The sequence below is a fragment of the Antrostomus carolinensis genome, unplaced genomic scaffold (genome assembly GCF_000700745.2).
Source record: "Antrostomus carolinensis isolate BGI_N321 unplaced genomic scaffold, ASM70074v2 scaffold26771, whole genome shotgun sequence".
NCBI lineage: Eukaryota > Metazoa > Chordata > Aves > Caprimulgiformes > Caprimulgidae > Antrostomus > Antrostomus carolinensis.
This window is the reverse complement of record NW_010293895.1, coordinates 1-64,827: the sequence shown is the minus strand read 5'-3', so window position 1 is coordinate 64,827 and position 64,827 is coordinate 1. Positions and strand designations below refer to the sequence as shown.

General features: G+C 40.5%; 1 protein-coding gene across 1 annotated transcript; it reads right to left on the bottom strand.

The window, feature by feature from the left end:
* Positions 1-19,106: 19,106 nt before the first annotated feature.
* On the bottom strand, positions 19,107-63,067 carry BRF1 (BRF1 general transcription factor IIIB subunit; the record flags this gene model as incomplete). Its single annotated transcript, XM_010177473.1, has 10 exons — positions 62,923-63,067; positions 61,199-61,292; positions 51,186-51,312; positions 49,577-49,616; positions 49,395-49,487; positions 48,418-48,696; positions 23,635-23,696; positions 21,358-21,439; positions 21,205-21,260; positions 19,107-19,363 (listed from the first exon to the last, which is right to left on the bottom strand). Coding segments are annotated over exons 1-10 (1,208 nt in total), but the record flags the coding sequence as incomplete, so codon positions are not given.
* Positions 63,068-64,827: the final 1,760 nt, after the last annotated feature.

The following is a 64,827-nucleotide window of genomic DNA, read 5'->3' as shown; positions in this document are numbered from 1 at the left end:
AGCCTGTGGCAGCTAAACTCCTGCAGGACTTATAAACTTATTTTAAGATATTTTCAAACCCTATTGCACTTCTACTCGTGCTATTAGTTGAAAAACAGTTCTGCTGACTCCTATGTAGAGATGAAACTGGGTCAGGATGGCATCCTCCTCTCTGGCCCATTAGTGACTGGGATGTGCAGCAGCCTCTGGTTTGATGTGGGTTAAACTCACCTCCAGCGACAGAGGACCCACAGGAGCACGTAAATGCTTCACCATCACAATTTATCTCTTTCTTCAAGTCTGTGAGTGCCTTAAGGAACAAATTCAGACTTAATCTAATCAGATACAGCTTCAAAAAGAGACAAGGATGTTCTTATGTCACTTCAGTATTTGGCCCTCAACCTGTATTTTGACAGTGTTGTCTTCAAACATGGCACTCAACCTTACCACCACAGAGACTTTCCTTCTGTCGTCGCTCTGAGATTAGTCTTTTCCTCAGCCTCAGCCTGGTTCTGCCATGCCATATCCTGCTGTTTCCCTCACCTGCGCTCTAAACGCTCGCACGCTCACATACACACAGGCTCCTATCACCACACCATGGACTGCGTTTCAGCATTTCCTCCAGATCATCACCATTTTGTTTCTTGCTGGAATCACTCTAATGACTCCAATTCTCTCATCCGCAGAAGGGAATGGTTCTCCAAGACAGGCCTAATGCCTCCCTAATCTGTCACGTGCTGCTTCTCCAACGCGTAGCCCAAATTGGTCCTTTTGTAGAGCCTCACATCTAATTTGCAGTCCACTATCTCTCTATCTCTTTCAGCCTTATGGCTTTTACAGCTTCTGCTCCCATGTATGTCTGCATTTCAGATTATATTTCTTTGGATGCATTAGCCTGGATTTTTTCCAAGATGCTCTTTTTTATTTCCTGCTCTGAGTTATATTTTTTTCTTAGTGGCACTGCTTTGCACGGCCGTTTTCAGTCTTCTTTGCTGTATGACTCACTTTATTGTCTCCTGCAGATTTCATTAGCACAGCTCTCCAACTCATTATGAAGTATGACTGGATTTCACACATTGTTCGAGCTTTCCACAAAATATCTTCTTGCAAGTTAGCACCGTCCTCACTGTTTGCTTGGGCAGACATGCTACTCCTCAAAATCCTGGGGCAAGAGCATCTATCTAAATAGTCCCAAGTTTCCTGAAGTGCTACAAGGAAAATGTTAGTGGTGTTAGAGAAGCAGGGTATGTTAACACCATTAGCTCCTGGAAGATTTTGTTTTTTCTCATGACCTGTTTTGTTAGGTATTTGAAGGTAACTCCTGCCAGTAACAGATGGTGTTCAAGCAGATAACTGGCAAGGGATCTAGAAGAGTGCACTGAGATGGTGTCGTGCGTAAGTCTGGCCAGTTATCCCAAAACCAGTATGAATACAACAGGAGCTGCCAAAAGGCATTGTTTCTGAAAGAAAACATAGTAAGTAGGACAAATAAACCTGTAGGTGAGGAAATTTAAGAAACTTTTTGATAGAAGGATGGTGCCTTGTCTATTAGCAGCTTAATTTTTGAATTATTTTGTATTCATTTGTATCAAATAAGTCTACAGATGGTTGGAAATGAGTAACGCTTTGACACGTGCCCGTATAAAAGAATAAGATAATGATCTTTCACAGATGTGATGGCACAATTAAAAGAGAGGACAAGAGAAGCACTTTTTGAGAAACACTTAAAACCAAACAAATCTTAATCTTCCACAAAACTCCTTCAAATGGCTGAATAAATTTCTTCCAATTTTTTACTCCAATATTATCCTACTTAAGACCCAAAAAAAGATAACACAGGAGACCTTCAAATGAATTACACTATACATTATGTATGTGTTTCAGTAATCCCTGCTAACTGTCCAAAAACATTTCATTTTCAGAAATTGCATACTCCTCCAGCATAAACACTACTAATGATGAAAAATAAAACCAGAAGGGATTTATCTCCTTTCTAATGCTAAATATTGCACAAGTAACTATCATCTATGTAATCTTAATGCTGCCTCAACACAATTTCTAAAATTGAATACAAAATTGAGAATAAATTGTTAGGAGATTACTCTTCAAGAGAACTGTTGCTAGTAATCTCCTAATAAGACCTGTCACTTTGACCTTCATGCATATTTTTTTAACACCTTCACTTGCTGCAATGTTTTTGTCAGTCTAAGTGCAACGAGGAGCCCATTTAGGAAGAAGTCCCTTGTGCATTATGCCTCAACAAGCTACAAGCCTGAAATATCCATGGAACTGTTTAAAATATTTACAGCCACCAAGGTCAAGCCCTAGAGATCCTGGACAGAAATCTATCACACTCCGAGAAATGGAAATATTTTTTCACCTCCACCCCCCCCAAAAAAAAAAGTATGTTTAAAAAAGACTTAAAAGCATTGTTTGAAGCAAACCCTGCAGATATAAGGAAACTCATATAGAATATGTTTTCTCTGTCCATAATTCACCTCTCTGCAGCACACAGATAATATTAATCTTTACAATGTTCCCTATAAAATTTAGATGTAAGGGTTCCTAACCACAAGATTTCATGCCTTTATGTTGTATTTGTGGGGAACAGAGGATGCTGCAGGTGGGAAACCAGAGAGAGCATTACAGTTCCAAGTGGCAAACACTGCAGCAAAAAAGCTCCATAAAGCTGTTTACCAAAGATAGCCCTGATATACTATTACTCATCAGGGGATGGTAAGGCCAGAACAGCTGCTGCACTTCAGACCGTGATGCAATTCATAGCACAGTTGCAGGAGCTCCACTAAACATCCTGAGGTTTCATCACCCATTGTACACCAGCTCCATATTTCTCCCACATCAGTGCATATATCTACCATTTAATGGACACATAGGCAACTCCTCATTTGGAACATCACAATTAATTTAGAATTCATTTTTTGCCTTTAAACATCCCTCCTTGGCGTATGATTTTTAAATTATTTTGGTTAGGGCATCTTAAGCATGGTCAAATGATTTTGATTATGACATGATATTTTCATAATCGAGTCCTTCCAGGAAAGTTCTAATTTTCTGTAGGTACCATTTTGAAAAAAGTTGTTTGCTCTGTTCCTCCCACTTAAACAGCAACATGCTTCTTCTTATTCTAACCAACAACTGAATGCTATGGAAGAGCTACAAAGCCCACAAAATGATACTTGCATAACCATTAACTACATGTTTGCTGTGATCAAGGCAATAATTAAAAACCATTAAAAACAAGTCACAGGCTAACCCAGCATCAGTCTCAAACCCTTCAGACAACAAGAACTGTCAGTAAAAGTGACAAATTTCTGGCTCATCAGGACACTGGCAAAAAAAAAAAAAATAAAAGGCCCCAAGAAATCTTGTAATTTTTTTAAGAAGATGCCAGTCTATCTCACAAGTGAGGTTTTCCACTGCCAGATGGTCAATACGAATGCTAATGGAAAGAGTTGAAGCTGAAATAAATTTGCCGTTTTTAATCAATCGCAGACAACTGTGTCATCAATAAGCAACTCATGTTATGACAAACTCCCTTTGGTTTGCTACAAGCAAAGTTGGTAAAACACATCACACCTACGTTTTCATTAGATACTGGGCAACTTTAATGTAGGCATTTTTGAGGGTTAAAGATTATTTTTTTTCCTAGCAATACTGTGATTTTGGATTCACTCTGAAAAATTGCTCAAAAGAGCAACAGTTTCTAAATGTCAGAAACTATTTAGAGAGTAGCTCATTTGGGAAAAAAAAAGTCACCAAAGAAACCCCCCAAAAACTCCAAAAAGGTGCACTCTCGACTGTATGGAAAAGATAATTATAAAAGGATAACTAAGTGACGGGCTGACAGTTAATCCATCTCTCTTTCACTCCACTCCAGCCCCTCCAAATGCCTGGAGACCACAAAACCCAGCAGAGGTAGAAGTCACAAAACTAACCAAGTTCCTATGCTATTTTTGAAAATCAGAAGTAGGAAGAGGAGACCCGAAACAGTTCCACCACCAAAGAGGAAAGAGTTGACCACGTCCCATGCAGGTATCAGCTGGCCACCAGCTATGTGCCTCGCACCAGAAAACCCATCTCTGCTTGCAGGAAAGGCTCACAGAGGAGAACTGGGGCTCTTGCTCCAGGGGAGGAAGGGAACAACCAAGGGAAAGAAGATGGCAATCAGCAGAAAATTGGACTTTGCTAGTTTTACTGCTCATGGCATGGGTTGCTTTGTAAGCAGAGGCTTCCAAACCCAGCCTCAGTAAGAACTGTGTCTCTTTGCTTTGCCTGACTATTGTCCATCAGTGTTTCGAAATATAATTGCAAAAACAAGACTCTACCATTAGGCTAAGGAAATCTAATATTTTCCCAATTTAGAGGCAATATGGTATTCAGTTGCTGGAAAGAAAAAAGAATAAATGACAAAAGTTACTACAGCAAAAGAGTAAAAAAGTCATTTTGAATCCACTTATGGAGATACAGGATATTGTAATTAGCCCAAACTTCATAACTTGTCTATCAGTACAGCAATAAATACATTACTAAAGATGCTTCTCCCTCCTCGCCAAATTACAAACTCCCAGTATCTGACTTACAAAGACCAGAAGTCAACACAAGAAACTTTCAAGCTGGTTTTGCAACTCTCACTGGGCAAAATCATGTCAATACAGACACTCCTTTACCTTCCCTTCACCACTCAATAGAGAGAGAGAGGACACCTTTGTAATGTCAAGCATCAGCTACGAAGCAGCCACATTTTGCTTGGTTTTTTGCTTGCCTTTTCGCTTGGGTTTTTTTTTGGCATCCATCCAAGTCACTGTGCTGGACAGGATCACTGGAACAGCACAATCACCCTTCAATATCATTTTGAAAGAATATTGAACTGTGTGTGCACACAGAGAACAGTGTTGATTCATTTTATGAAATAATGAATGCCAGGATGAGTATCCCAATATCTTCACAATTTAAAACCAGCAATTTTTGTTCCAGTAATAATACTCTGAAAGATAATACTTTAGAGTTATTATAGACTGCTGCAGCATCATAGATTAGTCTCATAGTATTGATCTTCAGGAGACCAAATGGCAGATATGTGAATGTTCCCTACAGTTTAATCACCGAGCACCTTTCTACGTTTTTGAATTATTTTTTCTCCATTTTCCTAGTTAATGTTTTTTTGTGCTTTTTAAGTTCAAGAGAAAAGAAAAACACAGTTCTTTTTTCCCTTTTCATGCAAAATTAAAGGGTTTTTTTCCAGATTTTGAGAACGTCTGCAGTCAAAACAATACTTTAGTGCCTAAGTTAGACAGAAAGACAATAAATAACACTGAGATACACTTAATAAGAGCTTAAGAAAAGCAAGATCATTAAACACAAGGGTGATGCTCATCCTAAAAAATACCACACAAAAGAAAAGAAAGGAAAATATTTGCATCAATAGCTGTAGACAGTATGTTTAGTAACTTATCAGGGAAAGCTGTAGCACAAATTGGCAAAAATTCAGACGTTCTTAAGCAGATTGTTTTGCCATTTCCTTCCACAAAGCCTGAGAACATCCATTCAGTCAACGACCCACCTCGCTAGGGACCCAGTCTCACAATTCTTTGCGGTGCCTGCGTACATACCAAAATACACATTGCTCCACTTTTTGACAGCCTGAACCACAGTCCACCGAGGTCAGTGGGACAAAATCCAGTCCTAGGTATGTTACAGTACAGAAAACCTTAAGGTGAGTCATTAATAGGAGACTTGGGTCATTGAAATTACTTACCTAAAGCATTCCTTACCTCATTTTAATGACATTTTTGAAGCAGCTACGTTTAAATTCATCTTTAAAAACTCAAATGTTAGTGCTTCTACAGTTCCTGGCTTTGACCCTTTAGTTATGGTGGTAAACTTAGAGTGTTTAAATCATTTCAGATTTACCCTATTAAGTGAATTTAAACTGGAAGCTGGCCAGATATCGCGGGAGCTGTGATGTGGAGCATGGTGCATAGGCAAGAGGAGCCCCATTGTCGACAGTGCTTTAGTGAAAGCTAAGTCTTCTAATAAAAGCCTGAAAATCTTGATCAATGTTTAAAATTTCTTGGAACTAGAGCCTAATACAGGTCCCCTCAGCTCCACTATGCCTCCCACAGCGTACGGCCAGCACAGGCAACAGCACCACAAACATCAGCTCTTAAAACTGTGGTCTGTAGAGAAGCAGGGTATTACTGGGATAGAAAAAGTCGTAGCCATTTCATCTGCTTTAAAATGGGGTTTAAAATGAAATCAGCAGATACTGAAATAGAAAAGAGCGGGAAAGTAATTTAGACAAAAATGCATCTGTTGCTGCGGCTGGGCTCTCACAAGTAGTCTGCAAAACCCATCTTAAATCTGGACTTCCCTGAGTTGCAAATCCTATCAACAAATGCTGAATCATAAACTGGAGTTTCCTAGTGTCTGATCTTCACCAAAAAGTTAATATAATGCTGTGCTTAATACCTGTGAGCTACTGAAGTAGCACCAAAACAATGAATATATGCTATACTGCAAGCCCACTCAATGCCTTGAATCTCAGGATTTCCTACTGCTTCATAATTTAAGACCTCCTTATGTTTGAAGGAATAATTTTAAATTGTAACCCAAAGCTAATAATCATCAGCTCTTAGAAATGTTCTCTGTCAATTCTCCTGATGAGACAGAAATAAATGCATAAAACCTGCATTTTCCTCCAACGGCTATTTAAAGAAGTAAAACTTGTATTTATATATATATGCCCACATACATACATATATATAGATATATAAAAAAATATATGTAAATATATAAAAATAGATAAAAATCCAGAACCTGAAGATTACCATGTGCTGAATGACCAGCTTTCAATGTGATTTAATTACATACGTGTTTTCCATAGCTGAACAAAAAAAATGAGTTATTTATCCACTCCTGGATAAAATATAGGAATCACCTGAAAAACCTTGATTCAGTAAAACCAGTAAATCTTCCAAACAAGTTGGGGTAAACGAATCCCAGAATCAGGTTTCCCATCCATCATGTTGGGAGCCGTGTGTTGTTTTTCCAAGGCAGGGTTTGAGATCTCCAGCCTGACCTACAGCCTCGGCTGCATTGTCGGTGCCAGCGGGTGAAGGCTCCGGAGCAGGAGCAGGCTGCTGCCTCCTGATAAATCACTCCTAAACACAATGGGACTCTGGGAGACAATAGTGTCTACAGTTCCTTTTGATGTTACGGGGGTTTTTTTAATCTCTTCAGGTTAGATTAAGAGACAGGCAGCCAGGGTCGGCAAAGGTCAGGGAGATTACGTTCATTTTTACAGAAACCCTTCCCTTCCAACCAAGACCCCTCTAGCTGTCAGTCACTTGCTAGTAAGTTACTTTGAATTATACAGAACTGACGATTTTTTATGGCTTATACATACAACACTACATTGGACTCAGTCCACTAGTTGCAAAAAACCCCAAACTCCAGTGGCTTTAAATCCTCAATTAGCTCTTTATTTGTCTTTTCTTCTCTTCACACATCCACTCTGTTTTATTTTGTGTGTGTGGGTTTCTTTGGTTGGTTTGTTGGGTTTTTTTTTTTAAATAGAACAGAATTAAGTATTGTCATTTCACGCTTTTAGAGTTGATGAATCAGTATTTAGGTTTATTTTAATGAAATGTAGGACACAGTCTATTTGAGCCATAAAAGATCCATGTATGTAATCCAGTCAAACCAAGTTATTTCATTATCTCAATGCTTTTCTGGTGAAAAGGAACATGAATGTTTTAAGAAATAACAGGAAAATGAAAATATGGATGCATGGATAAAAAGTAGTTCTATTCCTACAGGGATTTAAGGAAATTTAAGGTGTATGTACTCTGAACTTTTCCCATGATGATACAAGCTTTTTCAGCAAGCTTCTCTCTTATACTTTTGGAGCACATATGTTCTAACTTTAAAAACAAAAATAAGTTAAATAAAATCTGACAGTAAGGCCCAATAAATTTTTACATCCCAGATTGCCCAAAGGTCACAATCACATTTGGACTGGACCAGGCTGTAGGCAGAGAAAGCTCTTATTTCACCGAAGTGTTGAGAAGTTGTGAAGAGGTGTGGCAGAGGCAGTATCACAAATCAACACATCAGCAAAAAGGTTTTTTACACTGCCACATCACTAAGAGCCATTAATGATCCTAATCTCCTGGACACTGTCCAGAGGAGGAGGAGGAGAGACCCCAGAAGGTACAGCCTGATGTAAGAATACCCAGAGAAAGCTCGCAGGAGGCATCCATCAGTGACATGAGCAACCTGAGCTGCTCTCCTACCCACCTTGTTCCACAAACAACCTACACAAAGGAGTTCACCTTTCTTCTACCCTGTTCCATTCATTTTTTTTCTGTAATATTTCAAAAGGTGTGAATAAAGTGCAAACATGTTTAAGACGTGCTGTATTTGCATATCGCTCTTTTTAAGCCAATATTGCTTGCACACAGTTCATTTGGCAGGAAATGGAAAAAGAATAATTGCCTAAACCACCTTCACCTAAGTAGCACATTCAGGCACAGAATTAACCCTTAAAGTGAATTATTAAAGCACAAACTGGAAGGGCCAGTCTCTGCCTCCGGGAGCCAGGCAGCAGGTGATGCTCGCTGGGTATCTATCTGGGCTTACTGCCTTGTAATAACCAGTTGTATGTTTTAAACCACCCTGATTTCTGTCTTGCTTATCTTAATCTAATAATTTGATTCACTACTGACTTTAATCTCCATTATTAATTCATCAGATGACTGATTGATTCAACTACAGCTTTAATCTGACGATTGTCTCGCTCAACTTCAGCAACAATAGTTTTAGTCAGGACTCCAAATTATTTTGTTTCTTTATTGCTGCATGATAAAATCCATGCAGAAGTGTACAAAGCCATTTTTCTATTCAAACTACCATGTCACCACTCTAGACAGGCAAAGATAACCTTACAAAATAAATACGCCAGCCACTTCACTCCGCTTCCAAATTTGTATGCATGTCCTTCATACTTCAGATCTTAAAACACTCAGATTAAATATGCTGATAACTTCTTAAAAGAATACTATGCTGTAAAGTGGCATATACTTCTTTCACATAAATACCACATCTAAAACCACTGCTGACTAAAGAGACAACAGACTATTAAATACATGCCCAACACTTCTGTTCTGTATGGGACCTGAGAGTGCTCTCAATGCCCAAGGATCTTCCAGTGCTCCAATTCAGCAAGCTTGCACTCAATTCTGAATATCAAGACAGATTTCAAATCTATCACACCATGTCACGCTCTAACAGCCTCACTGTATCCCTTCCCTGCCAGCTATCACGCTCCTGCCTGAATAGGAAGATTCCCAATTGACTATGGTTTTTGACAGCTGCTGAGCCAGGTGATGCCTTGAAAGGGCACTTGTGGTGAGAGGTTCTCCACTTGCATGTGCACTTGGGAGACTGCAGGTCCTGAGGTCCATACCTCCTATACTCCACTTTGTACCTTCCCATACAACCTCTGTAGCAGCACAGGTTTCTTTTCAGGTGTAAAATATGGGAGGACAAGAAAATGTATGTAAAAACCAGGTTTCCTCCCTTACTTCTTTCTGGGTCAAGGAATCATAGAATCATAGAATGGTTTGGGTTGGAAGGGACCTTAAAGATCACCCAGTTCCAACCTCCCTGCCATCAGCAGGGACACCCCCCACTAGACCAGGTTGCTCAAAGCCTCATCCAACCTGGCCTTCAACACTTCCAGGGAGGAGCAGCCACAGCTTCTCTGGGCAACCTGTTCCAGTGTCTCACCACCCTCACAGTGAAGAACTTCTTCCTAATATCTAATCTAAACCTACCCTCTTTCAGTTTAGAGCCATAGAGGAAGGGGTCTGTATGACAGAAGGAGATGAGCTCCTCTAGAGTGGCTGGAGAAGTTACCTTGGTGCCTACATATCCTAAACATGGCAATGGGTTTGTTCAATCTATCATCATGTTGCACTGAAGGGGAAAACGCTGAGCAGAAATTTCTGACTCAATAAATTGGAAATTCAACAACAGAAGAAAAAGTTAAATTTGCTGCATATATCTTCCAAGACCACATTTAGAAGTTATCTCAGTATGTTTCATCCTGTATTTAGTAACAGCTGCAGAAAGGTAAAACTGAAATCAGTCAGCACACCAAAAAGCATCACTGGGTAATGGAACAGCACTTACGTAAATGACTAAGTTACAGTACACTGGCCAATTTAAAACTAATTATGTAGATGTTGTTAAATATTATGTGAACAAACAGTGCTTCAAGTTTTGCAACAAACTGCTAGAACTTTCCAATACTTTACCCAGCCACCGTGAAAGAGCTGCAGTCATAACCACAGAATGATTGCCAGCTATCCAGCCTGGCAATACGTGCAAACATCAAGAAACAAGAAGCTTCACGTGACTTCTCTCCTAGTTTGTGTATTAGTCTTGGTAAAATAACATATGCCATATTGTAGCGAGAAGTTAAGTTTTTGTTTGTTTTAATCCATTTCCTTCAACATTTAACAAGTATTTGCTGAAGATTCAGCTTCATTTGCAAATCTAACGCACATCAGACATACGCTTCCCCTGGTTTATACTAAAAAAAATGATCAGATATATACTGTAAAGATCAACAAGCAGACTCTGCTGGACTAGGGTCAAAGGAAAATCAATTCAGAAATCAATCACTTTCCATCCATGAAAACACAAAGAAGTAAATTGGAAAAATCTACAGACTGAGAACGAGCATTTTGCAGCGCTGAAGCACTCTCAGCCACACTAGCAGGACATGCACCTCTAGGGTTTGATAAAAAGAGCCATAACACTTCCAACTTTCTTTGTTTCTTCCCACTCTCCTCACTCCCCACATCACATACAACTATTTTTGCTAACGTGCTATTAAAGTTCAGGAGACTGCACATACATATTTATATTAAGTCTCCCATTAGACCCACTGAGTGTAATTTGGATGAAAAAAGCTCACAGAGCATTTTCTTATAACCAACCTGAAAATGAGAACATAGATAAACAAGGCACTCACAATCCAACTGTCTTACAAAATTATCTTCTGGGCTAAAATTGTTCCTATTTGGTCTTAAAACACAAGATGAAATTATTTCAGACAGTCACAAAAAAATCCCCTCTGCATTTCTGCACTGCCCAGCCAGCCTCCCCTGGAATCCAGCAAGGAGACTATTTTCTTGAGTGGGAGGCAGAAAAGCAATATCCAATTTATATTAAACAAACAAGAAGGCTGCTGTAAAAATATGAAGACTTGACCTGGGTCTGGGCCACGAGGTCAAGCCAGATCAATGCCTTTTTAGTTTTAAATTGAAAGCATTCTAATAATTTTGGGTAAATGGCACCAAGCCCTGGATTTGGCAGATGCTTGTTATTGCTGAAACACTTGCACAACTCTAGATGTGTCCTCACCCAATCTTGAAGGGTTTATTTATATACATTTCTCAAAGGCTCTCATAAGTCTAAATAAATGACAGCTCAGGAACACTCCTCTGCAGTCCCAGCAGACCATGTTTCTTTATCCTGACATTAAACCAAATTTTGACAACATTTAATGTCTGGACTATAAAATTTGAATGCTCTTAAAGAATGATGTGCAACTAAAGATGATTTGCAGCATCACTGAACTTACACAAATTGGTACAGTCCACATTGAGAAGGTTTCTTTACATTATTTCTCCTATCATTAAGCTATTCCAGGGGCATTTTTCTCCAATTATATTTTATGGAGTGAAAATACAGGGGGGTTAGTTGCCGTACTGAAATTTTGGCATTTTATTCCAGTACTCAAAAACTAATTCCAGTACTCAAAAACAAGTGACTCTAAAACTGGGATTCTTAGGAAAAATATTGCATTTTAATAACATAACAAGCTAGAAAACATTTAACTTTGTTTCTCTTAACTCACTGGCAGAATTGGCACAAAAGGGCAAAATAGCCCTGTAGCTCACCTCCTGCAGGAGGAAGGAAAGGATTAAGGGATGAAGGAATGAGCTTTTCGGTAATGTCACCCTAACAAATGGATGCTGCATGACAGAAAAGAGCAGAGCTGCTGGAGTAACTGGGGAAATGACCAGGGAGTCAGTGGCAGAAGCTCCGGCAGCAGCAGCACAAATGCAGGCAGAGGCTGCAGAGGTTACAGGGGATGCGGAGTGTGCCAGGCAATGGTGGGAAGGAATTCCTTTCTCAAAGGTACAGAGCACAGCCGTGTGAAACACTATCCATACAGCTTCTGGAGTTTAATGCAGCTGTATTTTCAGGGTATCAAGCCCATTAGATGTGAAAGAAAAATGCTATCGTTTATATCAGGGGGAACTGATCTTCATAATAGCCTGAACAATCAGAATAAATGTCAATCCTGACAAACGCCTGCCAGTTTCTGGAAGGATGGGTTTGGGGAACTGGTTTTCTTTTTTTTCTTTTTCAGGGAAAAAAATAAAATTATTTCTCCACTCTTCTATCATATCTCAGTGTCAAGAGAAATGAAATTGAGGGTAAAGAGATAGCCTGCCACACTGTTCCCTGGTTCCGCAGTCAGTGTGTTGGTTCCTGTCTCCTCAGTCTCTTGGTGGCATCCGTTTAACTCTGCAGCCGCTCAAGGGCATGGTGCTATGCACAGAAGTGATGCATTTTTCCTCCTGTGTCTCACTTAACAATGAGGGAAAGGCTGCTGGTCATCACATTTTACCATTCAGAAGTTAAAAACACTCACTAATTTTAAAACGTGTTGGCTCAGATACATTTCTTTCTAGTTCTTGCCTCTGATATGTCTTCTTATTACAAAAAGCTTCTCAGCTCATATGAACAGCAGTAACCTCCAGCATTAGCCAGGTTACATTACTACAGGCTCTCCTAGATCAACTCCTCAAATCAACTGTGAACAAGTAAATGCATGTGTCAGCTCCTTTCAAGGTCATTCGTAAAGCTCTCCCCCATACAACTAACTTTAATAAAGCAGATGCATAACATGAAAAGGAGAACCTTGGAAGTCTTGAAATAATTTTTTCTTGGCTTTGCTTTTTATAAATAAAATACTAAACACAATTTGTATAAGCTTGTCCTTCTAAAACTTACAAGACTGGAAAATACTGGTAAGATTTATAAGTGGAGGTACTTATCAAATGTCACTGTTTTCCTGTTCAAAATGACTAATCATTTTGATTAACCTTTGATTTAAATGATTATATACCACAGCAAAGCACAAACATACATAAAATTGCACTCCAAAGAAATTCTCAAAGTGAAGATCACATAAGAAAACAGTTATGTCAAAGTGGTTAGAGAATTTATTTACCATGTACATAATATGCAAACCAAAAGCTGACTCCAGACACTCAACGGGAAGGCTCCCATCACATCCAGGAAACACAGTGTAGTTAATCCCGTAGCAAAGACAAGACTGATTCCAGAGGAAACACCAAAAATACCAACCAAATAATAATTAAGCTATAGAAGAAACTCCTAACTACCATCTCAACAAGTACTACCAGTATCTTCTGTAAAGACTTTTATTTCAAGTGCGAAACTGGTGCTAGCACATTAGTCACATATAAAAAGGCCAGAAGCAGCACAAACCAAGAAATACAATTTAATATCTCACTTTGAGTAAATACACATGAATTCCAAGCCATGTAACAGACTTCAAAGTAGAGAGAGAAAAACAGGATACCAAAGGTAAATTAGACAAAGAGCTGAAGGCAATTCTGAAAAATAAAAATATATGGTGGAAAATTAAAGCATAGAAAAACACTCTTAAGATCCCTACTCAAAGGATCGATTTGTACAGAGCATGCATACCACCAAAGTTAGCAAAGAAAAGACTCTCAAAAGCTTCAGTATCTGCCAAACATGGGGACTTCATACACTAAGACATCCCTCGGATTATTCAAGATGAGCTTTGTTTCACACTGTTTTGGATTGATCTAATCAATCTCGAAAACATGATCTCACACTACTCCTCCCCTCCACAAATATCAGTCTCATAATGCAAAATCAACCAAAAATATTGTGCATTAAAAAACCTCTTCACTTTGGGTTTATGAATAATAAATTACAAGCCATTGTCAATGTAGAATAAGCATTTGGGACGCTCAGACTTGTGGCTGAGTTAGCAGCACCCAGCCAGGACGCGGCACAGCACTCAGCACAACACTTCCACCTACCTAAACCATAAAACTACAAATAAAGGGCTTATCATTATCAGTGAGCCTGCATGTGAGGGTAACAAGTAATCTGGGGCTTCATCCTTCCCTATTCGCCAGGAGAAAGAAATACAGGTTCTGCTGGACATCTGCAGGATCAACCAGTGAAGAAAGTTTTCAGGCTGGATGTGATACACAGCACGGCATGCCACTCCCTCCCACAACTTTACCAAAAAATAATCTGGCAAAGACAATGAGATAGAAACAAACTTCCACCTTACAGAGTAATATTCCCACCCCAGACACCAGAAAGGGCCAGCTGCAAGTGAGGGTCGGAGCTGGGGCCGTGCTCCCACCAGCTCACAGCACAAAGCTGGCTCTGTCTCCCTGGGCTCCCTCTGCAGCACGGGACCATCAGGCTCCTCCAAAGTACCTAAATGAGGCTTCTGCCCATATTTTACCCCCTCAGAAGAATGTGATTCCAATTAAGAGACAAGAAAGCACCAAGTAATTTATCAGGTTAAATGAGATGCCAAACGCTAGGCTGTGGAAGAGTATTACATACATTCTCCCTCATAATAAAGGGGATTTTTCTGGGGTCATGACACCCATTGAAAAGCCAACAAAAATATAGCTGGAGCAGATGCTAATTGAAAGTGTGCATCTCGGGGCAGGAATTTGAGAACAAGCCCCTGGTACTCCAAATGTGCTGTCTGCAATATCCAGGTCCAGTGGCTCCAAAGCACAGGTGGAGCCACTTGCCAACGTGTACGAGCAAAATGGGTGGTTGGTAAACACAAGTGAGGCCATAGAGAGAATTTGGAGGTGAATTTCCAAATCTAATCAAATCTGAGAGCTCTACCAAGGATTTTTGTCATATTCGTAGCAGGCAGGATTTGGTGTTCTATTATATATTCACATGCTTCCATTCAGAACAACCTTGTTTCATTACAACAGATTCAGCTGTGCTTTGCAGTCCTGCTTCATTTCTTCCAAGGCAAATTCTTCAGGAGATTAACCTGACACATTTATTCCCCCGATAATATATCCTGTCTTTTCTGATATCATTACCAATTTCAAGCACATAGCAATAGATAGGCTTAAAATTTTTAAAAAGTAGTGACTTGAAAGCGTTCTTGTTCCCACATTCTCTTGGTACAACACATTTCACTTCACAAATAATGCTGTAAGATTCAGCATAAATTATTAAGCTTCTAACCATAAGCTTCCAGACCTAAACCCCATCTTTACTGGACTTGAAGAGCCCCAGCACACAACACGGCTCTAACTGGAGTTCAGGTTTTAAGTAGTTCAAAGTGGTAATCATTCTTTTCTAGGAGTTCAACATATTATTCTTATGCTTCATATGCACAGAAGACATTAGTGAAGATAAACCGTGCAACTGGTAATTGAAATTAAAGTTGCAACATCTATTACAGCAACATCCACCGTGCCACATCTCTAACACACAGAGAATGAAACAGCTTTTGCATCTGAAGCACCAACCGTGATACCCACTGGAACAAAAATGCATTAAGAAATGTAATGAAATACATTTACACAACATAAAATTTCCTAAAATTACTTACATTGTCATCACCAGTCTTCTACCATCTTGACAGATACAACAAGTAAAACCCCGGTATAAGTCTGGGAAATGTGTCTGAGAAAAGCATGTCTTTTTCTAAAACTCAAAAAGTTGCACAGTGAACATGGTAAAGAAGCCTGTTCAAAAATCCAGTTTGATTCTGAAAATACTGATGTATATAATATCTACTCATCTGAAAATGAGAACTCCACAGGATCCTTGGAAGAATTCTTTGAAAGTATCTTCCTAACAAAATTTCAGAAAATAACAAACATTTCAGAGGTTGCAAAATCAGGATTTTTTATGAAATAATATATAGATAAACTATACTGTCTTTGGAATCCAAGTGACCATTAAGTAAGAGTGATTATGATAGCAATAAAGCTATATTAAAAGAGCCACCAACTGAAAGACTATCCAGTTTAAGCAAGCTCCTGGGATCATGTTTTGCATCCCAGCTCTTTATAAATTCCTGCAAACCAATAAATTTTTACAAGACTGTAAAATTTGCTTATCATCATCACAAGTAAACAAAGGCTTTCCAAATATTTTAACTGATTAACATTGTAACTGCTACTTTATGTCATATTAAAAAAAAAATAAAAAAACAAAACTACAAACTACCCAGAGATTGCACCATGTCTGGCTGGCTCCACTATTTTTTTAAGACATAATCTGAAATCCTCTTCTGGGAAATAACAGTACAGAATATTTAATAGCAAGGGACAATTAGGAAGATGAAGATCAACTTCCTATTTCCAGGGTGTTATATACTGTATATGAAGATGATTCCTGAGACACATGACAAATTTGGCTCCATCATCAGTCCAAACCTGATAAGGTATGTAAAATCTTGGCTTAAAAAAGGAAAGACATAAAGATATTTCTTTATAAAAAAATCTACTTTCCCACCTTCTAACTGAGATCAGGACTAAATCAGTAGCTCTTTAAAATCTGACTGTAACTCAGATAGCTAAAGGGCCGGAACCAAGCATGGTCATGCAAGGTGCTACTGCAGTCAAATGCAGCTTACTAAATATTTAAGACATATAAAGATAAACACACAGGACTGTAAATCACTACAAACCAAAACGGTTAGCATGATCTCTGCAAATGCCTCCTGGATAAAGACACATTATGTGCTTCATTCATTTTCTAATGAGCAGTGTTCAGGGGTTTTATTATTATTAATTGCATATAAATTACCATGATTTTTGTATCACTGGGAAGGTATTTAGCCATTCACCTCTCAGAGGAATGATGCTGAACAAAGGTAATGAATGCATGGCATGTAAGTACAATACAGAACACAGAAATTTATGCATTTAAAACATTTAAAATGCATGGCATTTAGACTACTAGCAAAAAAAATCAAAAGATGTCATAAATCTCTAACTGTAAGAAAAAAAGCCCAACTAATGGTTTGCCAAGTCCTTGATACTATTTAAGCAAAAACACTGCCTGATTCTGAAGTGCAAAATCCCCCTAATTCACCTATCTGCATGTATTCCCAACCCCTTCTAAAGTGTTCTGCTGCAAAATTCATTGTATCCAAGATCTGCTAATCATCATCAGGAAACTCTGTTAAGCATCTTGAGGACGTACTTTAGGCTCTCAAGAGGAAAAATAAACATGTTTTATTAGCTGCTTTTGGAAAATACTGATTTGTATTTATTTAGAAACCTTTTCAAGTTGCACCACTGTTAAATTAAATATTTATGGCATGATTTTCCAAAGAGTTTAACACCTCTTAAGAGTTTAACATACTCACTTCAACAGGAGCTCTGAGTGCCCAACATTTCTGCAAACCTCAGAAGTGACAAGGTTTGGACATGGCGAAGCAGCTCGAGCATGGATGTTACTGCTGAGCTCTGAAATGCAACCAGGATCCTGACCAGCCCCTAATTTCCATCCTAGCACTTCATTTCAGACAACTGAATTGGTCATATTTTACTAGAAATATCAGAAATATGACTCATTAATACCTGTTAAATCCAAATAAAGCAAAGGCTAAATGCTGTTAGTTAATCCTCAATGCATCTTCACTTTCCTTCGCTAGTGGAAAATGTACGTGCTTGGGTCATTAGACATCACCTTAAGTAGCAACTTATAGAGGAGATCAAAATCCACAGGGCGTCAAGAAATGGGAAGCAAAGTTGTTGATAGTAATGGTGAGAAGTTGAATGAGGATGAAGCTATCTTGGTAAAATACAGAATAAAGAAGGTAAGCTGCTCAGTCAAAATGGAAGACCGCGCCTCTGGCCTCACTGTCAAATGGAGTCAAAATAAAGGGTTGGGTCTAGTCATCCTTATTCTGCTTAGTCATCATCTTTGATTTAGGAAAGCTGAGGAAAGAAAAAGCCCTTAATGGCTTATAAAGGGACTTTTTATATAGTCGGGGTGTCAAAAAAATTTAAAGTTAAAAGGCCCAGAAATACTATTGAATAAATTATAACCATTTAAAATCTTCAGTCCAATTACTGAAGAGGAATGCCTAAATCTGAACTACAGAGCAAAGATACCATCTTACGTTTCATAATTAAATATCTAAATTTCATTGTGGCATTTGGCCTACACTTCTGGAAGCAAAACAGCTATCTTTTTTAGGCAGCAAATAAATATATAACATCTAAGTAAGAAATTACTATACATAGACACAATCCAAATGATCATCCAACACAATCCCATAAACTGAAGACGAATAAAATAGTTGAATATTGCAGACAGGACACATCAATCTTTTTATATACTTTACAGCACACTACAAATCTGCCCAGCAAGTTGAATATTTTACTCATTAAAATAGTAGCTTTCATCACACTATAAAACATTTGCAAATGCAGACCAGAAAACCAGCAAGCATATTTACTATAAAGCTTTATATTTGTGTCATCAATTAACAACAAAAAGTTTGGAATAAAACTAAAATAAAAGCGAATCAAAACAGCTAGCTGACAAAACAGATGGGAACTATATTTTTCAAATCAAGCAAAAAGTCAAAGCTTTCGAACATTTAGTGTTGTGTCAGCTGACACAGGCAACTTAGAAAGGAAGGACAGCAAATGCCAGGAGTATACGGTGTCTCCGCTGAAAGATTCACACATATGAATTTCCACTGATTTTTAAATTTTTTTTATTATTTTTTTCCTTTCAGGATGATTAACTCACACCAAAGCAGACCTTTGATAAGCAAACTATAAATAAGGTGCTGCCGTTACACTGCAGGCAAAATAAATAAAAACAGAGCCCCGACATTATTTTAGCCTCAAACAAATGTTTCAGTCCCTACATTGTCTGGCTCAGAAAGATACATAGACAGTCTCACAGACAGAGATAGAAATGAACAATTGCAGTACCTTTTTCCCACACTGTTTACAGGGTTGGCTATATTCCTACTGGCAACAGATTTTCTTCTTGACAGCTTCTTGGTGTTGGTGCTGTCATCAGTGCTGTCATCCTCTTTCTTTGGTGTGTTACTTCCTTTGCTGTTCAGGTCCCTTAGCACATTATAATTAATTTTACTTGAGATTTTCTTCTGTTCTAACATCTTTTCAATTGCCTCTCCTGCTGTGCTGGCTTGAATTGGCTCCCGTTTCTTTGCAGATTTCTTTGGCTTAATTAAAATATAAAATTAGTGATGTAGATACAAACAAAGTTTCCCTGAAGCAGAAGGGCGAGCTGCAGTTCAGCAGTCCTGGCTCAGGTGCTGCTGATGCGGGGATGCAGGCGACCAGCGTTCCCTCTCCTGCCACTCAACGGGACCAAGAGGCCTCGTTTCTCTGACAGATAAGTGTTCGCTTTTTGCCAAATGCTCACACAATTTATTACGAATTCTTTACTTAGTATTTGTAATGCTGCCAGAGAAGAAACATGGGCCATTTCTCACACATGAAAAAAAAATGGAGTGAACTCCCGTTATACGAACAGGGACCCTGATAGCATCACCCAGCATGGAAATAAAGAAATTCCCCTGCTAAAATTGCCTTTAAAATTAAGAGTGAAGCTGGGTCATGACTCCCCTAAGCATTGACAACTCCAATATCAAAACTGCAATGGCATTTTATAGCAAGTCCGAATGCAGCGTGGGAGAGCATCTACCCAACTCCTCCTCCACACTGAAAAAGGACAAGAATATTAGCAGCAGCTTTCTAAGCGTGGACTGGCATTAATGCCAATGGACAGAGCATGAGGCTGCAGACACATGAGTGCAGCAGCAATGTCACCTGCAACTGCCCTTCCCAGGCAAATACTGCAAGCCCAAACCCAGTGCTGCGCTGCGGAGGTGGATACGGCACAGAGCCAAAGAGAAATGACACCGGAGAACATTTCTATCCATGTCTGATGCCTGGGTGGGTACGAAAAAAAAAGAACCTCTGTTTCTCATTCAGCATTTTCCTTTTCAAAGAAAGGTTTCAATACTGAGCTCTGCAGGAGATTTATTTTTTAATGTATAATAGCCCCTCTGTTTACCTACATGGGTCAAGTGCTACCTTGAAATTGGAAAGCGCTATATTAATCAAGTTCTACTCGAGCTGTCAGAAACAATACAGAGTTAGAGAAAAACTCCTGTGTTGTCCGAACAAAAAGGTGGGTGTTTGGGCTACTTGGTGGTGCCAACAAGTTATACAATTTTGAAAATTGCTGGTAGGCTGCCATGTCTCTGTAAGCACAGAATGAATGAGAAACTCTGAAGCATAAAACAGTGTTTCATTGTCTGGTTTTGTTTTTATTTTTTAAATACCTAGGGGAAGTAGGAAACTCTGTCTTTCACATTAGTCAGAAAAAAAGATAGAGGACATACACACTAAAAACTAACGTGGATTTTAGTTGCATGTGGAAGATTTGACTTGTCACTTGCTCAATTACACAAAATACTAATGTCGTAAATCGTGAATATATGGCCAATTAGGCTGCTTTAAACTGCTAAACATGGAGACAGGACATGCCATTTGTTAACATAACTGTCGCATTCTTTATGAAAGGTAGAACAAAATATTCCTTCAAGCGACTGTAACAAGGATCTGTTCAGTTCTTCATAAAGAAATCATTATTGTAAGAGCAAAGAAAGCTACTGAAGTCATGGCAAGTACAAACAAATTCCCCATGCACACATTAAAAAAAAAAAAATTAGGCATGTCTTAAGACCTGTATTTAAATAAGCAAGCAATTAGGACAACAATCATAAATGCAAAGAGCCAGCTCTGATTTTGCCATGCACAGAATTTTCTCATAATAGTAATTTAAAATAAAAGTTTGGGCAAGAAAGTGTTTTACTCACCACCTGAAAAATTATAGTCTTATATTTCAGTAACAGGTAGAGAGATACAATAGCTTTTGCTTGTATAGTGGTGACCTGCACCATTATGCCCATACATCCTACATGAAGCTGATTAGCACATGTAATGAATTTCCAGGACATTTTCAAACAGACACAATTAGCACACAGTTTAATACCTTGTGTTCCTTATAAATCCCAAGTTCTTTCTCTTTTGCTATTCTTGCTTCCTTTTCTGAAAGATGACAAAAGGGTAACCAGCATGAAGATTACACAGACTGCATATTTCAGCAACACCAGCCAAAAGGAGAATTTCAGTCCTCTATATTTACCTTTTTGTTCCTTCAAATAATCTGCATTTTCTTTCATCCACAGCTCTGCTTTTATCTGAGCTTCTGTTTCGTTAAGTATATACTAAAAGACAAAACAAGTTTATCTACTTTCAGAAATCAGCTTGAAAACCACAGAGCAAAACTGGGTTGAAAAACCACTGGCAAGGTCAACTCACATTCTGTTTTTAAAAGTTTTACACTAATAAAACAAAATATGACTGAGATGTGACAATCAGTGAGTATTTCTAGTAACTTCTAAAGCTGGCAAAAAAACAACGGCATGTTTTCAAAAAACTGCTTGGTTTCCAAACTATGATGGGGTTTGGACAGGACTCATTGTACATGGTCTGTAATTAACCTAAAATGATCCTGGGTTTATGATCTTTTTCAGATGATACGAGAGAATACCATGAAAACATGGTTGTCTGCAAGTAATTCTGCATGTTGATGGTGGTCTGTAATTCAAAACAGTAGGGGAACCATTGCCCTGTGCTACCAAACCAGAAACATCTGTCTTCTGGGTAGGTTTCTGCAAAGGTTTAGGCACAGTTACTGAGGTTATTAGTTCAATGGCCACATTTGTGTGAATGAAACCAGCTTAGACCGCTGGAGTTTTAGTCCTCTAGATTTTAGAGATTTGGCTTCAGTAATCACATCTAAGCTTTCTTGAGTTAACTCGATTTAGTCCCAGTAACATCATTAGTAGGTGTGGAGCTGTAAAACACACCTAGAAGTACTCAGATGAATTACAGAAATAAGTAAAGAGGTAGGTAGCAGGCAGGCTGGCAGGTTGGTAGATAGATCTCCTTTTCAATTACTTAAATGTGAAAATAAACCCAGTATTTAGCACAACTGTCCGTGAAACTAAAGTTCTCTACAGCTGATGCTCTTCAGGAGTGAAGACAAATTGGGTCATCCTTCATGAACAAGACATTTTATTTTTAAGCAGTGGATCCAAGACTTGTCAAACAATGCTTAAGTGCAAGAAAAACAATTTGAGATTTCTACATCTTATGGGTTTGAGCATTCAAGATTTTCTCCAAAGTAAAATGTACCTACAGGATTTTATGAGAAAAATAACTCCAGTCAAATGAAATTAATGCAGGGAGGAGTCCTTTCTCTGAGGGCAAACGAGGCGAGCAAATAGCTGTGTAAGTCCTGGTTTATCAGACCAATATTTTCACTCTTTCATCTGCTGCTATTAAAGGTGAGTCGTAATAGTAAAACTCGCTTCCTCCAAGCTCAGTTATTCATCCTTCTTATGCTTTTAGGGAGTTCATAATCCTGGGCTGAAAATATTACAGTCTATTGCCATGAAATGAACATGAGGTCATAAAAGCAGAGTTATGACCTCATCACAGAGCCTGGGAGGAGGAGAAAATGTGCTTGTTCTTCCCCTGTGATTGTTTAAATTATGGATCTGCTATATTGAAAACCTTTAGCCTCCCTGATCCCTCCATACCATGTCTGCTCAATTCACAAGACCCAGCCTAGCAAAACCTGCTTCATGGCTGAAGTCAAGCCAAGCATTTTCCTGCTCCTTCATCTATCACCAACAATGTTCTGTAGATCAGTAACCCCTATGTGACCTCACCATTCTCAATTATTTTGTACCCCAAGAGGAGTTTTTAGCATTGGTGTTATCTGTTCAAAGTACAATTTAAGCCAGCATGGCAGCTGGAGAGGGCATCAAGCTCGGGGTCAGGAGAGCCGGACTGTTGTGTGTTCAAGCGCTGAGCTGCTGTGTGGCCTTCAACAAGCCATTTTACACAGCTGTCTGTCTGTCATATTCAGTCTTTATGGTAAAGGGAATCTTTTGCTGCCGCACAAATAATAATAATTACAGAAAATGTTAAAGAAAACTTTGAAAGAACATAGAAGCTGTACATAGAAAAGAACATAGAAGCTGGTTTTACAGTTTGGTTTCCATGGCAGCCTCCTATGTTGAAAATATCTAAATTAAATAATTAATTTAGAGCTCCACCAAACTTTTAGAAGTCCTTCTTCAGAATGAAGGACATTCTAAAACATAATTATTCCATCCTGGTAAGAGCAAGCAGCAGCAGCACTCTCATATCTATATAACTTGGGCAAGGAACATCAAATTCACAGGTTTGCGTGAACATTAGTTTTGATCTCAGATCACTGAAATAACTCGAACCTCTCTATAGATCAGAGCAAAGAGGCAGTGAGGGGAGAGGACAAATCAGATAAGAACCATTTTATCTTTCTCGGATAACCAAATGCAGAGACACCCAGGATAAGGGGGCACCTTACCCGATCTATTTCACTGTCGTCGATCCCACTCAGATCTAATTCACCGTCTCCCGTATTCTCACCTACAGAAGAGAGCACAGTTGAATCAGGCAGATGTTTGTTCAAAATCTATCGCAATTCAAGTTCGACGGTGAAGTAACACTTAACGATGATCCTTCAGAGTTCAGCCAGGAGGCTTAAGGTGTTGCTGAGTATTTTCAATATGGGGGGAAACACATGCACAAATTCACCACACTGAATCCATTTAAAATTCAGGAACCAGCTCAGTCTTCTTCCCTACTGAAAATCTGACAGACACTTCCAGTTGCCTTTTTATTCCCATTTTAATTTACAGCCACAAACGTTCATCAGGAAGCTGGGGAAACCATTTAAAAAATATGACCATTTTTCCTTCATCATAACATGAATTTCTCTGTCAGAGCCTACAGGTCAATGATTTATCCATAAAGACTTAGAAAATATTTTCTGTTTTCAGGGAAGCAGCACGGAGCAGTGAAGAAACACATCATGCTGACAGTCATACCATAGTTTTCTTCTTAATTCTGACCTATCCTCATTTGATCCACTCTACTTCATACCACTTCTGTAAAATGATGTGTATTAGCATCCGTAAAATGGGAATTATTAAAAACATTTCCAAATTTTACAATAACTTTCAAAAGCTATGGAAGGGTCTAGATAAATGTTAAACAACAATGACTTTCTGAAATTACAACTTCACTATAACTTTTCTAGTTTTGTATTTATTAAGACTTCTTCTGAAAACACATTTTTTAATATTCTCTCAATTAAAAAGCATAACAGTGCAGAACTGAGGCCTAATTTGGGACTGGCACAGTGTACAGCAGCAAAACCTGCTTTTCCACATCACATTAACGTACGTAGTAGTAATGCACGATTAATGTAGTCCAGGTAGAGAAGAAAATAAATTATTCAACAAAGACTTACGCTGGGGAATGAAGCAATTTTCTTGGTCATCTCCATTACATCTAATCAAGACTAGAGAAGAGATGACCTAACCAGTTTACTTGCGGGAAAAAATAAACAAATTAAGTTTCAACAATCTGCAGTAACAAATTAAAATCAAAATGGTGCAGAACAGCTTGGCATCTTCACAACTCCTGCTCCTCAGTCCTGGGATGTGCCTCCCCACAAACCAAGACCTCCGAATGGTTTGATTCCCCAGTCTGGTGCTTTCTCATGGAGCAGAGCTGCAATGCAGTGGAGGGGGAAGGCAGCGGCAGCTCTTTGACCCAACAGTGGGTTATGGCTATGTGGAGCCTGGAGGCTTGAGGAGCACCAGAAGGTGAAGACAAGCAAAAGTAGGAATTACGAGCATTCCCAGAAGATATAAATGATGCTCTGCTTGGCAAAACTCAGGTGTTTAAACCAGCTGCCTGAAGTTCATGAAACTACACGGTTAGGAATCCAACCAAAACACTTGTTTAGGAATAAAGGTTGAGCTTCTTGAGGTGCAAAGGATCTGGCTGCTTAACTCAACAAATATTTATTGGTATCAGACACCAAGCACTTACAAATGTCTTCTTAAACTCCACCTTAAACAATCAACAGAAAGTTTTAAACTCTTTCCATACCAAGTCACACACAAAACAGGTTTCATCCCAAAGGAAATTTCCTTTCGTAAGGAACTGTGTAACAATGCGCTTTGATTTTCTTCTGAGATTGACTCATAAATCTAATATCAACTTTACCAATTCAGATAATCTGATGCTAATATGACTGAAAAGGCCTTAAGGAACATATCTCATTGCCTGTTACATTTAGATATTAACTGTACTTTAGCCTCAGGCACCAGATTGACTTTACAACCTTTATCTCCAAAAAATACTTTAGTAGTGTACAAGATTTTGTAACTACTATATGACTGTTCAGTACAGATGCTTTTCTTCTGGCCTCATTGCTCCACAGTGCAGTGAGAGCAGAACTTTCTGCACTAGGGCCACCAGCTCCTCATGCAGGCACCCCACCACCAAGCAAGCCGGGATGTGACCCATGGACATAGCAAAGAACATCCTGGCTCAAGGCCGGAGAGGAAAAGCAAGGTGACAAATTACATCCCTGTGTTTTGCTGCCTCTTCAATATAACTCACTGAAAATTTTTTAGCAAATGGTAATCATGGAGAGTGCAGAGAGGAACCACTGTACACCTTATCACCCATGGGAGTCCAGGGAATGCTGCAAAACAGCACTACACGTCCCTCCTGCTGGAACCTAGATATAAATTTCTAGTGAGTAAAATGCTTATATTCACCAAGGAAAGGAGTAAATACTGTAGTCTAGTATCTGAGATGCCTTTCCAGAAGACTGTACACCTCGTAGATATAAATTTCTAGTGAGTAAAATGCTTAAATATTCACCAAGGAAAGGAGTTCTGTAGTCTAGTATCTGAGGTGCCTTTCCAGAAGACTGTACACCTCAGTTTGAGAAATGTTTCAATGCACAAAATAAAACAGCTCGACAGCAGAGTGCAAGAGCGTGCCCAAGCCAGAATAACCTGTCTCCTATGTTGGAAGGAGTTCATGAAGAAAACGGACTCAAACTGGGTCTCCCATGTTCTGGGTAAGTGCTTTAACTATCAAACTGTAGGACAGAAGAGGGGATGGCCTCCCACTTCTTTGTGTTATCTACCTTTTGTTTCCTCAAGGGGGTTTTTTGTGAAAAAACCCCAACTGTCTATTTTGTTTATCTGAGCATGTAAAGGATTCTTTTTTTTTTTTTTTTTTCCATATTCATTGCATCAGATGAACTAAAATGTCAAATGACTACATAGGCTTGGAATTAGGGACAAAGAAAAAGAAGCCAACCTCAAAAATCACTAGTAAGTTCCAAAATTACGGGCTAAAAAATCAAACTTTGGAAGTAGCGACAGAACTACTCAATTCACTGCTCAACTTTACAGAAAACTGCATCCCAAAATTATTTGTTGTAAAAACTGCCACAGCATCTTAAGAACAATAAAAATATCCCACTGAAATGGAGCTGCCATTGCTTTTATTCCTCATTAAACACCTCACTCTTCCTATACCCTGCTATATTTTTGGATTGTAGATTTAAAATTTAATATGTCACAGTACAGTAGGTGCCTGTTCCCTTATACAGCCCTAATATGCCAGACTGAAAATGATGTAATTTCAGGCACCATGAACAGTTTCACATGTCATTTTAAATATAACTTGTTACTGAATTAGGTGCCAGTTTTTCTCATTGGATCAATTAGCAACGGGGATGGAAAACTCATTCTCCAACTGGCAAATTGCAGAGAAGAATCCAGAAGCAAGTTATACATAATAAGCATTTCTTAGACCCCATAACGGCAGTAGAGGGAGTAATTGCAGGATATCCCTCTGCCTGCAAGTCGTCCTTTTCCCTGCCAAGGCAATAGGCATTCATTAAATGCGAGGGGCTTTTCAGGAGAGAAAGTCCTTAGTTTAACACTTTCACTGAGAAAAAAAAAAAATAATATGTGTTTTGTTATGGAATGCCAATTCCAAACAGAATACATCCGTTTTGATCTGAAAATTTCCACAGCAATCGTTTCCAACATGAGCCATAAATAACCGTCTGCTCGATGTTATCCAGCTCACTCCAGGGCACAGAAAGTAAACCTCTTGCTTTTTTATACACCAGAAAGATCTTCCCAGCTGCTAAACTTTTCAAAACAATTTCTAAATGATCATTTTCTCTTCTAATAAAAGGGTCGAAATGAAATGTTCAATGAAATAAAAACACAGATGTGGCTAACATCTGGTCCAACCTCTTAAAAGCTTATTTAAAAGCAATGGCATCACGTGGCACGGCTCTTAGATATCATGGATTTCTTCCGTTAAGAAAAACAACCACTTTACTGCAGGCAAAAAAGAAACTGGGAATAAAAAACAACAAAACCCCCACAAATCCAGTTTTTAAATGAAAGTACTGTTGGGAATAGCATAGAGTGAGGCAGCGAGGAGCAGCCTACTCCATCCTAACCTAACATCTCCTTAGCAAGCAGAGGAGGACAGGCACTTCTAGAGCTTTCTCTCATCAGGGTCCCAAATGAACTACATTCATGCCACTCAAAACCATCAGTCACCCAGCCAGCTCCCCCAATATTTAAAAATAAAAACCCCCAAAAGCCCTTTCTTTACAGCATTTTAATGTCTTTGCCAACCGACTCTAGTAGACGCGAGGGCTGCAATCAGACACAGGGGATTAGGTTTGTAAACCTGTAGGATTATTTACTGCTCTTGTCATTACTAAATGCATGCTAAACCCCCTCTTAACACACTGTCTCCCTCTCTCCCTACCTCTGTGCGGCTAGTTAAATGTACATATAGCACGCTATTATGGGGATTTATTACAGAAGAATCATTCCAGATAATATATTTTAAACCCCACATTTTTAAAAACAGCCATGTGAAGAATGTGTTTTTCTGTTTCTATTACAGGAGGCAGCACTATTTATTGCTCTGCCCAGATAAGAGGATTTCCTTACAGACAGAAATGGAGGCTGAACACTTCCCAGGAAATCCTCTGGAGCAGATATAATAGAAGGCACTTGGTGCTCTGGTCCCATGCAGCAAATACAGCCTCCGTCACACCGTTCTGTAGCAGTGAAAAAGCCAAAAGAGTTTAAACAAAGAACCCTTCTACCTATTCAGCACAACACCACATGCTAAAAACCCCCAGCATTTAAGAAATACTTTAGGGCTAGAGCATGGTAAAATCTGAAAATAGTTGGGAGAGGCTTTTTCACTAACAAAAATCCTTAAGCAACAAACCAAACAACCTGTGACCAGGGCACCAGAAAGAGTGGGATTGATTGTTGCTCTCCAGGGAGGAATTAAAACCAACGGGAGCTCCTGAAAGCTCCCGCAGATCGTCAGAGGAACCCAACGGGGCAGAAACGCTTGCGCAGCTAAATCTGATGAGCGGTGCCGGTGCCACTTGGGGAGCTGCGAGGAGCAGGAAGGGAAGGCAGTAGCTTAGTGTTGAAAAAGGCACTGCACAACCACACCAGAATATAATTGATTAGCTGATCAGAGGGGACAAGAACCCATCTGGAGGGGAAGATAACTGATTTACCAAGGGGCGTGAAGAGAACAGTCATTAAGCGTGGGTAAGCGGGAGGGGAGCGGCAGCGGCGCAGGGCAGACCAAGTGCCGTAGCGATCAGGTAGGGAAGAGAAATGGATGTGAAAATGCTGCAGCAGCAGCAGCAGCAGCGTAGCACAGAGTGTGGTGTATGAGGATCGATGGGTGAGCAAACGAACCCGCCGCACATCAAGGAGTACGCAGAGTCCACGGGGCCCTACGAGCAGGGTATGCTGTGAATTTTATTAATACAGGGCTAGGAGCCTCCAGAGCAGGCTGGGAGGTTATCTGGGCAGTTTTCAACTGGTGTCAGTCTCATTGCTCTGGATAAGGCGGCTCTTTGTGCAACGCCAGCCAGCCCTGCTGTGCCCCCATCCCACACCCTGCGGCTGCCAAGGGCTGGGGTTCCCCCCGGTCACCTTCGGTCCTGTCATAACGAAAGTAGGCCACAAAAACAAGACATAAGGACAGAGCTAAATTAATTGCACTCACTGACAAAATAAGGTCACAAAAACATGTGAGTTGTATCCTCATATTTAAGTGAAAATGTTTTTTAGTTTATAGGACCTGAAGCTACCTTGAAAATTACAGCCGACTCCTTCACAGTGCCAATTTGACACCAGGATTTAGGTCTGATGGCGTACGGAGCACACGAGGCCACGCATGCAGCATAAAGATAAATGAAGTCTGTCACTTTATTATTTCCTTCTGCCAAGGCAAGGTTAAGGGGTCCTCTCCAGGCGAAGCCAAGTTTCCAGCCTGCTAGCTCCTCCAGAGAAAGCAAACACACCGCGCCATGCAGTGAGGCCCCTTCTTCCCAGAGACGTTTGTTCCCACCGACGAGGGATGGTGGGAGGCATCGCCGGCTGGCGCCGGGCTGCCTGGCAGCACCAGGACACACAGCCCTGGCACTGCAAAGTGCCCATCAGCCAACTCACAGAATCACACAGAATTGCCTAGATTGGAAAAGACCTTTAAGATCACTGAGTCAAATCATTAACCCAACACTGACAAGTCCTCCACTGAACCACATCCCTAAGCACCATGTCTACATGACTCTTAAATACCTGCAGGGATGGAGACTCCACCACTGCCCTGGGCAACCCCTTCCAATGCCTGAGAACCCTTTCAGTGAAGAAATTCTTCCTAATATCGAAGCTGAACTTCCCTTGGTGCAACTTGAGGCCATTTCCTATTGTCCTATCACTTGTTCCTTGGGAGAAAAGACCAGCCCCCACCTCTCTACACCCTCCTTTCAGGTAGTTGTCAAGAGCGAGAAGGTCTCCCCTCAGCTTCCTTTTCTCCAGGTTAATTCTCTCCTCATCACACTTGTGCTCTAGACCCTTCACCAGCTCTGTTGCCCTTCTCTGGACATGCTCCAGCACGTCCATGTCCTTCTTGTAGTGAGGGTCACCTCAGTACTTGAAGTGCAGCCTTGCCAGCTCCTCACGCTTGGGCTGTAAGAAGTGTAGAGGCAAAGCCCAAAAGGGTGCAAATGAAGGGCAAAGAGGGAAAAATAGAAGTCAAATAAAACCAAATAAATTCCACACATCTGCTACACACCCTACCATCACAGGCATGAGCGAGCGGCTGTGCAAGGTAAGCCTGTACAAAATCAGGGACACACAAGCTCATCAGCTCTTTCCTTACTCCTATCTCTTGAAAAAAGGACCTTCTCACAAAGCAAATTGGAACAAGAGCCGGGATCAGCCCTGGCTGGTTTGCAGTTACTGCATCGGGCTCGACCACATCACTGGAGGCAGAAGGAGGTTTTTCCTACAAGATTCATCCTTCACCCAGTGCAGAACTACACACCCATCCTTATTAATGCCTGCATCTCTATTTCCTCACATCGAGACTCAAGCTGCGGGTGTTACGACTCTCCTGAAGCAGCTGACTGATATCCGATGGCCTTCCCGCATTAGCCGCCTTCCTACGGCAGCCACAGAACAATTATCCCATCACAGGAACAGAACCTTAAATCTGTATGCTTAACAACATATGGGAATGAATTATGAGAAAAGCTTTTGCTACAGTCAGCCATCTCTCACAGAACTTTTATTAGATGCTGAACACATTTTTCATAAATTAAATTTAGATTTTTTTTATTTTTTTTTTTTTTAAAAAGGCAAACCACCAACGCTGCTGCTTTTCTGGCAGCACATCCACAGTGAAACAAATGGTATTGTTTCACCTCTAACCAAACCACATTCACACATTTTATACGCAGTTAAAAGTTTATGCCACTAGTCTAACAGACATGGAAACTTGTTAACTTAAACACTAATTCATCAGAAAAACAGTTAATCACTCCATTCTTTCCAGAATTCCTCCCTGCAATATATAGGTTTTTAAAAATAGGTAGTACAAAAATAGTCCAGCAATAAACAATACCTTTCTGATTCTGAAGATTTTTCTTTGAAAAGGTAAGCTTGTCCTTATTGAACTACGTAGCAATATAAAAAGCCCTTAAGAAAAAGTCCTTTCAACCTCCCAAAATAAATACAGCTGAAAGTTAAGCTTTTGAACTGAAGAACATCTTGACACTGTCCTCAAAATCAGCAGCAGATGTGCCTCTTGTGGAATAATATTCGTGTCTCCCCCAACACCTTTTGAAAATAGTGGAAAAGAGCATCCTTTATACAACCTACTTGATGCAACTCGTTGTTCTTTTTTGAGCTCCCAGCCCTGCCGCCACGACCTAGTGCTTGGAGGACAGCTGCTCTCAACAATATGGCAAAAGCTATTTTTTACTGAAGAAACCAAAACCCATCAATGATCAACTTGACAAATATTCACCTGGAAACATACTAATTAGCTACCATAAACGACATTTTTCAACTCCAAAGCCCAGAAAGTGTACGAGCTCCAATGCACAGACACAAGTCTTCTCCAACTCATGATTTGTGTGTCTAGCAACGCCATGACCGACCACATTTCTGCTGAAGATGCAACAAATTCACATCTCAGCACTTATCCACACATCCACCCCCTCCTGTCTGAGCAGTTATAAGCTTAAAAAGTTCTTAAAATGGAGACTATTAAGACAGATTTCCCCTACTTAATTGCTCTTATCCATCTGATCACCAATTCCCAGCTGTATTTTCCTCCTTTGCCTTTTATGCTGTTCTTGGCACTTTTTCTCTCCTTTCCCTTCCATCACCCTTCCTTCTTTTTGGTGCCTTCTGGCCTGTATTTTCTGCATTTTTTTAAAAATCTCTGCAGGAGTATCCAAGAGTAACAGTTTATATAAAGGGAGAGGCCAGGAAGAAGAACTGACCAGCATCTTAATCAGTTCCCCTCTCCAAACCCCACAAGTGCAAATCGCTGCCGTATCTCTTTGCAGAGGGCTGGGGCTGTTCAACGCCCTGGAGAGCCGACAGCAAAGGCAGCCAGGCTCAGATCAGTCTCCAGCTCACTCTTCCCCTGCTGCCAGACCACTATGTAAAACGGCAAGAGCACTTTACACCCGAGCCAGCCATAAAGGGAACAGCTGGTTTCACGTTTAAGTGCTGAAGCATCATTTCTGCAACTGCAGCTCACTGGTTAAGTAGCCAGGTCTTGCTGTGGGTGCTAAATGCTCTGCTGTCCACCCCTGCGAGCTCAGAATCCTTGCCTGGCCGTCACTCAGCCACCCCAGCAGAAGGACATATGTTTTATTGAGAAGTAAATCTACTTTAATGTGCTGCCCTCCCTGCATCAAATAAAACAAGACAGGCAGCTCTGCACTACAGAGAACTTAGAAGCAAATCCTAGAATTTTGTTTGGATTATTTTTATCTTTTTTTTTTAATTTTAAATAATGATGTTCCACCAAGAAAATTTTTTAAATATATACAGCCATATATACACACACAGTTTTTAAGCTACAAAGACACAGGAAAAAGGAGACTCGCAATACAACACTTTAATGTTAATTTCATAGAATCATAGAATGGTTTGGATTGGAAGGGACCTTAAAGATCATCTAGTTCCAACCCCCCTGCCATCAGCAGGGACACCTTCCACTAGACCAGGTTGCTCAAAGCCTCATCCAACCTGGCCTTGAACACTTCCAGGGAAGGGGCATCTACAACTTCCTTGGGCAACCTGTTCCAGTGTCTCATCACCCTCACAGTGAAGAACTTCTTCCTAATATCTAATCTAAAACTACCCTCTTACAGTTTAGAGCCATTTCCCCTTGTTTTGTCATTAACTGCCCTTATGAAAAGTCCTTCCCCAGCTTTCTTGTAGCCCCTTCAGGTATTGGAAGGCTGCTATAAGATCTCCCCGGAGCCTTCTCTTTGACAGATCTGAACTCAAAAACAAAGCTAACTTATTTTCCTAGGACATCATTGCAAAGTCATTGTTGGCTCAGATGATGGCCCAAAAATTAGAGCAATTTTCCTTCAGCAGAAGCACAACTGGTTGAACTGCTACGAGGAAGTGTAAACCACAGACCAGCGTAATTCCAACACATCTCTTGCCACCTCAGCGTTACCATCCTTACCCTTGCACTCCCACCCCACAGCTCCCCACCGCTGGGACAGGCACACAGGCCAGAGCTGGGCGTTGAGAGGCCACAGACTCACATCCACGTTACCCTGGCCTATGTCAGCTCTCCCATGAAAGAAGCAGTCTTCCTCTAGCTCCCAGCACCATGATCTGGACCAAAGAGCTGCTCCAGGTTAAAAACAGCCTAGCAAAATAGCTCATCCAGATGAGTAAGAAAGAGGAATGAGTTGAACTTTCCACTCATAATTATCTTCTAACCACCCTTACAGTCTCTCAGCAAAGGTGGGTTAACTTCTAGCCCCTCCTTTGAGGTTCAGAGCTGGTCTATGGTAGATCTGGTGACAAGCTCAGCACCAGCCACCAGAAGCCACCCAGACTAGAGAAATGCTTCACCAGGCAATTATTAGCATTAAGACAACAGCACAACACAGTGTATGAAATTATATACCTGAGTCTTTATTTAGAGGAAAAAAAATCAATTTGTATCCTGGCCATTTACCACACTGTCCAGGCGGGCTGAATGGTGAGAAGCTGTTAACTGAAAGAAAATTATCAGGTAGGAGATTTCTCATTTTGTTACCCAGCTTCTTCCTTCCTACATTGCTAATGAGAAATAGCAAGCAGGGAATTACAGAGATGGGGAGAGGAAAGAGAAGGTGTACGTTTATTTTTATTATTTATTATTACTACAGCAGAATAACAGGCAAGAGCAGAAGCTCTGCTGTAAAAAGCAAAAGCTTTGTAAACGAAGCAGTTAGGTGGGAACCTGGCCCAAAGGAGAAAGCCTCTGTGATGGATGGGGGCTGGATTCAGAACAGCTACCGGGCAGTGTTTTATGCTGCCAGAACTATCAGAGGCAAGGAGCAGAGAGAGATCACACACGCAAGATCCTGACTCTGGTTCAGTGATCATGACCACCAGTTGGGTTTTACAAACCTGGAAGTAGGAGACTTTAGTTTGAATTCTTAAAAGATAGGAGCTACAGAAATGCAGAATCATGTTAAGAGCAACAGATGGCTGCAGCCAGCACAGACCAAGCTTTTAAAGAAAAATCAGGGAGGCTGCTCCATTTCATGTTAGATAGAATCACAGAATCACAGAATGGTGTGGGTTGGAAGGGACCTTAAAGATCATCTAGTTCCAACCTCCCTGCCATCAGCAGGGACACCTTCCACTAGACCAGGTTGCTCAAAGCCTCATCCAATCTGGCCTTGAACACTTCCAGGGAGGAGCAGCCACAACTTCCTTGGGCAACCTGTGCCAGTGTCTGAAGAAGTGCCATCTTTTTGTGTCTGACCATGCCCAATGGCTGAGAAACAGCTAGGTGGTAAAGTACTTATCTATCTTGCTCTGGACCCAAACAGAGCTCACATATGAGCCCTGCTCCAGGGACCAGGGCATTTTTGCATCTGTTTGGGCAACGACATTAAGCATATGAAGATCTCTGCAACGTACAAGCATTGCTTGGGTGGCTCCAGGTGACAGCAGAGCACAGCAAGCTCACTTGGTCATCTGGTCAAACTGCAGCACAATACTGCTGTAGACAGCATGTATTCTGCCACAAACTCCTCAAGAGGACATGCATTTGTTCCTCCTCCTCTCCCCAGATGTTTTAGGGACTGCAGCAAACATTTTCCCAGATGTGCAGTAGACAGTGGTGAAGGATTTTAATATTTTGCCTCCAGCAGCTCTGAGGCCCCAATGCCTTGGCATTTGGATAGACTGAACCGTAAGCACAGCGTAATTAGCATGTGTATTCCATATGCTTGAGATTCATCATTACAGCGTTGGAATGCCCTCTGACACCACAACTTTCCTGGAGAAGTTTCATTTTTCTTCTTCTTTAAAGAAGAGAATAATTTGTCTTATTCTCCAGGAACGGTGGAAAAAGGTACTTCCGTGCACAGGAGGTTTTGGTGGAGCTGGAGAAATAACCTTTTCCCAACAAAGCTCAGCAGCATGATTCACCTATAAATAATGGAGCTGGTTTCAAAGCCAGCCTTTCAAGCTAATGGCTATCAGAAAGGCCAGCCATATGCTTGTACAACCTGTCATTCTGATTAATCTCAACATCTGACTGTTGTATATAAAGTTTATAAAGTAGCAGGACTATATTTAATATGTCATTTTAGCTGGGTTACGTATTGCTGATTTTACAGTTTCTCACCAATCTGCCGTTCTCCGGGGTACAGGCACACAAAAACTTCTCTTTAAATGTTGATTAGGTGCAGAGCAAAGTGGATGAGTTTAGAAAGATTTTAGTAAGTCTCAAAAACCAGGTAGACTGCTAACACATTGCAAAGAGAGCACTGGAAAAGATAATGTCCCTCATCCCATTACATGTAATTAATTCTTTATTTAGATATATCAGGCCTCTATTTAACGAGGTATCGCAGAGGCAAGAATGAAGTCACAAATCATGGCTCAGTTTCACAAACACTAAAAGGATTCATGGCTCTTTCTGCCATGCACCAGTTTTATTTTACAGCATATGGCATAATATCAAAGTTGGTTTTCTTTAATTAACTGAATAACGATGCTCTCCCATGAGGCTTACTCTAAGTTCACCATAACATACTGTATTATGGCACCAATTCTCAGAAACATGACTACATGTCCACAGCCCACTTGGAGAGAGGGATGTGCATTTCAAGTACTAATTCATTTAAACACATTCAGCATTAAATGCAATATTGATTTCTTAGAAATAAGGAAAGTTTATTTTGAATCAGCTAAAACAAAGTTATCTCCTGAAAATAAGCTTTGGATAACTTTTTACTATTTCATTACAAAATGAAACCCAACCCACCAGATGATAATTTCAAATTCAAACCTACTATCCTTTCCTATGGAACAGATGTTTATTTATATTTTATTTCTTTATTTCTTTTACTTCTTTAGGTAAGTATAGGATGGACTGTTCTTTATGTTAGTTTTAACTAGGCAAAATCTTTCCACAGCAGACTTAATCATCATTAACCATGCAGTGAAATAAGCCCAGGTTAACTGGCTGACAGAAGGCACCGATGAGGGAAGGGCTAGCAAGGTGCATAGACAAAAGCCTTGTCTCCTGCAAGAGTAAAATTTTGAATCTTACTGACAGGATAAAGCTGAGAATACTAAAGTCCAGACAAAACACTCCCATGCAATTCCCTTCATGTCATCAAAATCAACATAAAAATCTTTAAATGCTAAAATAAAGCCAAGCAAAGGAACATTACTGTCAACAACTGCCAGCTGAAACAAATGTTCTGGGTTGAAAGCGTTTGCTGACGTAGCTACAAGTTGCCACAAAGACTTCAGGGCTGTGGCAGCAAACTGATCTGCAGAGTAGCTCCTCTCCTCCTGCCAAGATGAACCAAGCACATGGACCTCAACCTTGCCATTGCCCTCAGGAACAGCTCCTCATCTCCTGTCAAGATGAACCAGGCACATGGACCTCAACCCTACCATCACCCCCAGGAATAGCTCCTCACCTCCTGATGAGACGAACCAGGCATGTGGACCTCAACCCTGCCATCATCCCTGAGGAACAAGGGGATGAAGCAGGAGCTATGCCACTCAAGGGCCTTTTGGGAGCAGGATTATATGCACCTCTCACTCTAAATTGGGCATAACAGAGCCAAAATAAGGTCAAATTACTATTTCTGGCAGCGACAGCAGAGAACCCGTGACTTCTGGCCGTTGTCCAGAAAAGGTTTGCAAGTCAATGGAAACATCTGATAGCTGGGACACCTCTGTTGGGCAGCCAGGGCAGCTGTGCCAAGGCATCCCTACCCAGTGGCATCACTGCAGGGCAAGTCAGTGAAGGAGCACCACGAGGCTGTGCCGGGGGCTGCGGAGGCTTTGTGGGCAGGAATCCCAACGTCTGCATCCACAACACTTTAATTCTCAAGGTGTTTCTCAGCTTCTGCCGAGAGATGATTTCATCACTGCGGTGACACTGCAGTCAATCAGCTCAACCGACCAAAATGACCGTGCATCTACCAGCCATAAAAACTACAGACTACGTTATTCCACATTTTGCCCAAAAGAAGAGGACAGATTTGAACAATACAAAGTCATCTAAATCACAGCCTTAATTATAACAGCATGAAAAAAAAAAAAAAGAAAATAAAAGAAACAAGAACATCCATTTCAGACTTTTGTGTTATTTTTAGACACTACATTTTTCTCCATATTGTAGTAAAATTAAAAGTAGAAATCTTTGGATGCAGTGAGGAGTATGAGGAAGCTTGCCAAATTTTGGCAAATCAACAATTAATATAATAGCAATTAATTCAGAAGAGTAACTACATGACACTACAGTGTTCCCTGCCTGTTCTGTCTCAGTGATTGTTTTAAAAAAATCGTTAAGCAAAGAAATAAAATAAAAAATTATCTTTGTTTATTTCTTTTCTAAATTACCAGTATTGAAACTCATGCTGGTATCTGAAAGTCAGTCTGGGTTCTCCCTAGTTATACATCCTTATTATCATAAACATTCCACAATTGGAAATTACTTTTCATGATGCTTACGCCAAAAAGAAAATAGCTGTATTGCATCTGTAGAACCCAAAGTAGTAAAGTGCAATAAACATTCATCTTTGTCAGTGGCTCTGCAAACCAATCTGTTCAGCACATAGGTGCCATTTTTACACAGTTGCTTTATTGCTACATAATTACTGATGGATCAGCCAAGTGCTCTCTCAAGGCAAGACTGTTCTTAAAAACGAGCTTGTTAAAAGTTTAAGAGTAAACCTTAGGATAAAAAACAGCAGTTAGATTTCATCTGATATAAACTTTTAAAGAGGAAAAAAAAAAATGGAGGGACAATTTCAAACAAATGCTATGTTTCAGGCAGGCATGAAATTGAAGCAGACAAGAAACTTTAATGCGATAGAAAAGAAAGAATTGGGGACATCTGTACCGAGAATAAGTTGTAAGTAGCAGGAGGAATTATCAATCTAGTGATGTGCCAGCTCTCTGCATTTCAATTGCTTCACAGGCCATACCATAAAAATTGTTTGCAATGAAAGCAGTATGAAGAATTCCTACATTTTATTGCTCCCAGTGATATTCTACCCAGTTTGTGTGTGTGTACTGATTGTAGTCTTTCAAGTACAACACCGTTTCGTATTAGTACCTGTTTAAATTACTCGCCCACAAACATTGTTCCGTGTTCAAAATGCCTCACTATTAAATTTTCTGTTTCAGTCAAAGTACTTCAGGAGTTTTTATCAGGCTTTCAAAGGCAAGAAAGTTTCATGTGAGCTTTCTGAAAGTCAAGATAAAGCAATAAACTTTAAATTTAAAAGAGCGCTTTTCCAGGAGAGAATTCAGTGTGCCTTTTTGAATTCCCTCCCCACCTTGTTAAACCAAACCTCTTCACTGCTCGCGGATTTCTAAGTGTTGCATTTCTGGAGATGAACTTCAAGTATCAACTTTACTCTCTCTACAAAGACCCTGCATATAAAATGAACCTGGGCAACAGCATATCTGAAATTGCCCATTCCCGTCCACTGAGGGATTGTAAAAATTTTCCAGCACTGATCCCTCAGTGCAAGAACAAATGCTACTCTCAGCCTCCAAAATACACATTCTTTGCTGCTGCAAAGAGACATCCAAAGGGCTCCCTCATCCAACCTCAGCTGAACTGGGGGAGATGGTTTCTGCTCCCAGTGACTCAGTCTCTTGGGGAAGAAGTTGGCACAGGAGCTTTGTGTTAGTTCTGCAGCAGCGACAGAGCTGTGAGACACGGTGGGAGCATGGAAAGCAGGGCTCGCAATAAGCACAAAAAACTCTGTCTGGAAGTGAAAAGAGAGAATTTATGGAAAAGCAACTTCCCACTGAAGTATGTTTTATTTAATGAAAAACAGTGCCAGAATACAATTTCATGTGGATACGGCTGTTGTTGCATTTCAATACATGACTTCTGTCATCAGGAAATCAGTTAGGACCATTAAGCATAACTTCCAAAATCAGTCATTTGCCTTGTTCCTCTATAAGGGTTGATGATTTGGTCACAGAGCACTGTTTTACTTCTTTCCTATCTGTGAGCACATGGTGGCTTCCCCACTGTAACGAAACCAAACGTTATTTAAGAAGCAAAATTGCTGGAAAATAGTCCCTTTCACCCACAGTACAGCTGTCTACTTCTGGCTTCTGTGTTTATACCTATCTCAAGAGCCTTGTTTCTTGCTCTGAATTTCTTTCCAGGTATTACTTAACAGCGTTATTTACTCTCTCTCATTTCATATTCATTCCCTTATTTCTACTACACAGTTGTAAATGTCCAGGTCTTTCATCACAGAAAACAACTTCTATAGTCCTAGGTGTACAAACTTAGTTGTTTCAATACGAAAGCCAAGCTTTAACTTAACCTGCTGGCTTGAAAAATAAAATAAAGTCTTTTCTGCTTCCTTTTAGCAAAACTTAGCTGCAAAAAATCCCTAGAGTTAACTCTTTGCCATTTCCCCTAATTTGCAGATACCCCTCCCCACGCAGCCTGCTGGCATCTCCTCCTCCAACTGCTATGGACACTGACCCAACACAGTCCACACAATCCTCAAGAAAAGATCACAATTTTTGTTATTAATAACCAGCCCAAAGTTGGTTCTTATCTGCCAGTTTCTACAGCTTTGCACCACTGTAATTAATGAACACCGAAAACTCTAAATGCAATTTTTTCAGCCCTACTGAATGCCTTCTGGTGAGTGCATATGAAAAAACATTAAATTGAAAAGCTGAAGAGTACAGTAGCCTCATGTTGACAGGTCACTCTGATTTGAGGTCAAAGCACACTCTATATTTGGCTGCTTTGATTATAATTGCTCACAGGATAAAAAATAAATAGCAATTATCTCATTGTCACACAAGAAAAAAGACCTAATAAATGAACCAATCCTAGAGTAACATTGAAAACCAAATTATTTTAAAAGCAATCAGGAATAGTAAAATTCAGCTTCCAAAATTGTTTTTAATTGCCAGCAGTGTCAACATTAATATTATTTCTCTGTTGGATAATACATCCATTTTGGTTATGAAAGCATTTCGCAAACCGAAAATGTCAAACTACAATTACACAAGGCTAAACTCATGACTGTTTTCATCAGCAGTCTGTAGTGCCATATTTGAAATCCCTAATTACAAGGGTCATCTATGCAAGTCGCAGTCCAACCCATGCACACACACATTTATCCTGACTACTAAGACAGTCCTACGGATTTCAGACCAACAAACAAACAAGACGAAGTGTGTAAGGGTGTGATGAAGTTAATCCTTAAGAGGATATAGGAATTAATCTTTCAAACTAAATTCAAAGCTATCAAACAAAAGCAAAACAACAAACTCCTACACAAAAATATTAAAACCTTGCAGAAACCTCACTCCATCTAAACGGTTTACTCCGGTGGATTTTCAGATTGCAGGTTATTGCCTTTACCAGCTGAACTTGTACCACAAGAAAATAAAGTTCTAAATGGAGGATTATTTCAGCTTTTTCAGAAGAGCAAGACAAACGCAAAGTGGTCAAGATCCACCGCAGGACTGCACATGGATTTATTACCCATCATATTAAACCCAAAGTAGCTAAGCCTGGCAAATCTCTCTGCGCTGTATTTCCTTCTTCCAAGGGCACGTTTTGTGGCTCCTTGACCCAGGTTAATAAGTCTTTATTCTCAATAACAACTGAGACCATGAAGCCTCCCTGAACTGAACCCAGGCCTCCACTCCTGACATTGCAGATACTGTGATGAATTGCTCAAATAACGTCCTCCTGAGCAGGCAGCTTTCCATGCGAACTCAACGTTCTCTCCGTAGCCTCCACACACTTCACTTTCTGCAGCTCTCTAATGAACAATCTGAGTTTTCAGTGAGTTTTTTTGGTGAAAGACTTTCCTTCCTTTTTGGCAGAAGGGTAGGGCAGGAATGTTTGTTTCTTCTACAATCTGGCCACCTAATCAAATAACTGTGAGTATTAATGGGCTCAAATTCTGGCAGGTGCGGAAAAGGAAATACATAATTCGCATACTAGCAGGGAGTTATTCAGGTTTTTTAGCCAGGTTTCCTGTGTGCCTAGAGGTGTCTGCGTCGTCACCCTCCAACACCACCTCCCTCAGCCTTGTTTTAATCCACAGCCTATTTCAACCAAGATTTAGGAGCGAGGCAGTGATTCCTGAGATGGTTACATTTCCACAGGTTCCCTGAAGAATCAGCCCCCAGAAAGGCAGGAGCAATTATAAATGCCCCTGAAAGTATCTCCCAAGCTGAGAACCAGCATCTTGTCAGAAGCTAGGGAGTGCAGACAGAAGAAAACCTTGAAAAGAAGCCCCAACAGAATGAAAATCTTAGACTGGCACCTACAAATGCAGAGGCATCTAAGTCAACCATGAAACACAACCCTTCCTTAGTATTTGGGCAACAACTGCTTTCATAATTCTGCTCTTTAGGCACAGGAAAAAAGACCATTTCTAAAGTCACAGCTAAGTTTCTCCTCCTCTCCCTGCTTGTCCAGCTCTGTGTTCCTGGACATTTCCACTTCATTAAGCAGGTCACAGCAGATCTGGACATCCCCTCAACACAATGGAAAACAATGCATAAAAACCTGCTTGGGCTGATTGCTTCTCCTTGATCCATTAACAAGTGGTATTGATGCAGCAGCACACACATGTCAAATATCAACACACCGAAAGACACACCAGAGCCCCCACTCAGCATGTTCCCCTCTTCTCCCAGTTGCACATCTCCAAACCACAGACACAGCCCCGCTGCCGCCTCCTTCTCCAAAGAGCCTGTGGCCAGCAGCTGCATGAAGCATTGAGAGAGGAGAAAGCAGCTTTTTTGCCTTTTTTTCCTCCAGTAAGGGAGGATGAAGCCTTAAGCGGCATGTTAGCCTTTTCATCAAAGTGCAATGTAGGGCTTTCACGCTGCTCAAATTGAAAACAAAACTGATTTTCCATTATGCGCTTATTGGAAGAATTCAAGACAGAAAAGACAAGTTGCCCATTGCCCACTCGGCAGTCGGGATGAGGCAGGAGGTAGGCAAAAGAAATCCAAGCCTGGAAAAGCTTTTAAAGATTTTAAAACATTTCCCATTCCAGACCAGAATTTTATGAAACAAGAAAGGAAGAAGCGAAGAAGAAGGAAAGAAGGAAAGAAGGAAAGAAGGGAAGAAGAAGGGAAGAGGAAGAAGGGAAGAGGAAGAAGAAGGGAAGAGGAAGAAGAAGGGAAGAGGAAGAAGAAGGGAAGAGGAAGAAGAAGGGAAGAAGAAGAAGGGAAGAAGAAGAAGAAGGGAAGAAGAAGAAGAAGAAGGGAAGACGAAGACGAAGACGAAGACGAAGAAGAAGAAGAAGAAGAAGAAGAAGAAGAAGAAGAAGAAGAAGAAGAAGAAGAAGAAGAAGAAGAAGAAGAAGAAAGGAAGAAGAAAGGAAGAAGAAGAAGGGAAGAAGAAAGGAAGAAGAAAGGAAGAAGAAAGGAAGAAGAAGAAGGGAAGAAGAAGAAGGGAAGAAGAAGAAGAAGGGAAGAAGAAGGGAAGAAGAAGAAGGGAAGAAGGGAAGAAGAAGGGAGGAAGAAGAGCATAAAGAGACTCCCCCTCCCTGAAACAGTTGGGATAGCAGGTTGGTCAGGGGCTAAGGGCATTCATTCACATGGGATATGGTCAAGTAAGCTTTAGGAGACAGGTCTGCTTCGTTCAGCTGAGGAATCCTAACCCCACTCTCCCATACCTTCTCCCAACCACATCATCCATTACTCCAGGGATGTTCTTCTTGACCAAGACTTCTGACAAAAACAACAGACGTTTTCCTATAAGGAGCGTCTGTATTGATAAACCAATCCTTTGGAAAATACCTAAAACATCCACAAATGCTTTAAAAGTGTATTCACATGATTCAGCTTATGCTTTCACTCAAATTTATCTCCCTGATGGCTCTAACAAACTGCAGGTTTCTCTCCAAAACTCCTCTCTAGATTTGTCTGGAAATCTTTCAGCCAAACTACTGGATTAGTTTTCATCCCTTAACCTTCCCAGTTACTCACGGCATGAATATGGAATGAATTTATAGCATTCCTATCCTTTAATGAAATGCAAAGATCCTGCATGAAGAAATGTTGGAGTAACACATGCACACGCAATACTTGTTTGTGAGTGATATACATAGTCAAGTAAGAAAATTGTCATCAGTAATTCATACCCAAGACTCCAGGTATCAAAAATCTGCGTTCAAAGCAGCTGGTGGTCTCCTATCAGCATGCTGGCTGCAGCAAGCTCTTCACATCTCATTAACAGCATAACGAAGGCTCAGTCAGGGGTACAGTCTATCAGGGCTGCCAACCATAGGCACATAGAGGCCAAATTAGAAAGATTAGCTTGTATCAGGGTTTTTATTGCTTAGATCTTAAAATTGGAAAAGAGCTAGTCCTGCCACAGAAAATATTTTCCAGTGAACAAATGGGACATGGAGATGATGATCAAACCTTGAAGTGTTCCCAAAGGCATCACACAAGGAAGGTGGCACCAAGCAGGTCACTGCTCACTTCCACAGGTAGGGCTTAAAACCACAAAAGCAACTGCACCATTGAAAGCAGAGCCAGAAGAAGAGCGATCAGGATGGGGACACACACACTTGCATTGATGACCAAGTGTACTTTGCATATGTAATACAGTTAGCACTAAACTCAGCAGCTTTACTTCTCATGTATGTGGTAATTATGATTTAATAGGGCTTCATAATGTTCTCTCCAATTACTGATTATATTTTTTTGTATACTTTCAGATGCACCTACACATTTATATATTTTCAAACAGTTGGCACTGATGTACTCAGACAAAATCTGAGGAAGAAATAAGGATGCCAGAAGAATAAACCAACCCACAGAGGGGGTCAACACCCGTCCACTGATGAGGCAGCAATTAGGAGAGCAGTGAGCTGGCCCCGCGCCACAGGCTGGGGCTCCTGGATGGGGCAAACATCCCTCCTTGGCATGCGTGCTGCCAACAGCCGTTCTCCAGCTGTTTGCAGCCTGTGGGTCCTTAAACATCTTTCCACAGCAGCTCAGATCCTGCTAGAAATGCCACGTTTCTGCAAAGTTTCCTGCCAGCAGTGCTGCCAGCACTGGTTATCTGCTGCTGCCCCAAAAAACCCAGGGGATCATGCACACATGAATTTTCCCTGGAGGGGAATTTTCCCTTTTAGGGAGCTGAGTCTGCTCACAGAGGGATCAAGAAAGACCCAGACCAAGGACAAAGTATGAAGGGGGAGCTGGCAGCTGGTCGGGTGAGGAGGATGAAATCTGGGGGAAAAGAGTAAGACCCTGGAGGATGAGCCCACCCCTGTCTCATGTAAGTTCACCTTCAGCCACTTTTCACATCCTCCTGAGTAAGAAGCTGAGAAGCGCTGGTACACAGGGACAACTATTCCATCAATGAACACTGTCTGCATGGGGTCTTTAACACCCACAGAAATCAATGGCAACATCTTTCGACCTCAGCCCATGTCAGATTATGCCTGCAGCCGTAATGGAGGCATAAACACAAGGAGCAATAAATAAGCAAACTATTAATTATGAACAAGCACAAAACCTTTCTCATGTATTCTTTGTGAAATTAGCAGCAAACGCAGTTAGCTGGGTGCCCAACCAAGCACAAGATGGTACATGCCTGGTGATTTCTCACTGCATAAGCCGCTTACTTTCATGAGGACGTGCAGGAGCACGTCACCACCCGCTGCACATACATTATTTAAAACTACTGCCCTAAATGACTGCATGTGAATTTTGATTCAAAACAAAAAACTAAATCAGGTCTCAAACGCTACCTAGACTAGGAAAGGCAAGTTACATAAAGTCAGTTTGTAACTTACACCCTGTATTTTACCATTATCTCTGTTATTATCAGACTTTCCTCACTTTTAGCTCTGGTCAGAACTAGGTTTATGACTTTCGATTTATGTGGCAAGAAGAGATGAATTGGCAGTGCACAGCCTAGCAGCGTGACATGGGAAGGACAGGGTGACAGCCAGCAAACATGAGAAGGACAGACACACCAAGAAAGATGATAAATTATTTGAAGTGGTATAAAAGTGACATAAAAATAAATTGCAAAGGGGAATTTCACACCAAAGAACATATTTCTTGACAACGAAGTCCATGGTGTTTGACTGTGACAGCCTCCTACAGGAAATGGTGCCCTGTTTTGAGGAACAGCAGAACCAGAAAGCCCATGTAGAGCATGAAGAGGATGCTGGAATGCTGCACAGACAGACTGATGTACCTGATCTCCATCTCTGAAACTGAGATCTCACTATAAAGCACTTTTATCATGAAGATGTTTTTTTGAGGAAGAGAGATCATTACAGGGAGGAGAGGAGATACTCCATATTTAAGGAGGCCAAACATTGCACATGCTGCACCTGCTTGCTGAGCTCCTATTTAACAGCCACCTGCCCAACCACACACTGTATCACCATGAGGGTTTGCTGGGAATCCTCACCACACAGCACCAGGCATACTGTTTCCAGTGACTGCACTGACCAGACATCATACATCCACCTGACAACACGGGGAGCCCCCCAGGAGATAAAAAATCATCCCAACTAAGGTCTCCAGCCCAACCTGATCCAGATGGTCCACACAGTGGAAGATGACTCAGAGTTGGAGAGGGTTGAGGGAAGCAAAAGGTTCCTGGTTTATGACTTACACAGCTGTTAAAAAGGACCAAAACCTCACCTTAAACGTGCAGTATTATTTTGACTCTCTCCTTTCTCCAATAGATTTAGGGACTGGAACGTGAAATACCACAGCAAACCTATGGCCAGCTGAGATTCACAATATAAATTGCATTAAACTAAATTCAAATACAGAGGATAAATTAAGGAAATTTTATGATCTTTCCCTCTTCCCTCCACAGGTACCAACTACTCTTGTTTCAGTACGATCTATAATTGTGCCATCTCAAATTAAATTGTGAGCAACTGCTCTCATCCTGTATTTAGTTCGGAAAACTGCCATTTCTTTTTCAGACTTGAAGAAGGGCCCGGAAACCTGGAAATAGTCTAATTTTTACAACTATACTAGTTGCCCTCAAAGAAGAAGATTCTACCTCCAGGTAGAAATCTTTCCCAGATTTCCCAGTGCTACGAAGCAGAACTCAAGACATCATCGCCTGAGGTGACAGAAACTTCTACGCTGGTTTTCGTCAGGGTTCAGAGCTAAGATGCACAGGTGACCAATGGAAGGCACCTGAGTAAGAGGTTTTCTTTACTCTGTGTAGTAACGACAACTGTAAGTCAGGTGTACTTCCCAGCCTGTCTGTCAGACCTGGTTCCCAGTCATTCAAAACACATCAAGGCTCCCTCACTGCTCCTGAACCCAGATGAACTTCTGAAGAAAACCAGGTCCTCAGAGGGTCGATGCACCCGTGCACCATGATGCACCCACACCACGCAGGCATCGCGTGGCATAGGCTTGGAGACTGGGAGCTGTACCCCAGCATGACTACCCCAGAGTGCAGACATAGGCAAAGTGAATGTAATTGAACATGAATCTTAAATTATTAACATTAAATTTTGCAGTGACTCTGCTAATAAAATTAAAGAGGAAGTTTGGGGCAGGATCTACAATGAAAATACAACCAAAACAGTAAATCAGCATGAGTTTCACGGAATATTAAGAAAATAATCACCTGTTCAAACACCCACAATGACTTCTCAGATGCATTAGAAAAGAATGAACATACTGAAACCTACTCAGTTCTGAAATTCAGTTAATTTGGCACATCCTCAACTTTCGAAAGAAAACAAAGAGCAAATGCAGACAAGCCATAGCATGAGCAGCCATGCACTCTCCTGCCCACCTGCCTGAAGCCCGACTCAGAGCAACATCACCTGCCTATACCAGCTTAGTTTCATCTTTAAACTCAGTCCTCAGCCCATCCATTAAAACGGTCAATAGCGATGCCAGCTGAGAAACGTCCATCACTGGGAACTCATTTTTACAGGTCCTGGCTAGCCAGACAACAACAGCTTCTAGCCATTACTGACCTCTCTTCAACATGAACCGCTGATTTCCAGGAGAAAGACGAGCCATGAGCCATCCGTTTTCTTACTTGTAATTAGAACAAAACCAAAACCACTCAACTGTTCCTATATGTTTATACAAAATATAAACACACAATCATCCTGCTACATTGCTGGGATGCAAACACTAACATAGTAAGAACGTGAATGAAGTCAGTTCATCTACTGAGGCAGGGAGTACCTCATTTTAAGCAGGTGCCATTGAACAGAAATTAGCATCAGAGCAGTTTGGATAACAAAACATTCTGCTGCATCGATCCCCAAGTAAACTGAAAAAAGCAGTTCAGCCAGGTGTGTCTTGTGATGGAAAAATTAACTGCAACAAAGAATAAAATGCCCTTTAGATAGGTTCTGTTCTCAGTGTCATTAAGATGCAAAGGAATTTTTAAAAATGCCATCTCCATAAAGCTCAAGCACATATAAGAAAAAGCAAACAAACCTGCCTGGATGACTGACTGTCTGCTTTAATGGCTCTGGCAAATTTGGCTTCCTTAGTTCATCAGTCCTGCTCCCACTGTACTATACAGAGCTACATGATGTAGACAGATCTGGGGGTTTTAAGAAAAATGGAGCAAAACCACCACAACACACAACCAAAGTACATACGAAAGTAAAAAAGCATACAACCACTTATTTCCTCTTCCAAACATTTTCAATATTTGCCATTTGCAAAGATTCTCAATCAGAGAGACGGAATGCATCATGTTTGACTCCAGCAAATTGTCTCCTGAAAAAGTCTGTCGTGATCTAAAATTCTCATTACTTGGGTTTTAATTTCCAGTCATATTTACAGGAATCTGCTTCCTCCAATTTCCTAATTGAGACTGCACAGCTTGAAATATGCCCATCAGCTATCGTATGACTGCAAATCTACTCAACTAAGAGATACACATTCTCAGGCTTCAGAAAATAATTAGGCACTCCAGATTTCCCTGCAGCTTCCCGAAGAGCAGATGCCAATGACCAACATCAACAACCAAGACCACTGGTCCCACCCAGCCCCACAGTTCCTGTACCTCAATGTTGCAGTGATTCATGGAATTCCTATCACAGTAACCATCAAGATACATGGAAATTACACAACAAACCCACAACTGGCTGCATGTGTCCAGTCTTCAGTCTGAGCTGAACTGATCTACTCACCGGGCTCTTGGTCCTTAGTGGAGATGCACTCTTTTATGGACTCTGTTATGCCAAGACTAGCTGCAGTGGGGAGCGGGCCAAGTAAGGATTCCAGTGCCGGCGGTCTCACAAAAGCTGCATTTCCATTTCTACATTCCCCATCTTCATTTCTTTTTACTCTATCCTTCTCATGAAGTTCATTATAAAAGTCCTTGTTTAAGTGATTAGCTGCTGCTTCCAGTTCCTCATCTTCTGCCTCCTCCTCTCTCAGTATGCTAGAGGTGCTATCTTCTATAGAATCTGTAAGGGGAAAAGGAACCCCAACAGATCATTGCATACCATCTGTTACAGAAGCTACCTAAATAGAGGGGTGCTCACTTAAAGAATAAAAATCTTTAGAGAAAATCTGTAGAAGAAACACATAATATTTCAGTACAATGTATGAATACATGGAGCTTCCAGATGCTCTTCAAATTCATTACCTTGGCTATTAAAATTTATTTTTGTGAATAGTCATAATTTAAAATAGAAGTATTGTGTTACCAAATTATGGCAGGTAAAAGGGCTCTGTGAGAGAATCTGGCTACTTACTGGTATAATTATAAATAAAAAACAGCCAGTTCAACCTGTACAATACCCTTCCATATAGCTTAGTCAACTGGGACAGTTGGTGACAGAAGGGTCTAGATACCGGTCCACTGCACTTTCAGTGACTAAAAGGAACATTTTCCGATGCCAGTGCCAAGCTTATACTGCACCAGGAAAGAAAAACAGCTGAAGTCATTGATGAACTACCATTGTAATGAACAACATAATTGCTTTGAAGACTGATACTTGAACCAGCTAATTGGCAGAGAGAACCCCAGTACAACAGAGATCTCGTACTATGGAAGCATGTATATGATCACATTTATCACAATAAAGTTCATACACCTAAGATTTTCTGCAGGATCTGAACCCGTTGTTATTTACGTAGTCTCAAGACTTTCCAGACTTACCATCTTTAGTGAAATTTGCAAATACGCCTTTTGCTTTCGGTCTACTGTTTTCTAATTCAATCTCTATTTCATCTTGATAACTCGATATTTCACCTGTGGTGTTGAAATAAAAATAAAATTCATCAATCATTGATGTAATTTTGAACAAATGAGTGATACGTTACACTAAACACAATTTATACCTTCAAAATCCTCCAGCTTTTTTGATAACGCCTTCTCGAGCTGAAATGAAAATAAAATAAACGTGAAATTACTAAAAAAATCCCACAACTTTGTACTGTTTGTGAACTATATATAGAGACAGAGCAGGAGAAGGTATTTTAAGGCAATAAGCAGGTTTTGAATCCCAACTCAAATTACCTTGTAGTATCAGACAGGTAAGAGAGACAAGTTTCAAAATACTGACCAATTTCAAATGTTCTCTCACTCATCTCTATACTTCCAAAGGAACATTCACTCTGGCAAGCTGCAAATAAAAAGACCAACTCTTCAGCAGTCAGACTCCATGACTGTACTGTGCCTGTAGATGTGAGCGAGTGCAAGCACAGTGCTGAAATTGCAGTGCCCAAGCCAGACATAGCACACGGGTGATGGCAGAGTGAAGTACTGACCTACAGCACCTGGCAAGGCTCTTGAGAACATTAATAACATGTCCACAGACCTTTAAATGATAGCATATATAGAACAGTAAAAACAAAACCTCTGAAAAACTAATAATGTAAGACTTGGCTAAGACGGTAGTAAAATCTTCTCCTCTGGTGCCAGCTTTCGTTCATGTTTTGTAAAGAAATTAAGCCCCATGAGAACTAATCTCTGCGGAAGCAGGTGCTGCACCACACAAAAAACCAGCAGTCTCGTTAAAGTAATTGGGTTCTTGTTTTCATATGTGTTTAAAAAAGAGGTTGTATGTAATGGTACTTCTCCTGATCATAGGTATCACCTTAAAAAAAGTGCAGTTTCTGATCCAATTACAAAGCTTACACCTTTGCAAGCCTGATCCTTGCTAACCAGGGTGAAAGAGCGCATACAGCACACAGGAGAGAAGCGCAGACATGAGGACAGCTACTCAACGACTCCATGTCACAAGCTCAGCTTAACTTGTCACATGAGAGACTCCAGTTTTGTAAGAACAAAAAGATTTGATGCTTTGGCAAAAGGTCAGAGCACAAGAAAGGAAACACACGTGCAGCAGGAAAGCAAACATAAAGGAGATGACAGTGCTCAGTATAACTGCATCGGCTTGCAAATGGGGGGGAGTCTGGGCAGAGTGTGCTGAGCCCTCATCCACAATACAGCAGTCGTGGACTGAGCACCAAACACTGGTATCCTGCAAAGCAGGGAAGCTCAGCTGGTGCCCATCTACTGGGCCACCCAGACATCCCCATCTGCACTAACAAGAGCAGGGACTCTGTACGTCCCTCAGGGGCTGGCTAAGACAGCACACATACTTCGATCCCACATCAGGGGATGTTTAAAGCTACATTTGATGCTACATATCTGAAAGAGCAGGTCTCACTGGAGGAGGGAGCAAGAATTACACAGGAGAAAAACCTCTCTTTTTTTTTTTAACTGAGAAGCTATCCCTTTGTCAGTAAAACAAAAAAAATACCCTTTAGTTAAAGGGTATGATATGCACTAATGCTCGCTGTTCCCTAAAGAACCACAAAATAAATGTAATTAAATCTTACCAAAGGCTGGTCAGTTAGGATTTAGTATTAACTGCTTCAAAAAGGAATATACAAAGGGAAGACAGAGGAAAGAAACACAGAGAGCATTCGGTTTAGAATTCACCTGCTGTATCTTCAATTTTTTTTGACCAGCTGTAAATGAAGGAGGATCACATTCTTCTTCCAAGTCAATCTTCATAAACTCATCTATGGTTAGCTGACTTGTTGGTGTATCTTCAAACTCTGTCAACCTACCAAAGCATACAGCACATTATCATAACATCTTTAAGAACTTCTTTAAAAGTAACAAAATTTGTCGAACTGCTAAATTAACAGAATAAGCACATCATCCTTAGAAACTCTGGCTCAAATGCAGACTACATTGAAACTGAAGTGATACTAATTGTTTCATCTGCTGCAAAGAAAGTATCTTTTCATATCACAAATTAGCTTTTTATTTATTAGAGCATGTAACACACACGTTTTTCAATGAATAAAGACTGAACAGAAATATCGCAGCCACTATGATCAATTTAGTATAGACTGACAAAACTGAGACTGGAAACGCAGCTGTCTCATTGCTTTTGTTATCAACAACAAAACAGATTCCCAAACTAAAATATCTGCCATCATAGTTCAGGAGCATGCTCAAAAATATTCCTGTTATGTTAGCACGATTAATTTATGCAAAGCTAATGTTAAAGTAACACATCTTCAGCAGACTGGAAGGGGACAAGAAGTAATCTTCCCAGGACACACAGAAGCAGTAGTAAAATAAAGGGATTGTCTGCTCATTGCACAGACAGAAGAGATGAACCCATGTAATTTTACAATAATATACTTTGTATTTGTTTAATGTTTGCATTTTAAAAGCCACTGCCTATGTGAGAGATGGGACTAGTTCCATGGGGAACTGCCACGAAGGCAGCTGAATCTTTCAAAGGAACTGAATCTGAAATGAGACCACACTGCCATAGCTTCATCCACAAATTTCAACATTTTATACAGGTGGTTGAGAATGAGCACATCCATTTTACAGCTGGAGAAAGTGAGACAAAAGGTTAAGTACAAAGCCAGGTCAGGAAATGTCTGGCAGAATGCTTTTCTGACAGAAAGTGTCCTTTTAACAATATCAGCATTTTCCATGGGAAAATGGCAATGATGGGTCTGCAGCTGCTCCACTAGAAGATTCCCATCTTCCAGAGGAAGCAAAGCTGACTACAGCTTCCATCTGCAAAGCTAGGAAGCTAAAAATGGTGATTCAGTACTCCCAGCACAGGCCCTTTCAGCATTTCTTCTCCCTAAAACGCAGTCATGTTTTTCTTTTTTGCCTCTGATTGCAACAAAGCTCCTTCCAAAGAAGGCATTTTCTGTAGGGCAGAAATTCAGTTTCCAACCAACTCCAGGGTCAAAGCCAAGAGCACCTCGCCGTGCTCTGTCCCTGTATCCTATCAGTACCTGTATTTCTTTTTTTTTTTTACACACTGAGGAGCAAGACGAGACTGCCCACACAAAGGGATGTAGGCATGCTGTAACTTCAGGACACTTTGCCTGGAGGCACTCTGCTCCTGGAGCTCAGTCCTCAGGCCACACGCGGCATCTCCTGCTGTGAAATGTGCAGGAAGAGCCGGGCAGCTCTACATGAAACCACCAGCAAGCAGCATGCTGAGCCCACCCACAGCTATGCCAGTCAGAATTTCTTCTCAGAAAGCCTAGTCTCACTTTTGGAGTTCAGGCATCTCCACAAAGTCCTAAATTAGCCATATATTTGAGAGTGACTGACAACCCAAAACTTTCACTCAGAGTACCAGGGACCAGTTCCCTCCTCCTCTCTTTCAGATCAAACTGGAAAGGAGAGGAGGATGCTTTTGGCAGCAGCAGCACCTAGCTTTTAATTAACAGACTAGAAACCTTTCTCAGAGTTAACAGGCTCCCAGCATGCATTACCCACCTTCCAGGAGGGAGCCTCATCTATCAGGCTAGAGGAGAAACCTGGCTGGGCATTGTTATTATTTTTTTAATTCAGGATGCATTTAGTGCCAAATCTATACATCACTTCAGGAACATGGATCTTCCCAGCCACCATCATTAAACATCCTTCTCTCCACATATGAATCATGCACTCACAGGTAGTCCCACTTCAGCAAGACTTTTCCTTTCAACCAGCCTCACCTACTTAAAATGTGATTCTCCTCCCACTGCAGAAAGCCAACACCCACTTTGGCAAAGACGCCCAGTTTGTTTACACCACGCTTGCTCTGAGTTTGAGGTGAGCAGAGCCCAGCCAAAACAGCAACACCTCTGGGCATGCGGAGCAATGTAGAAACCACCAGTAGCAAAACCAGTCGCTCATGAAGCAAGGCTGGAGATGAGATGACCACGCTTGGGTTTCAGCACTTAAGCCCTTGCACGTCTCTTCTTGAGGACACCTGAGGCTCTGTCTGTCCCTCTCCTTGTCCATCATGTTGTGTGACTCACGTCACGTACCCTGCACCCACCACACATTAGCCCACAGGTAAGCCAACATGAGCTTTGCCTCAAACACCAGCTTCAGCCTCGAGCTAAAACAGCAGCACAGGTCTCTCCCAAGACCTTCAGTGCATCTGCACTAGGACAGGACAGAGCTACATCGTGTTTGCTGGTGGTGCTACCAAGGAGCTCAAAACCACAGCACAGCATGGTTCAACCATCCAACCCATCCACCAGCATCCAGTCCCATGCCCGTGCCCTCCTCTTCCTCAGCCCTGACCCAAGCCGAAGGGGGCAAGGGCTGAGGACCCAGCAGTGAGGGCTGCCAGCGTGACGGTGTAGGCACAGGCCAGTGGCAAGCCCAAATATCGAGCAGCACGTTATTTCTTCACTTCTCACTGGTCTCACAAGGTTCTAGCCTTCCTCTCGAAACGAAGAACCATCGCTGATGGTCAGGATCACAGTTTGAACACCATCTCTGTGGAAGAGCGAGCTGCTCATTCGATATTTTCTCCTTGAACTTGATATAAATAAATACCTGCGTTTGCCAACCACTTGCCTGCCTCAACATTTTACATTGGCCGATATCCTGTCTACGTATTTTTAAACATTTCTTTAATTTTATCCAGTGTTTGGACACATGCCACCAAGGCAACAAACTGATGCACCCAGCAGCCTACACCGCATGAAACAAGCTAACATTAGTTTGGCAGCTAAGAAAAACTGACGCAACCTTAATTATAAGCACAACAATTTCAGGGGCAAGGGAGTGCCCTCATGAAAAAAAAAATTAAAAAAATAGCTACAGGCTATTTTTTAAGTTCCACATAAAAATTATATCCAAGTTCATTTTGCACTTTTGTTTCTAAAAAAAAAAAATCTAATAAGAGTTGCCATTTCAAGTTATGCGCAGAAGGAGGAAAATAAACAAAATAAACAGATATACAAATTAAGATATTATTTCCTTGGCACGAATTCAAAAGGGCTCTAAAAATTGAAATTTGGCAGACAAATATTGTCTATTTATAGTCGAAGCAGAGGCAACCACTACAGCTCAGGCTAAGATTCAACTTCCAGTATAAACCCTCCTCTTACAGTTTCTCACAGCAAACTCTTTCAAGCAAACTCCTTTGGGAGAAGAGTTTTTCCAGAGCTTGGTGTCATCTGCCCCTAACCCCAACCCTTTTATTCAAAGAAAAATTTCCACGGCTTTTGTTCCATCTGTTTACGGACAAAACCACACCTCATCTTCTCATAAAGCACTTTTGTACACAAAACAGTAAACTGATTCTGTTCACACTTAATTTAGCTCCCAACAAGGGAAATTGGGTCAGTCATTTTGAAGTTTTGAGCAATGTTTTTTTTTCACTTTGTTTTGTTTCAGGGATACCATCCAGTGAAGATTTACGAATCCAGTCTACAGCTAAGGGAAAACAAAGTGCAGTTAACTGCTTGATTTTCATGTTGAACTGAAATTCTGCAGCAGTGAAGTGTGACAAAGCACATAAAAGGACGTCTTCAGGAGTCCAAGTTCAAAGTCCAAGACGAACCTCTAAGTAGAGACCATTTAGGAAATGTCATGGTGTCTTTCTACATATACACAATCAGCACCAAGTTACACAAGAACAGAGGTATCTTGTGCTGGACCTCTATACAAAAAGGGCAAACGAATTATAACTTCAGAGGCAATTGGGTTTTTAAGGAGTCAATGTGAAATTTAGCCTGAGCAGACAGCCTTTAAGTTACCTGTTGTGAGAGGTTTATTTAAAGTACTTAAAATATTTTATTAATGGATTAAAAAAAAAAAAGCTGAATATTGGCATCTTGTTCACAGAAATACACAAAAAACCCACTTTATTGCAGGATAAGCTGATGGTGGTAATTAAATTCCCCTTATTTCTCCTAAATTAACAATATAATTAAACCCCTAAGTAATAACATAAATGGTATCTACATAATCTTAACTGTCATATCAGTTACACATGCTCTAGTAATAGATCAGCTGATTTGCAGACTCTGGAAAAGTAAGGGATTTGCTTTTGTATCTCAGTGAAGTACCAAAATGCTGCAGTACATCCCCACTGTTTTAACTTAAGGCTCAGCAGTGCCACTCACCACTCCAAACCTCTGCACTCCCTCACAGGAGAGTAGTTCAGAATTTGCACTGATGTGCCAAACCATCACTATCTCTTATACTACAAGTTTATCAGTCTACTGCATCATCCTTCTCTCCCCATTTTTTTCCAAGCCATACAATGTTTATGCATGAACACTTTATGGAAGTATGTAAACACATATCCTGAAAGCGACACTTAATACAGAACATGTATCAGAAATAGTTATTAAGTGCTTCCTACATGACATAAAAAAAAAGTTTTCCAGTATCCACCAGTATGTCAATAAACAGAAGTGTAATCTTCTTACACGTAATCATTGTACGTATATAGAATTTTACTTGTACTTGGAGCAATATAAAAAAGGGATTTTTTAAGCCTGTATGAATATCTCATTACTAAAGGTAAGGACAAAATTAGAGATGATCCAGTTACTGTGGCTTTACAACTTACAACTTATCACCTGAGCTGTGCTAAATTAGTCTGTCTGTATAATCAGACCAATGCAACTGTAAAGAGAAATATTTTCATTTAAACAACTTCCATGGTGTACTACATTAATATATTGCACCTCTTTTTTGTAACAGACTAAAAGCATACACACACATTTACTGCAAATTAATTGGTGACTGATAATTTACAGTGCTCGTTTGCTGGCAACTCTCTGTCATTTTTCTAAGTATTAAAGAATGAGCACCTTGAAAGATTTATTGTTCTAAATAAAAGCATCCTTTAGAAATAGTTGCTTTTACTTGCTCACATCAAAACAGAAATTTAAAATTATTCACAAATTTATTAGCATAAACTTCAAAGCTGTGATTCTGCAAACACTTATACCTGTGGTTAACTCAGGTTAACACTTCTGCACGTGGTCAGCTCACCAGTAATCCCACCAACAATCTCCCTGGCCATCCCAGAAGTCTGCCAGTCTAAACCACCTGGAATTTTTTGTTCTTTATTATTTCCTCCCTGTGTTCACACCATGCTAATGAAACAAAATGCTTTAGCATTCCTTCAAATTTTGTTTTGTTAGCATGGTTCCTCCACTGTGGTCTGTCAAAAACATTCTGTGATCTCCTGGAAAAGAAAAATAGCACGTTGCTTAATTTCCTAACAGCCGCTCAGATGAGGAAAGTCAAACACAGAAAAAAATGTTTACAAGATCCAAGCCCGAGTTAGTGCTAATAAGTTAATTATTGTATCAAAAGTAACAGACACCAAATAATTTTGAAATTACAGTTTTAAAATAAGTATGAAGTACTAAAATATAAAAGGAGTCTAATTAATGTATTAGCTTACTAGCTATCTAGAAGCCAGATTTATAAAAAGGAACGTTGCCTGTAAAATTGGATTCCTCAAAAATGAAACCTTTCTTCATTAAAACAGGCAATCCAAGTTACAAAGGTATGCAACAACAAGCCACATGGATCAAGCTGTAGTTTATTCACCATACTAGGAAAATTTCCAGAAATCATCTATAAGCCACTTGAAATTATTTAACTGGAGACATAAAATATTTCTCAATTTAGTTTCCTAGCTTACCACAACAGTGGCCAGTGAAGGAGCTCCTCGGCTGCTGGTCTGAGATCAGAGCCGACACCACCACAAGCTCCTTTACATGAAGTAACTTGCCCAGTTTTCTGAAAGCTTCTCTCCATACTGCACTTCAAGCAAGAGCACTTACACAACTCTGACATCCTGAGCATCCTCAACCCTTCTCCATGCTCAAACACCTTCGGTAAACAGCTCTCACTTAATTCATGAGGTACCTTTCACAGGATTTTAGCACGGCTTTACTTGGACCACAGCCAAACACAGACTTCTTCACATCCTTCCCTTCAGTCCTGGCTTTGATACGACTTTGTGTTTTGGAGGAGACAACCTCGCAGCTGTGCACATGCATCCCTGTTACCTTCTCTTCCCATCCCAGCTCTGGATCCTGGATTCTGCCTGTGCTTGCAGAAGCCCACTCGGCTTGAGACTGCACTGGGAGCTTGGACAGGAAGTTTATGTGAGCTATATACTGCAGAAATGAAAGTAAGAAAAGCTGCAGGCAGTACATTTATCTCTAAGCATGAATCTTTAATTTTTCCAGAAAATTACAAACACAGTCATTGAAAGAGCTGTAGGATATGAGCAAGGACCTGCAGCATCTCCAACTGGAAAATGTAGTTCCTTCAGAACAAGTCTTGTCTCCCTTCTCCAAAAATGCTATTTTGTTGTGAGAAAAAACATTCACCTCAAAAATGAACCCTTAAAACCCATTTTGGCCTTTCATTCCATTTCCTTCTAAATGAAGTTTTACTTCTGAAGTTCATCACAAAAAGGTTTTTTAACAGAGAGTACTTCATGGAACTGAAGAGATATTTTTTATGTAAAAAGCAGCTCAATTTAAAGATAAAGGAAGTAACTCAAAGAAGTAAAATGCAAGTGTTAACAAAGATAAGCTGATTTTTTTTTTTTCTATTGAAGAAGTGCCTAAGATCTTCAAACAGGCATAAGGGCCAAATAGTGTTAGATAATGCACAATGGACAAATATAACAAAAATTATTCTTACTGCAGATAAGACAGAATTAGCATGCAGAGAAAGTATGCAAGAGGTGAATAAACAGATGATGGGGCAGAGTACGTAAAGGTTACAAAGGCAGCAGCAAGGACAGGTACATTTAACACAGGCACAAATGTGAGGATTAAACTAAATAAAAGGGTTGGGTTTATTGAAAGTTAATTTCTGCTGTGTCCACAGATGATTACATAGAAAATAACAATTTCACTAATTAGTTAATATTTATACAGAACTCAGAATATATAAAGTTATATATAAGTTAATATCATTTCAATTAGACTGGAAATGAGATAGAATTATCAGTGCACTTATTAATATTTAATACGTTCACATTCAACAACAGCAACAAGCTTTACATTTTAATTATGTGCTTCAAAACATGAAGCTAGAATGCCCTGTGAAGTAACTACAAAGTTTTCCTACCAAGATCCTACCAAAAATCCATGCGTATTAAAAATAAACACACATTTGGTTTTTAACCAAACAGAAAGTTAAATTAAGAACTCTTGATTCGAAGAGAAGTGATAGAATCCATGGGCCATGTTTTGTTGCTTCCTTCTGAACCAGACTCCCTTTCACAGAATCACAGAATTGCCTGGATTGGAAAAGACCTTTAAGACCATCGAGTCCAATCATTAACCCAACACTGACAAGTCCCCAACTAACCCAGGTCCCTCAGCACTATGTCTACACGACTCTTCAATCCCTCCAGGGATGGGGACTTCACCACTGACCTGGGCAACCCCTTCCAATGCCTGAGAACCCTTTCAGTGAAGAAATTCTTCCTCATGTCCAATCTAAACTTCCCTTAGTGCAACTCGAGGCCATTTCCTCTTGTCCTATCACTTGTTACTTGAACAGATGGAGCCCCACCTCTCTCCATCCTCCTTTCAGGTAGTTGTAGAGAGCCACAAGGTCTCCCCTGAGCCTCCTTTTCTCCAGGTTAAACAACCCCAGTTCCCTCAGCTGCTCCTCATAAGACATGTGCTCCAGACCCTCCATCAGCTTCGTTCCCCAGGGACTGTCCCTCCGCAGGGCACGGGGAGAAGGCACCTCATGTCGGTACCACCTCTTCCCAGATTTCTGCCATGGAAATCCATCGTCACCAAAAGCAAATCCAGCTTCCAATGGTCTGTGCTTCTCTAGGAGCCATGGAGCCAACTGGGAGCTAAATCATAGCATACAGCAGAACCTGCAGGTTGGACATTTCAGCCTTATCTGGGCTGTTTGGTCTCACTTCAAGAGCAGTCAGGGTAAAGCCATCAGCAGTGAGTGTAGCATCCAACATCGTCCGTTAATGAGCGTTCATCCAACTACACTCAACACCTTCACAAAGCAGCAGTCACTCTTTACAAACCAGAGTAACTATAGCAATAAATAAAAGGAAATAAAACTGTACAACAAACTGAGAAGCAAAGAAATCTTTAAGAACATGAAACAAGTGCTTATTAATTTAGAGAACTGCTACCCGATGGCATTTTGAGAGGAATTCTTGAAAGAAGAGGAAAATCGACTGGAGTGCAGAAAGAGTTACTCAAAGGTATTTTTTTTATTTGCCTTCGTTAAACACTATATAACGTGCTCTTATTTGAAAAACATCAATCAAATTTATAGATTCGTGATAAATACAGTTGTAATTATAGCTGCCTGAAAATAATTCAGCTGTCACATTTACCCTGTCAAAGTAAATAACGCTGTCATTTTAGTTGATGTGTGTGACTTGAGTAAACATTTCAAAGCATGAATTTTGAAGTAAGATTTCTTCACTTGAAACAATTGCTCAAATTAATTTTCCTTCCAACTCTAATTTATTATGCTTATTTTCTTAGTAAGAACAAACTCTTTAACTATTTAACCAAGGCACCTTGAAGCAGATTGTGGGTGCACAAATCATTAATCATACAAAATACACATTAAAACACATGACCTGTTGACCAGAGGAAAAAAGTGGCACTTGTATTGCTCTCTCCTTATTGTTGTACCACCTTAAGCACTTCAAACACTTTAAATTTATCCCTGTACCACCCATGCGTGGTAGGGAAATAGCATCATTCCTGTTCCACAAAGAAGATCCAAGGCAAAAACATTTTTCACAATTAAGAAGTGAATATTATTAACAAGTATTAGACATGGCTGGATGTGCTTAAGCTGCTCTCAGCGAGGTAGAGAGAAAGAGAGACAGCAGGGGAGCTTTCTAAAGACAAACCTTGGTAGAACAAACTTCAAAACTCATTGGTGGTACAAAAATTCCCAACTGGGGGCAAGAGAAAGCATGGTATTTCACAGTTAGGTCACTTTTTACTGAATCTACAGGGCAAGAAAAAGTTAGAACTTTTCCAAATTAAAATGAGGGAAACTGGGTGACTGCTTACTTCATCAAAATATGGAAAATGCTACTGGATATTTAAAAAAAACAACACCATGCCAAAGGTACTTGGGAAATTCCCACTTTCAGGCTCACATTCTGATGATAGTCCCTTCAGACCCCTTCAGTGAATTTATCTCATTAGACTCACTGCACTGTCTTCTATTTATTAGCAGTGCAACACTATAAAAAATGAACATTTCAGCAGAATATTTTGAAAAGTTCTGTTCAATAACAGCTAAAAGACAAGATTTTTCAGCACTGTATTCTGGATTAATAAAAATTAAAAAATTCCCACAGTACACCCTCAGCTTTGAGAATCAATCAATTATTTCTTCTGAGGACATGACAACACTGTTAACATTTCTGACATAACATTTTTTGCCTTCAACTCTTCACCTGTTAAATGGGCACAGTGCTCCTTACCATCTTTGCTAGGCATTTTGAGGACTTATGTAAGAGGCAGGTGTTAAAATGACCAGCTAAAACATGTTGTACTTATTTTATTCTTGGCACTTCTGAAAAGGAAAAGAACCTGGTTTTCTCTGATATACATTCATTTTAGACTACACCACTTTTCAGTATTGTAAATGAAAGATAAAAGCAATAAAACTGCACTGACCTTTTCCTTAATGTAGACTCACAAACCTTGACCACCCTGATGACCTCTTTAACAGTGCGTCGGAAATCATGCATTCTTGCTGCCACTAGCAGAGCTAGAGAATAAGCAGGGAAAGTCAATGTCAAAAAGAGGAAAATTTCCTGAAGAAGAGCAGAAAACAGTCAGATAACTAACTATACCCTCTCCTTGCCCCTGCCTTCAGCTAAAGAGCTGTAAATGCTTATGCTCAGCTACGTGCCTGAATGCAGGTGACTAACTGGACTTTAGAAACAAACTTTGCTTCCTATTCAATAAAATTAAGCTGATGGTAGATTGCACCCTGAAAAATTCTATGCTTTGACATTTAGGAAACCATGGTCAGCTACGTAAAAATACAGCACAAGAACATCTCATTGATCATGTGTTTTCAAAGTTACCATCTTTTGAGCAGAATTTGCTAGTCCTGAATAAAAAGATCTCCAGCAAAACACTGGATCTGCTTAAGCTGTTATCCTCATCACTGTCACCACAACCATTGTCTTGCTAGTGCTCAAGTGCTCTCCTGCAAGACCTTCTTTCTATAAGGCTAACTAAGGAGCTGTGTTTACATTAGTGTGTTGATTCAGAGCACTAGCTCTGTTTTGAAGCTTCACCCCCACTCTCCCACTTATCATGCAGTGGGTCAGTGTGTGGAACAGTTTTACGCATACAAAAGCGCTTCCTTTCAGAGGAAACTAAACCACAGCTCCACTTCAGGTCTGTGTTTAAAGGCCTTGGTTTCTAACAGCAACATCAGCGGCTGAACTAACAACTGGTCCTTCAAACAACATGTGGTACAGACGTTAGGCCAGGGAACCAAACTAAAGCCAGTCCACAGTGCACCACGTGAACTGTATATTGCGTGGATGGACGTAGGGGACTTGGCACCACCTGCCTCAATCTACTGATCCATGTCTGTTGAATCAAACTAATTCTTGTGTGGATATAGTCTGCGTAGTGAATCAAAGACCCAGCTGCTCTCCCATTTGAGTCTATATTCAATTTTTTAGCAATGTGCAATAAGCAAGTACTATTAACAAAAACAGGCTAGAAATTTCAAGAAGATCACATAGTCCTGGGTTCCCTAAGGTCTGAGTGCTATTTCTCATTACAGCATGCACGTGTAAGATCTTTCAAATAAAATAAAGTGCATACATGAACTCTGTGACTATCTGTGCTCTTTGTTACTCTGACCTCACTGGCTGGTACTGACTACCTTTTAACCTAGTCCTCCCAAACTGGTAGGTTTTTGTAAGCATCATGACAGCAATGGATCTTGCAAAAAGATGAAGAAGGATAGGAAAATAATCTCACAGTACAGGTCAATGAGGGCATTTCTTGCATAAGACTCTGTGTAAAGACAAATCAAAACGCTTGCACTAACGGTGTCATTTTAGCTGACAAAAAAACCTTTTAGCAGCTAGAGCTCGCAGAGAGTAGAGGTGAGAAGAGCAGCAGAAAGGAGGTCAAAAAATCCAAAATCTAAGATACAAAGGATCTAAGCAAGTAATGTAGGGGCAAAGGCAAAAACAAAATTTTGAGTTTCAGGAACTATTTCAGCTAAGATCTATATAGTTTGGAGGTGCCTGACAGCACAAAACCCAGAGAACGTGGCATCACCGAGAAACTCCTCATCTGTTCCCAACTCCCAGACTCTCCTGTCCGAGACGCTGCGGGGGAAGCAATACACCCAGCATCTGACATACCTGCTCCGCAGAGCCCCGAGGGCCGGCGGCCGGTGTGCATCCAGTCCCGCTTCATTCTCTGCAACAGCCTGAGCGCCGTCATGGATACCTCGTGGTTCTTATCCCCAAACTCCAGCATGTGTGCAAAACGAGGAATATATAAACAAGGATCTGCAACAGAAAGTAACACAATTATTTCTAATCCTAACCTTTGATTTAGGAAGTGCAGTACTTGAGCAGCAGTACCGCGGGGCTGTCGCGGGTGGCTTGCTTCCCGTCTCGGTGAACAACACGGACTGTGCTGCTGGGCCAGACCCTCTGATCACGAAGCTTTAGAAGCACCTTTTCAGTTAAGTTAAAACAAAATCCTTTCTTGCTTTATAGACAAGAGACCTTTGAAGCACTGCACAAAGGTTTTTTTACATGTTTTTCAGGGTCCAAGGCTGCACATGCTGATCCCAACACGTGAGCAGTGTTACTAGTATCAGTCAAATTACTCCCAAAGCTAAGCGTTTGCAAAAGCTTTTGCAGAATGAGGACATAACTTAGGCCCAAAAACTTTTAACATCTCCTGCAAAGTAACAAATGAGGTAACTCGCATGTCTCAATACCTACAAACTAAGCTTCGGAAAGAAATCATTTACTTAAAATCCCATGTCCCTAACAAAAGTCTACTTACACCTTCACAGTTAATTCCAGCCCCTTCTTGGACTCATATTCCACCAACACAAAACACTATTTATTACAGACACTGAGGCTTACGCTCCACCAGCATAAATTGCTGGAACCCAATTAACGTCAACAGCGCTATGACAATTTACATTGGCCACGGATCTGCCTCCAGATGTATAAACTTATTTCAAGTGCTGGTGTTATCAGCTTCAAACTAACCGAAATATGTCAGCATGGATTGTGCTTTGCCTAAACCAATTTATAATTTATCAAACAATCTTGTAAAAGCTACACTTAACACATGTTTTCTCTTACTTGAGGTATCAATTTCTCATTTCCTGCCAGCCTTTTATCACTTGACCGAAAATCCATGATGTACGGTAAATTGTTAACTATTAGCCTCAACTCAATTTCCTTAGTTGATCTCCTATGTGGGCACTTAAACTGATAAAGATGAAAATTCAGCTCGAAACACTGGAACAATCTTACAGATTTACAATTAATCAAAGCAGTTTCATTTAGCACCAAGTTCTAACAAAGATGCCCTGTTGCTATCCATAATTACCAAGATCACGCCGTGGGTGATTACGCCTGTCAGCCCTGAAGAAGCATTTAAATGAAAGCATTTATCAAGCAAGAGCTTCCAAACATATCCCCCTTAAAACTGAAGAAATGCCAGACTGCAGTCACTTCCTAAACATGACCTAAACGATCAAGGGTTTAGGAAAGATTAACTTATCCCCATGATTCTTAAGAGAGGTTGTTCTGTATGATTTTGTAAAACTGTACTCAACAGAAACGACCAATTCCAAAATACAACAACAACAAAAAAATCCTCTCAGAAGTGATAGCCTGGGGTGCAACAGACATTTAAACTTCCCTCTTCGCACTACAAAATCGCCTGTGATGCTGCAAAGCAATACCCACTATACTTTTCCATCTCTTCTTATCCCAGGAGGGCCTAACTTCAGCTCCTCAAGCTGCTGGAGCGGAGCAAGGCAATTCGCAGCTTTCCCTTCCAGAGTTTTCGGGAGCATTTACACATTTGCATTGTAGCTGTTGAGCCATTTCTGCTGGCATTCATGCCCACAGGTCATTTGACAAAACATTGCACGTCGTTAATTTAAATTCCGAAGCTACCAAACAGAAAATGAATATGAGGGTGGGTTTTAAGTGAAAAGCCTTAAAGAGGCCAGAAAGTAATACTACCGATAAATAAATTAAACGCAGGGCAAAGGTTAAAATAAATATGTC